The 72,089-nt window shown below is 44.8% G+C and overlaps 1 protein-coding gene across 1 annotated transcript; it reads right to left on the reverse strand.

The window, feature by feature from the left end:
* Nucleotides 1-13,699: 13,699 nt before the first annotated feature.
* LOC127314961 (aminopeptidase M1-C-like) lies at nucleotides 13,700-55,724 on the reverse strand. Its single transcript, XM_051345503.2, has 20 exons — nucleotides 55,428-55,724; nucleotides 43,989-44,261; nucleotides 43,729-43,874; nucleotides 33,221-33,323; nucleotides 32,762-32,948; nucleotides 32,575-32,668; nucleotides 32,334-32,487; nucleotides 32,007-32,111; nucleotides 31,819-31,935; nucleotides 29,990-30,103; nucleotides 20,418-20,600; nucleotides 16,467-16,734; nucleotides 16,269-16,390; nucleotides 16,081-16,178; nucleotides 15,747-15,924; nucleotides 15,565-15,679; nucleotides 15,408-15,475; nucleotides 15,226-15,303; nucleotides 14,095-14,172; nucleotides 13,700-13,972 (listed from the first exon to the last, which is right to left on the reverse strand). Exons 1-20 carry the CDS (start codon nucleotides 55,722-55,724, stop codon nucleotides 13,790-13,792), a joined length of 2,961 nt encoding a protein of 986 aa, XP_051201463.1. The 3' UTR covers nucleotides 13,700-13,789.
* Between the last annotated feature and the right edge of the window lie 16,365 nt (nucleotides 55,725-72,089).

The raw sequence follows: 72,089 nt of genomic DNA on the forward strand, positions 1-72,089 counted from the left end.
CCTAGCATGCAATTCAGCCATTAATCTTATATTCTCATTAATTCTAACTTGGATGGCATTTTCTGTAGTAACAATTTTATTTTCATTATCCCTATTAGGCATAACTTTCAATTTCAAAAGATCAACATCAGCAGCAAGACTATCAACTTTAGAAGCAAGTATATCAATTTTCCCAAGCTTTTCTTCAATAGATTTGTTAAAAGCAGTTTGTGTACTAATAAATTCTTTAAGCATAGCTTCATGTCCAGGGGTTGTGTTCCTATTGTTGTTGTAAGAATTCCCATAAGAATTACCATAACCATTACCATTATTATAAGGATATGGCCTATAGTTGTTACTAGAATTGTTCCGATAAGCATTATTGTTGAAATTATTATTTTTAATGTAGTTTACATCAACATGTTCTTCTTGAGCAACCAATGAAGCTAACGGAACATTATTAGGATCAATATTTGTCCTATCATTCACAAGCATAGACATAATAGCATCAATCTTATTACTCAAGGAAGAGGTTTCTTCGACAGAATTTACCTTCTTACCTTGTGGAGCTCTTTCCGTGTGCCATTCAAAGTAATTAATCATCATATTATCAAGAAGCTTTGTTGCTTCACCAAGAGTGATGGACATAAAGGTACCTCCAGCAGCTGAATCCAATAGGTTCCGCGAAGAAAAATTCAGTCCTGCATAAAAGGTTTGGATGATCATCCAAGTAGTCAGTCCATGGGTTGGGCAATTTTTAACCAAAGATTTCATTCTTTCCCATGCTTGTGCAACATGCTCAGTATCCAATTGTTTAAAATTCATTATGCTACTCCTCAAAGATATAATTTTAGCAGGGGGATAATATCTACCAATAAAAGCATCCTTGCATTTAGTCCATGAATCAATACTATTCTTAGGCAGAGATAGCAACCAATCTTTAGCTCTTCCTCTTAGTGAGAAAGGGAACACTTTTAATTTTATTATGTCACCATCTACATCTTTATACTTTTGCATTTCACAAAGTTCAACAAAATTATTGAGATGGGCAGCAGCATCATCAGAACTAACACCAGAAAATTGCTCTCGCATAACAAGATTCAGTAAAGCAGGTTTAATTTCAAAGAATTCCGCTGTAATAGCGGGTGGAGCAATAGGTGTGCATAATAAATCATTATTATTTGTGGTTGTGAAGTCACACAACTTAGTATTCTCAGCAGTATTCATTTTAGCCACAGTAAATAAAGTAAACTAGATAAAGTAAATGCAAGTAACTAATTTTTTTGTGTTTTTGATATAGCAAACAAGATAGTAAATAAAGTAAAACTAGCAACTAATTTTTTTGTGTTTTGATATAGTGCAGCAAAAAAAGTAGTAAATAAAATAAAGCAAGAAAAAAACAAAGTAAAGAGATTGGATTGTGAAGACTCCCCTTGCAGCGTGTCTTGATCTCCCCGGCAACGGCGCCAGAAAAAGAGCTGGCGTGCAGTTGACGTGGGAGTTAGAAATCTATGTGGTGTAACTTTTTTTCAGGTCCCCGGCAACGGCGCCAGAAAAAGAGCTGATGGCGTGTAGCAGCTTCCTTGTGACGGTAAAGCACTCGTCCGTTGGGAACCCCAAGAGGAAGGTATGATGTGTACAGCAGCAAGTTTTCCCTCAGTAAGAAACCAAGGTTTATCGAACCAGTAGGAGCCAAGAAGCACGTTGAAGGTTGATGGCGGCGAGATGTAGTGCGGCGCAACGATTCCGGCGCCAACGTGGAACCTGCATAACACAACCAAAGTACTTTGCCCCAACGAAACAGTGAGGTTGTCAATCTCACCGGCTTGCTGTAACAAAGGATTAGATGTATAGTGTGGATGATGATTGTTTGCAGAGAACAATAGAACAAGTATTGCAGTAGATTGTATTCGATTAAAAGAATGGACCGGGGTCCACAGTTCACTAGAGGTGTCTCTCCCATAAGATAAATAGCATGTTGGGTGAACAAATTACAGTTGGGCAATTGACAAATAGAGAGGGCATGACAATGCACATACATGACATGATGAGTATTGTGAGATTTAATTGGGCATTACGACAAAGTACATAGACCGCTATCCAGCATGCATCTATGCCTAAAAAGTCCACTTTCAGGTTATCATCCGAACCCCTTCCAGTATTAAGTTGCAAACAACAGACAATTGCATTAAGTATGGTGCGTAATGTAATCAATAACTACATCCTCGGACATAGCATCAATGTTTTATCCCTAGTGGCAACAGCACATCCACAACCTTAGAACTTTCTGTCACTGTCCCAGATTTAATGGAGGCATGAACCCACTATCGAGCATAAATACTCCCTCTTGGAGTCAAGAGTAAAAACTTGGCCAGAGCCTCTACTAATAACGGAGAGCATGCAAGATCATAAACAACACATAGGTAATAGATTGATAATCAACATAACATAGTATTCTATATCCATCGGATCCCAACAAACACAACATATAGCATTACAGATAGATGATCTTGATCATGTTAGGCAGCTCACAAGATCCGACAATAAAGCACATAAGGAGAAGACAACCATCTAGCTACTGCTATGGACCCATAGTCCAGGGGTGAACTACTAACTCATCAATCCGGAGGCGACCATGGCGGTGTAGAGTCCTCTGGGAGATGATTCCCCTCTCCGGCAGGGTGCCGGAGGCGATCTCCTGAATCCCCCGAGATGGGATTGGCGGCGGCGGCGTCTCAGTAAGGTTTTCCTTATCGTGGCACTCGGTACTGGGGGTTTCTGATGGGGTTCGTAGCATAGAAAACAAAAATTTTCCTATCGCAAAACGAATAAAACCAAGATCCAATCTATGGAACACCCAAGATCTAATCTACAAGATCTAAGCAACGAGATGGAGATGAGACTAACCCTTGAAGATTCCAAAGCCTACGAGATTAATCTCGTTGTTGGTGTAGACGATCGTCCCCGGTGCTGCAATCCGGCAGCACTTCCGTACTCGGTCGCGCGTACGGTGTCGATGAAGCTCCTTCCTCTCCCGTTCCAGCGGGCAGCGGAGGTGTGGTAGATCTCCTCCAACGTCCAGCAGCACGACGGCGTGGTGGTGGTGGTGGAGGAAGAAAACTGCAGGGCTTCGCCTAAGCCCGGACAGCGTATGGTGGAGGGAGAGGCGGCCAGAGGAGGAGGCAATGATGGGGTGGTGTGGCCGGCCACCCCCTCCCCTCTTTATATAGGGGGCTGGCCGGCCAAGGTGGCCCCCCTTCCCATCTAGGGTTAGGGGGGGCGGCGGCCAAAGGGGGGAGAGGGGCTTTCCCCTCCCCCAAGTTGATCCCCCCAGGGAAACCCTAGGGGGTTGGCCGGCCTGGGCCTTGGGGCCAAGTGCCCCTGGCCCATTAGGCCAGGAAGCATCCCCTCGGCCCACGGTGGGCCTCCTAGGTCGTGGGCCCCATGGTGGACCCTTCCGGAACCTTCTAGAACCTTCCAGTCAACACCGGAATAATTCCGAACATTTCCGAAAACCCAAAAATTAACTTCCCTTATATGAATCTTATTCTCCGGACTATTCCGGACCTCCTCGTGACATCCTGGATCACATCCGAGACTCCGAACAAACTTCGTCTCCATACCATATTCAAATCTACTTATGCGACATCGAACCTTAAGCGCGTCACCCTACGGTTCGCGAACTATGCAGACATGGTCGAGACTCCTCTCCGAGCAATAACCAATAGTGGGATCTGGAGATCCATAATGGCTCCCACATATTCAACGATGACTTAGTGATCGATTGAACCATTTACATACGATGCCAATTCCCTTTGTCTCGCGATATTTTACTTGTCCGAGGTTTGATCATCGGTATCTCCATACCTTGTTCAACCTCGTTACCGACAAGTACTCTTTACTCGTATCGTGGTATGTGATCTCTTATGAACTATTCATATGCTTGCAAGCTAATCAGATGACATTCCACCGAGAGGGCCCAGAGTATATCTATCCGTCATCGGGATGGACAAATCCCACTGTTGATCCATATGCCTCAACTCACACTTTCCAAATACTTAATCCCATCTTTATAACCACCCATTTACGCAATGGCGTTTGATGTAATCAAAGTACCCTTTCGGTGTAAGTGATTTACATGATCTCATGGTCGAAGGATTAAGACAACTATGTATTGAAAGCTTATAGCAAATGAACTTAATGACTTGATCTTATGCTATGCTCATTTGGGTGTGTGTCCATTATATCATTCAACCAATGACATAACCTTGTTATTAATAACATCCAATGTCCATGATCACGAAACCATGATCATCCATTAATCAACAAGCTAGTTATACAAGAGGCTTACTAGGGACTCCTTGTTGTTTACATAACACACATGTATCAATGTTTCGGTTAATACAATTATAGCATGGTATATAAACTTTTATCATAAACATAAAGATATTATAATAACCACTTTATTATTGCCTCTTGGGCATATCTCCAACAGTCTCCCACTTGCACTAGAGTCAATAATCTCGATTACATTGTAAGGTACCTAACACCCATGGCATTCTGGTGTTGGTCATGCTTTGCCCTTGGGAGAGCTTTAGTCAACGGATCTGCAACATTCAGATCCGTGTGTACTTTGCAAATCTCTACTTCACCATCTTCGATGTACTCGCGAATCGAATGAAAACGCAGCTTGATATGCTTCAGCTTCTTGTGTGACCTTGGTTCCTTTGCATTGGCGATGGCACCCGTGTTGTCACAATAAATGACTAACGGGTCCAATGCACTAGGAACCACACCAAGCTCAACAATGAACCTCTTCATCCATACCGCTTCCGATGAAGCCTCTGAAGCCGCTATATATTCAGATTCTGTTGAAGATTTCGCCACCGTGCACTGCTTGGAACTGCTCCAGCTTACTGCCGCACCATTCAATATAAACACATAACCAGACTGAGACTTAGAGTCATCAGGATCGGTGTTCCAACTTGCATCGGTGTAACTGGTTACAACGAGCTCTTGGTCACCGCCATAACAAAGAAACATATCCTTAGTTCTTTTCAAGTACTTCAGGATATTCTTGACCGCTGTCCAGTGTTCCATTCCTGGATCACTTTGATATCTGCTAGTCAAACTAACAGCATGTGCGATATCCGGTCTAGTACACAACATGGCATACATGAGAGAGCCTACTGCCGAAGCATAGGGGATCTTGCTCATCCTCTCTCTTTCATCTGCCGTAGCTGGACCTTGAGTCTTACTCAAGACCTTACCTGGCAACATAGGCAAGAACCCTTTCTTGCTTTTATCCATTCTAAACTTCTTTAGAATCTTGTCCAGGTATGTACTCTGTGAAAGGCCTATTAGGCGTCTTGATCTATCTCTATAAATCTTGATGCCTAAAATGTATGCTGCTTCACCAAGGTCTTTCATTGAAAAACACTTATTCAAATAACCTTTAACACTGCTTAATAGTTCTATATCATTCCCAATCAATAATATGTCATCTACATATAATATCGAGAACGCTTCTGAGCTCCCACTCACTTTCTTGTAAATACAGGCCTCACCATGAGTCCGTATAAAACCGAAGTCTTTGATCACTCTATCAAAGCGTAAATTCCAACTCCGGGATGCTTGCTTCAGTCCATAAATGGAACGCTGAAGTTTGCATACCTTGTCAGCATTTTCAGGATCGACAAAACCCTTGGGTTGTACCATATACAACTCTTCCTCAATATCACCATTAAGGAACGCCGTTTTGACATCCATCTGCCAGATTTCATAATCGAAAAATGCAGCTATTGCTAACAAAATCCTCACAGACTTTAGCTTCGCTACAGGTGAGAAAGTCTCATCGTAGTCAACTCCTTGAATTTGTCGGAAACCCTTTGCGACAAGTCGAGCCTTATAGACAGTAATATTACCATCAGCATCTGTTTTTCTCTTAAAGATCCATTTATTCTCGACAGCCTTGCGGCTATCAGGTAAGTCTACCAAAGTCCATACTTTGTTATCATACATGGATCCCATTTCGGATTTCATGGCTTCTTGCCATTTGTTGGAATCTGGGCTCATCATTGCTTCTTCATACGTCGCAGGGTCCTCATCATTGTTGTCCACAATCATGACATTTAGACAGGGATCATACCAATCAGGAGTGGTACGTTCCCTCGTCGATCTGCGAGGTTCAGTAGCTTCCTCGTTCGAAGTTTCATGATCATCATCATTGGCTTCCTCTCCTATCGGCGTAGGCTGCGCAGGAACTTCTTCCGGCACTGCGCTACTCTGATCTATGAGAGAAGGTTCATTAATCTCGTCGAGTTCTACTTTCCTTCCAGTCACTTCTTTAGTGAGAAACTCCTTCTCAAGAAAGGATCCGTTCTTGGCAACAAAGATTTTGCCTTCGGATCTGTGATAGAAAGTGTACCCAATTGTTTCTTTAGGGTATCCTATGAAGACGCATTTCTCCGCTTTGGGTTCTAGCTTGTCAGGCTGTAACTTCTTTACATAAGCTTCGCAACCCCAAACTTTAAGGAACGACAGCTTAGGTTTCTTCCCAAACCATAATTCATACGGTGTCGTTTCAACGGATTTAGATGGTGCCCTATTTAAAGTGAATGCGGCTGTCTCTAATGCATAACCCCAAAACGACAACGGCAAATCGGTAAGAGACATCATAGATCGAACCATATCTAAGAGAGTTCAATTACGACGTTCGGACACACCATTACGCTGTGGTGTTCCCGGCGGTGTCAACTGTGAAAGTATTCCGCATTTCTTTAAATGCATGCCAAACTCATAACTCAGATATTCGCCTCCGCGATCAGAACGCAGAAACTTAATCTTCTTGTTACGTTGATTTTCTACTTCACTTTGGAATTCCTTGAACTTCTCAAAAGTCTCGGATTTATGTTTCATGAAGTAAATATATCCATATCTACTCAGATCATCCGTGAAGGTTAGAACATAACGATAACCACCGCGCGACGCTACACTCATTGGTCCGCATACATCGGTATGTATGATTTCCAATAAGTCTGTAGCTCGCTCCATTGTACCAGAAAATGGAGTCTTAGTCATTTTTCCCATTAGACATGCCTCGCATCTGTCAAGTGACTCAAAGTCAAGTGACTCAAGAAGTCCATCGGAATGGAGTTTCTTCATGCGCTTCACTCCAATATGACCAAGACGACAGTGCCACATATAAGTAGAATTATCATTTAATTTAATTCGCTTAGCATCAATGTTATGAACATGTGTATCACTACTATCGAGATTTAATAAGAATAAACCATTCTTCTCAGGTGCATGGCCATAAAAGACATTACTCATATAAATCGAACAACCATTATTCTCAGACTTAAACGAATAACCGTCTTGCATTAAACAAGATCCAGATATAATGTTCATGCTCAACGCAGGTACCAAATAACAATTATTAAGGTTTAAAACTAATCCCGAATGTAAATGTAGAGGGAGCGTGCCGACGGCGATCACATCGACTTTGGATCCATTTCCAACGCGCATCGTCACCTCGTCTCTTGCCAGGCTTCGTCTATTCCGCAGTTCCTGTTTCGAGTTACAAATGTGAGCAACCGAACCAGTATCAAATACCCAGGCACTACTACGAGAACCAGTAAGATAGACATCAATAACATGTATATCAAATATACCTTTCTTTTTGACGTGGCCGCTCTTCAGATCGGCCAAGTATTTGGAGCAATTGCGCTTCCAGTGCCCATTCCCCTGGCAGTAATAGCACACAGTCTCAGGTTTAGGACCAGCCTTAGGCTTCTCAGGATGCGGTGCAACTTTCTTGCCGCCCTTCTTGAAGTTACCCTTGTTAGGCTTGCCCTGCCTTTTGAAACTGGTGGTCTTGTTGACCATCAACACTTGGTTCTCCTTCTTAATCTCTACTTCAGCAGATTTCAGCATGGAAAAGAGTTCAGGTAAATCCTTATCCATGTTCTGCATGTTGTAGTTCATCACGAAGTTCTTGTAACTTGGTGGCAGTGATTGAAGGACACGATGAATACCCAGCTGGTTAGGGATCATCATCCCCAAGTCATTGAGCTTCTTCGCATGCCCGGACATGAGGAGCATGTGCTCACTAACGGAGCTGCCTTCTTCCATCATGCAGGTAAAGAATCGCCGAGGCCTCATAGCTCTCCACGGCCGCATGAGTCTCAAAGATAAGTTTGAGCTCACGCATCATCTCACAGGGGTCGTGGTGCTCAAAACGTTTTTGGAGCTCTGCCTCTAAGCTGCACAAGATGGCACACTGAACTTTGGAGTACCGAGTTGCCCGAGTCTCATAAACATTCTTTATGTCCTCGGACACTACAGGAGGTGGTGGGGGACCTAGCGGTGCATCGAGCACAAATTGCAGGTTTCCACCAGTGAGGAAAATCCTCACATGACGGGACCAGTCAGTGAAGTTGCTACCATTGCCCTTAAGCTTTTCTTTCTCTAGGAACTGGTTAAAATTGATGGAGGGGGGCGCCATGATCTACAACATATTTGCAAAGAGTTTAGACTAAGTTTATGATAAATTGAGTTCAATTTAATTCTGAAATTAACTAGGTGAACTCCCACTTAAAACAACATCCCTCGCATTGTCTTAGTGATTACACGAACCAAATCCACTACACCAAGTCCGATCTTCACGAGAAAGGATGTAGCTTCAAAGGCGAACACTCAAAGTGTTCATCATATCATTCATATGACTCATGCTCTACCTTTCGGTATCCCGTGTTCCGAGACCATGTCTGTACATGCTAGGCTCGTCAAGGCAACCTTGGTATCCGCGTGTGCAAATCTGGCTTGCACCCGTTGTATGCACATGTAGAGTCTATCACACACGATCATCACGAGATGCTTCGAAACGACAAGTCTTAGCAACGGTGCATACTAAGGATGAACACTTTATTATCTTGATATTTAGTGAGAGGGATCATCTTATAATGCTACCGTCGCGATCTAAGCAAAATAAGATGCATAAAAGGATTAACATCACATGCAATTCATAATGTGTGATATGATATGGCCTTTCTTCTTTGTGCTTTTGATCTCCATCTCCAAAACACGGACATGATCTCCATCATCACCAGCATGGCGTCAAGGTCAGTGGCGCCGCTTCATGGTTGTCCATCACTTATAGCTACTATAACAACTACTTGGAATAAAGCTATTACATGATGAATAGACACGCAGGTCTTTAACAAAAATTAAAGACAACCATTAGGCTCCTGCCGGTTGCCATAATACAATAATGAACATCTCATACATCAAATATAATCATCATCACATCATGGCCATATCACATCACCAAACCCTGCAAAAACAAGTTAGACGCCTCTAATTTGGTTTGCATATTTTACGTGGTTTAGGGTTTTCGAGTAAGATCCAATCTACCTACGAACATGAACCACAACGGTGATACTAGTGTTGACAATAGAAGTGTAAATTACAATCTTCACTATGGTGGGAGAGACAGACACCCGCAAGGCCACTTATGCAATACAAGTTGCATGTCAAGCGTGGAGCAAGTCTCATGAGACGCGGTCATGTAAAGTTAGCCCGGGCCGCTTCATCCCACCATGCCGCAAGAAGCAAAGTACACAAACTAAAGCAACAAGAGCATCACCGCCCACAAAACCATTGTGTTCTACTCGTGCAACAGATCTATGCATAGACATGGCTCTGATACCACTGATGGGGTTCGTAGCATAGAAAACAAAAATTTTCCTATCGCAAAACGAATAAAACCAAGATCCAATCTATGGAACACCCAAGATCTAATCTACAAGATCTAAGCAACGAGATGGAGATGAGACTAACCCTTGAAGATTCCAAAGCCTACGAGATTAATCTCGTTGTTGGTGTAGACGATCGTCCCCGGTGCTGCAATCCGGCAGCACTTCCGTACTCGGTCGCGCGTACGGTGTCGATGAAGCTCCTTCCTCTCCCGTTCCAGCGGGCAGCGGAGGTGTGGTAGATCTCCTCCAACGTCCAGCAGCACGACGGCGTGGTGGTGGTGGTGGAGGAAGAAAACTGCAGGGCTTCGCCTAAGCCCGGACAGCGTATGGTGGAGGGAGAGGCGGCCAGAGGAGGAGGCAATGATGGGGTGGTGTGGCCGGCCACCCCCTCCCCTCTTTATATAGGGGGCTGGCCGGCCAAGGTGGCCCCCCTTCCCATCTAGGGTTAGGGGGGGCGGCGGCCAAAGGGGGGAGAGGGGCTTTCCCCTCCCCCAAGTTGATCCCCCCAGGGAAACCCTAGGGGGTTGGCCGGCCTGGGCCTTGGGGCCAAGTGCCCCTGGCCCATTAGGCCAGGAAGCATCCCCTCGGCCCACGGTGGGCCTCCTAGGTCGTGGGCCCCATGGTGGACCCTTCCGGAACCTTCTAGAACCTTCCAGTCAACACCGGAATAATTCCGAACATTTCCGAAAACCCAAAAATTAACTTCCCTTATATGAATCTTATTCTCCGGACTATTCCGGACCTCCTCGTGACATCCTGGATCACATCCGAGACTCCGAACAAACTTCGTCTCCATACCATATTCAAATCTACTTATGCGACATCGAACCTTAAGCGCGTCACCCTACGGTTCGCGAACTATGCAGACATGGTCGAGACTCCTCTCCGAGCAATAACCAATAGTGGGATCTGGAGATCCATAATGGCTCCCACATATTCAACGATGACTTAGTGATCGATTGAACCATTTACATATGATGCCAATTCCCTTTGTCTCGCGATATTTTACTTGTCCGAGGTTTGATCATCGGTATCTCCATACCTTGTTCAACCTCGTTACCGACAAGTACTCTTTACTCGTATCGTGGTATGTGATCTCTTATGAACTATTCATATGCTTGCAAGCTAATCAGATGACATTCCACCGAGAGGGCCCAGAGTATATCTATCCGTCATCGGGATGGACAAATCCCACTGTTGATCCATATGCCTCAACTCACACTTTCCAAATACTTAATCCCATCTTTATAACCACCCATTTACGCAATGGCGTTTGATGTAATCAAAGTACCCTTTCGGTGTAAGTGATTTACATGATCTCATGGTCGAAGGATTAAGACAACTATGTATTGAAAGCTTATAGCAAATGAACTTAATGACTTGATCTTATGCTATGCTCATTTGGGTGTGTGTCCATTATATCATTCAACCAATGACATAACCTTGTTATTAATAACATCCAATGTTCATGATCACGAAATCATGATCATCCATTAATCAACAAGCTAGTTATACAAGAGGCTTACTAGGGACTCCTTGTTGTTTACATAACACACATGTATCAATGTTTCGGTTAATACAATTATAGCATGGTATATAAACTTTTATCATAAACATAAAGATATTATAATAACCACTTTATTATTGCCTCTTGGGCATATCTCCAACAGTTTCGTGACGAAGGCTTTAAGTAGGCGGAAGGGCAGAGTCGGGGGCCACACGAGGGGCCCACACACTAGGTCGGCGCGGCCAAGGGCCAGGCCGCGCCGCCCTAGCATCTGGCCGCCTCGTGGTCCCACTTCGTATCATCTTCGGTCTTCTGGAAGCTTCGTGAAAAAATAGGCCCCTGGGCGTTGATTTCGTCCAATTCCGAGAATATTTCCTTACTAGGATTTCTGAAACCAAAAACAGCAGAAAACAGCAACTGGCTCTTCGGCATCTTGTTAATAGGTTAGTGCCGGAAAATGCATAAATATGACATAAAGTATGCATAAAACATGTAGATATCATCAATAATGTGGCATGGAACATAAGAAATTATCGATACGTCGGAGACGTATCACGGAGGAAGGCGGCGGCGACGGTGATGGCGACGACCATGGCGGCGCGCGGCGGATCGGATGAGAGGGGAGAGGGGAGAGGGGAGGGGAGAGGGGAGAGGGGAGAGGTGAACAGGCGGGGGAGGGCACGGGCGAGATGATATAAGTTACCTTAATTCTGTGGCGCACCCGAGCAAGTGCGCCACAGAATCAACTACTTCTGTGGCGCACCGAAGCACGTGCGCCACAGAAAGAGTTATTTCTGTGGCGCAGCACGCCATGTGCGCCACAGAAATACCTACACTAATAATTGGTGGTGGCAGGATGTGGGCCCCATACAATTTCTGTGGCGCAATGTTCAGCAGTGCGCCACAAAATTAAGCTATTTCTGTGGCGCACCTAGCATGGTGCGCCACAAAATAACATTCTGTGGCGCATTTTCAGTGGTGCGCCTCAGAACTAAGCTCTGCCTATAAGGGTTTTCCTACTAGTGGAATTTCTTCAATTTTTCAGATAAGTTTTCATATGGGAAGACAACAATAGCGAGAATAATGAGTTCAGCTAACTCTTATATGCGCTATTAACATGTGAGTTGTTCATTTTCGCATACACCAGAAGACGCTACCAGTGTGACGATGCAATAGTGTTGTCGGATATGGTGACTTTATGATTGAAGTGTGATGGCGTTGAACGGATACTCCGAGCACAGAACAAGAGCGACAAACACCATAATATTTCTAGGAGCATTCACTTAAATGAAGAAGAGAAGGGACTACAATTGCAGGTGAAGTCATGCATTGTCAAGGGAGTAGAAGCGGAGCTTATGGTTAATGGATCAAGTCTGGTTACACTCATGTTCATGCATGAAAGCTTCAATGGCAAAGTTCATATTTGTCAAGAGGTGGAGATTTTTCAGATATGTGTCGAATATGCGTACGAGTAGTGCTACGTTTGGATTTGTAACTAACAGTGGCGTACATTTTGGTGTCGAACATTGTAACCTTAACTAACAGTGCGGTCCTCTACCCCCGGCAGGGGCACTGGACTAGCATGGTGTTGTAAATCGGATGGTTCTGTAAACCGCGGCGGGCTTGTCCTAAACGATAGTATGATAGTAACTAGTAAGGAGTGTCCGTAAAACATGCCCCAAAGAAGTAGGCATTAATAATAACCGAACTGCATTACCAAATCTCTGTCACGCTACGGTTGCTTTCCTCAGTAGATCTACGATATGCCTTCGATGATAAGACTTGTAGCGTGAGAAATTCAAGCTAAAAATGAGATGTAACGAGAAAGGGTTCCCATGATAAAATTGAACCTTCGCCATGAGGTATGATTTTCCTTGTAGAGTTGTAGTGATACTCATGTACCTTGGTTTGTTAATTCCTTCATCACAACAACCTCCAAACTATTTTTAGGGGACACCATTCGATGGCTATGACAACTTCCTTTTCATTCATTGTTAGATTCTTGAGTTGTCATTAACTATCTATTATTCCCCTTAATGTACAATCCACCATGAATTGGACAGCATATTCCTACTCATATCACCTTAGCTGCACTCTAACCCTTGATCCGTGTAAAAGGGTTATCCTAGGATACTATAGGTATCTTTCAAACACTAATTTTGTGTCTAACGACTAGGACATGATGTTGAAATTGTTAAATAAAGCTAGGGCCTACTCATTTGTTGGGAGATGTGGGTGTTTAACTTTGACTTCGAAATATTAGAATGTTTGCTTCACATTTGGTTTCAAGAATTTCTTTCCGATCGATGTGAAAAGCATTTCACCCTAGGAAGTCTCATTTCCCCGCCTTATGGTTCATTCTTCGAACCAACATATTCCGCTTGAAACTTTATTAACATCGGAAGAGATATATTCAAGCACCATTCTATGCAAAAGAGAGACATTTTGTAGGCATGCTAAGGTAGCAGCACATGGTATTGCTGTTCACAGTATTAAAAGTAACAAGTGCATCATCAGAATCATAGCACTAGCAGCGAAATGCAAATTAGGTCTTGTGAAGCAGTGCATGAACTGCCTGGGCAAGTCCAGGCTCGGTGCGGATACCCTCAATCCATCTCATATTTATATCCACCATATTGAGGTTTCCTTTTAGCGCACTCTGAAGTGCCGGATCCGTGCAGTTTGTGAAGAACTTGGAGATCTCTTCTGCCTTATCATTGGAGGTGAACTGTCACAAAATAGAGACAGTGCACATTAGTAGTGATCTAATGCACACATTAACTGAGAGATTGAATACCAAAAGGTTAAAGAATTTCCAAATCCGCAGATATAAATTTATGGTGAATATACCAGTGGAACAATGTTGTTCACAATACACCATAATAGGTCTTTCTCAGGAACTACCTTCAAAATATGATCCCAGTTTTCCTAAGATTAAAAGGAATGAGACAAATTAATGTAATGATGGATATTGAGATTCGCCTTTAGGACTAAATTACATCAATGAAATCACGAGAACCCGCATGAAAAAGTCTTAGCCAATGACGCTTGAATAAATATCTAACGGCATAGTAAGATTAACATGAATCATTTTCCACATCCCGAGGAATAATAGGATATGGAAAAAGTTAATGTTGCTTTTAAAAAATAGTGGTTTTATAAGTCAAGAACACACTCAAGTAAAAGTAGAGGGTAATAATAGATACCAAAAGGATTAAAATATAGTTGATCTCATTAGTAATGGTCATGGTGCACCTCATGAGTACCTTTTTTAATATCCATAAGTGATACAAAATCATCTAAATGGTTATAGCACATTTACCTCGCAAATTTAATGAAATAGTTGACTTTACCCTCATATAGTGCATCAATGTACAATAATATGAACATCTAGTCATTTCCACGCACAACTTTTCATTGATTGCAATACTTAAATATGATTCTACTCAAGGGTGAAGCTAGGAAAGTTAGACATTGGGTCCATCCACATTGAATTATAGAGTCAAACTAAGTGAAGGAAGGTGATCAGTACTAGGTTAGCCTTGATTTGTACATATCCGTTGCGTCCATTTGAACATTACATGTTAGCTCCTCATTGTACTTCTAAAACTTATCGGTCTAATGGTATGCTACTTAAACACAAATAAATTAAAATCATACATATTTAAGGTGTGACTGGACCAGTGTTTGTTGATTTCATCAAAAAATGTAAATTCATTAGGTTATATAATCCAAATAATATCCATTTAATAATACCTTACATTTAGACTCCTTTGACCTTTAAGTTGGAGAAATTTAGTAGTACTAGAAATGAGTTCAATCAAGACAATACCACTTGAGGTGGGTACTTATGAAGCACAAAAGAATACCCTACAAGCTTATTTCAGTTGGTAAAAAATCCCACTAGAACCAAAATTCCTAACACGATCAAAAGTCTCAGATTTCTAAATTTCGCTGCATTAACATTATACGAGAACATACCTTCAACCAGCTCCAAGCAGCTTCACGTGTATCTATACTGATAAATTCAAGAAGATGAATTGCATCCTTATTAGGGACCTGCAAGAAGAGATGCATGTGATTCATAAATTCAACTTAAATTGCATGCTTATTTTAAACATGCATTCTATCTCAAGGGAGGATGAACCAAATTTATAGGCTACCTCATTGGTGAAAATTAAATCCAGTGACTCCAGAACAATATCCTTATCCGAGCAATAAGATAATACACCTGGAATCATGTAGAATGCTTTCAGAACAACCAACAAAACATCAACAAGAATATTTGTTAATTTAAGATAGTCAAATAGCCGCACACACCTAAGATACGCAACTTTTCCTCCCTATCAGCTGAGTCTCTATAGAATCTTCTAAGATCATCATAACCAGATCTATTTTTACTACTAGCCGTTTGCATCATGGAGAGGTATGCAACCTGTAGTATATCGCATGTGAGGAAACAAGCATAGGAACACCATGTGAAGAAAGGGAAAAGATTAGACCTTTCTAATATCCGGAGAAAGTATTGAAGTGTTGTGATCACGAGTTAAGATGTTGAAACGCCTAACACCTTCATTAATAGTCTTATCGTGTCCAAGTTGGACAAGATCAACCAATAGAATATATCTTAGACTTACATCCTGGTCAGCCTCACCATTAATTGGGTCCCAACCTAACTTTCTGGTAAAAGGTAGAGCATATAAAGGAGGATCAAGCAATAATATGGGAATAATGAGAAAAACTACATAAGATTGATAGTATATTTGGCATGAATAAGGTATATTTAAGTAAACATGTTAAACTAAACATAAAGATATAAAATGTAAAATGCCATACTCAGCAGGTGCTATAAGAACTTTGATGAACAATTGTTTTATATCACCAACCAATTGAGGCATAGCATCAGTAAATATTTGGGCAATAGTTGAAGTTATCTGTATAACAAAGGACAAATACACATACAAAATTAATATTCAAGAAAAATGAAGATAATGGAACTACTTGGTCAACCAAGATGTACATACATCATCTATGTGTGTTAGCACACTGTAGCCGGCTTCTTTCCGACAAGCATACAATATATATAGCAGTGATGCAAGTGAGTCTTTTCGGGCCATGGAAAGCATGCGCGCGTTCTCTAATATGCCTGGAAACATAATGTTATAGTAAGTTTCAAAAAATCATTTCAAATACAACTTCATAGTGAAATATGTTGTGCTTACCAATTTTTTCCATTGAAGAGAACATGTTGGCCTCTAACGCATTTTGAAGTTTTGCTGAAAGTTCTCTATCATACTTCACATGGTAAAAGCCTGTTTTATTCATATTTAGCTTAATCGAAAAACTTCCTTCTTTCTCACTTTTGCCACATAAATCCAACTTATAATACTTTTCTGTCAAAAGGAAAATTTTGGTTGATGAAGCACAACTTAGAGTTATTGGCACATCCCACAAGCCAGATCCAGAGGATCCATTTAATAAAAACTGGGCCTACAACAAAATAAAATGTGAAGCAAAATAACATATCAATAACGGATCACATATACATAAAGGCAAGCTTGTCAATATTTCCATTTCCCATCTTTTCAACCGAAGTAAAAGAAATATTAACCGTGTTTCTAAGTTTCCTCTAATAAAAACTATCCCACAAAAACTAAATTGCTCAAAAAACTGGAAACACACATCAATGGAAATGTGCCCCATGATAGATGCCTCAAAGATCTCAAAACTTGTTTCAGAATAATCTCCTAGATGCGACCAACAGTGTACTTCTTAATATCCAAATATCAAGTTCATTACTGAATGGTCGTTGACATTGAAGTGCTCAACATTATGCAGATTGAAACCAATTTGTAGTATGTTTTGTTGCCTCAGTTGACTTTAACACGTAAATGCAATACGTAATACTTGGGATCCTCTTCGGTGTAGAACACTCAACTGGGTCATCCCCCATAATTTGTATTTCATGGGTATCAGGAATAGAAATGACAGCATGCCCCAAAATAGCTTTTGAAGTTACCCTCATCTTTCCTGTGAGGACATTGACCCCTCGTTGTATTAGGATTATGATGTCGGGTTGTTGAGCATTAGTTATAGTAGAATTCGTTTATCTATAAAGTCGCCTAAACTCAAGCCTATTGTTGGATCAATATAATTAAGCCTGGCGACTAGTGGTTGGATGAAGAAACAGTATCCCTATGGAAAAAAGAACAAAAACTTTGGTAGGTTTGTTATATTTATTACTACACAAGATCAACGGAAGGTTAACAATATATAGCTTCATGTCATAAGAATTATGCAAGAGCGTCTTAGGTCTTCATTTATATATGACTACAATTAAAGTAGATTCTGAGGTGAAATTTCATGTTCGCCCGAACACCTCCTATATTGTAAAACATATGATCCATTATTAGAAAAGATATAAAGTTAAATGAATTTATAGGGACTAGCTGAGACAACAAGTGTGAAATAGACTAGACACCAACATCTTGGGGTAAGGTTGAATTCCCTAACGAAACTAATTTTGTTGTGAGGAAGGGAATAAGGCCGTACCTGAGCTTATTATGTATGCTGCGTGCATAATGGCCCTGGCAGGCTATGACATGAACGAATGTACATGTCCCTATGTTCAATTTAGTCATGTAATATTGGTTTTTAGCATCCCATGGTTGTGGAACAATCGGCATCATTGTATAGGTGGACATTATCTATTTTTAGAAATGGGGGAAATATCACCCCAGCTTCTGCATCCAAGGGATGCACACGGTTTTTTTTATTAGATTATTCACAACACCTTACAAGAAGAATTACAAAGATCGAACCGAACCCACCAAAACTAACGACAGCCCGCTATTCCTACATCACCGATGAGGGGGGGGGGGGGGGGGGGAGGGGGATCAATGAACAGAGCCAACTCCCAGACATAACACCAACGCGCATCATCAAAAAACCGAATGCCTCGACAAGTCGCCCAATGGCGAGCAGGTGACACAACCGGTCCGGCAGATCCTCAGCGCGTACCATCATACACGCTCCAGAAGTCCTTGCCGCCACCGTCTTCCGCATACCCATCTTCAGGAGAGATCAATGCAATGACCTTGCGAGGCCTGCCACCAACGCCACCAAGACGCTAGACAGCTCCACCACCCTGCGCACGTCGAACATGACATATCTGACGATGCTACCCCGCTGCACCACGATGCTGAGATTCACCGTCTTCAACACGAAAGAAAAACGTCGCTCCACCTAAGGACCCTCCAGCTTGCATATGCTCCATAGACGATGCCCCCAGGAAGGAGAACGACGCCGTACGCTGCTATTGCCCGATACGGGATCGGATCTAGGATTTCTCCCAGAGCAGCACGAGTAAGAAGTCGTAGACTGCGACGATGATGCCTTCAAGAAGGTAATGGCGCGTGACGTCGCCATCGTCCACCATGACCAAGGTTAGAGCACGGTTTTCACCGGAAGCTACGCTCCCCAACTCGTTATTGGGACTGGACATGAGATCAAAAGATCCCCACAAACAACCCCAATCTGGCTGCCCACCTCCAACGAAGAAGACGAGCACCACCGCCATACCCGGAGCTAAGGATGGCAATTTTACCCATGGGTACGGGTACTCGCGGGTACGTACCCGCATGGGCAGGGTATGTGTACATTTTTATGTCCATGGGTAGTACCCATACCCTACCCGTTAAGTCATGGGTAGGGCACGGGTATTGCTTTGTACCCGCGGGTATACCCATACCCTGCCCATTTATTGTCAATTTCGTGTCTACTTTTATTGACTTATAGTTACTACATGAAAATGAGATTTTTATATTGGTTTAATTTTTATGTACTCAACTACCTGTTATCGAGTTGAGATAGTTCATTTTTTAATCGAATTTATTATCGATAAATGTAAAAGTGCAAGAAACTTATGTACAATTTAACCTACCCACCAGGTACCCAATGTGTATAGGTACCCGCCGGGTATGGGTATGGGTAAAGTTTTATACCCATGGGCACGGTATGGGTAGAAGTTTGTACCCATCGACTATACGGGTATGGGTATGGTATTGCTCTACCCTGCCCATACCTGCCCACTGCCATCCTTGCCCGGAGCTGCTGCCCCAGGCCACCTCAAGATGCGGGAGAAGCCCAGGAAAACGCCGCAGCCGCAGGGAGGATCGAGGGCGGACACACGAGCCCGCCTAGCCCCATCTGGGCCTAGATCGGAGACCCGCCGTGGAACTCGGCCGAACCGACCACCACGGCGCGCCGCCCCTGGCAGTCGCTGCCCCGTCGTCGCCGTCGATGAAGGTGAAGGAACCGGTGGAGGCCGCAGCCGATTCCTCTTGTCGCCGATGGAGGTAAAGGCCGCCGCCGCCATGCCACCAGGTCTTTGCCCAGCAGCGCACAGGACGGCGGCGGCAGGAGAGGGGACTTGAGGAGGGGACGGGCAGAGGGCCGGCGGTGGCCTCCCAGGCGCGGCGCGGCACCGTCGCGCGGGGAGGGTTAGGTCACAAGAAACTCACCGTTTGGTAGGGATGTGCGCATGATGTGTTAGAAGAGAGTTTTGTTGGAACAGTAGCACATTGACTGAAGAAATGGCTAATTAAATAGCAACTTAAATCAAGGATGGGCATGGGATCAAACATAAAGATAGTCTCTCTAGGGACAGCTTCCAAAACCACTTGTGAGCCTATTGCCCCCTATATGATTGGCCAAGTTTACATATGAAATACTACCATATAGCAGGCAAAGCACATAATGCAGCAGAAAACTGGCTTAGCTTTCCACGTTCGCGCAACATGAACTCCCTTATAAACTCTTCGCACTATAGGATTGGTATACTAATTTAGGCACTAGTGGATATTTCCATTTTTTCATGCGTGAGTACATTTCACTTTTCAAAGGAATTCTACCAAAGCACTTCCACAACATATTCGCAGTAAGCAATAAAAATAAAGGTCTAATCCATGTTTAGTGTGTAGAGGAATAAAAGATTCTTAGAGATACGCCACAAACTAAACCAACATTTTTGTGTAAAAAAAACTAATCCAACAAGTACATTAATAAAATAATTAAGAAAATATAAACAAGCCGTGCATGTATATATGTATGTACTCCGTGGTCAGCATTTAGATGAATGCATAACACAATACACATGAAGTATATATATTTACCTGTTCAAGTTGGATTTCGTTCCCTTCCTGTTTAACATTAATGACAGGATATCCTGGTTTCTTCATCCATGCACTCATTAAATTCTTCCATGGTTCACCAGTTTCCGCTTCAAGCACAGCCCATAAGTCTTCCGTATTAGCATTCGAGTAGGCGTATTTTTTAATATATGAAGCCAATGCCTTCTGAAAGAGTTTCACATGTGCAGTGCAAAATAATGCAATAAATTATATTTTTTTGTAGATCTAGATAACATGCAGAATGGGAAATGCAGAGACAGATAGAGTATTATGCAAAGTTAGCCTTTACAGTAACTAATAATGCACTCAAGTCACCCACCCAGCTTCGCTAAGCCTAGGTGACATGGGAAAGACAATGCAACCACCACCTAGAGCCTCTTGCCCAACCCTCGCCGTTGTCAAGGTCACTGCCGAGCAAAACCCAATAAGTGCTTGAGACAGTAGGGCCTCTCCAGGGTAGTGGTTCTACCCCCTCCTCCCCCGGTGGTGACCCTCTACATCTAGCCACCCAACACCCCCCGCCTAGCCAACGCGGTGAGACACGACACACTCACCACAAGCACATGGCACACCTCCACCCTTATCCTCTCGCACACCACACACACACGGCTTCCATCTCCCTCCTCCCCCTCGAGCTCTCTCTCCATCGCGAGCATGTCTCTCCCCGTCGAGTTCGTCCTCACCTTGATCTTGCACCCGTTCATTCTTCTCTAAAAGTCCCATGCCCTGGCTCCGTCGATCTTCAGCCCCCTCCCCCCCCCCCCCCCCCCCCCCCCACACACACAAACCCTAGGTGGAGGAGAAACATTTGATCTAGATCGAGGAGAGCAGATGTGCTGGTGCCATTCCTCGCCACCTGAATCCAAACACTGGCAGGGCTGCCATGCAGGTGCCCCTCCTCGCCTCCCCTCCTCCCACTGATGGTTTAAGAACCCCACCGACGGAGGGTTGCATCCAATCGTATATGTGCATGGATTTCGACAACGAGGTATGGATGGAGAGCCATTGGTTCCTACCTCCTCTTTCAATTCCCTTCTCAGAAGACCACCAATCCTACTAGATCTCTCCCCTCTACCGCTTCCCCTCCTCCAAATTTGAGGTACATACGGGGCGATTTCAATGTTGAATTCGTGGAGGGAGCGGTTGTCTGGTTCGCATGCCGCTCGGGACCGTGCATGCACGCACGAAGGGGCCAAGGCGGACGACCAAGGATCTGTCCATTGAGAGTCGGCGCATCAACACAAGTACATGTCCACTTGCCTGAATCTAGGAACCTTGGTGGCAGTGAGGCGGACCTAAAGCCTGACGAGCTTGAGCGCCGCTTCCCGATGCACGGATCGGACCTGCGCCGCATGGGATCGGAGGAGCTCGTCCAGCATCTCCGACCCGGACGCCGCCATCCGCTCGAGGTAGGGACTCTCGTGACTACCCAGCTTCGCAGGCCCTCCACCGTCGTAGTTGTCGGAGAAGAAGGCGACGCACACCTCCTGTGGAGGGCTTCGAAGCGCTCACGGACCAGGATAGGGAGAGAGTGGAGTGTCAACGCCCAGATCCACCACACGTAAAAAAAACACCCAGATCCACCATATCCATGGCAGGCCACGTAACCTTTTGTTTTGTTTTGTGGAAACATTACTACAAGCATATGGTGTTGGGGAATAATACCATTACCAACAAAAATATAAGTATAGGGAATATAGGCACACTACAAGTTTCGGAACAACTGGTAGCATACCAAGGTGGTACAATACCAATAAGTTATACTAGTGGCATAATAGCGGTACCGTACCTGGGTCAGCAACCAATGATGTATCCAGGTATGCCAACAGTAGCATTTTATGTACTAGCACCAAGGTGGTACGTGCAAGCGATGGTGTCGCAATGAAGTGGCTACAACAGTGTAAGGCATGCTGGCATGACGGTGTGGCGCGGCGAACGCTTAGAAAGGTTACCGATGGCAGGGGAACCACCTCTATTTGTACGACAGTCTGTGGGGAATGCTACGTGGCATCATGGAGCATGGTAGCCACATACTTGGTGGCGGCATTCCATTACTTTTGTGCTGCAGAAGCGGTGTCGTAGCAAAGGAGGACACCAACATGGCTGGTGTGCTGCTCCAAGACCCGATGGTCAGGGATGAGGGGTGTGCCATACTCTGGACAAAACTCATGTACGTATGTCTTCAATTGGTTCCCGTAGAAGGTGGTGTTCCCCTTCTTGGATGCGTTCTCCATTTATTCAGTTCGCGCCCATGGCAACGGTGATTGTGGTCGTTTTGCTCCCCTCCATGGAGGTGTCACCGAGGACTGCCAGTACTAGTCTCGCCCACTTAGATTTTGACTATGAGCATATGACGATATTTAGGTACAGATCAGCGATGCCGGTTTTTTTTGTTATTGAAAGGAACATTTTTAAGACGTCTTTGTTCGCGTCCATGGAGGCGTCGCTGAGGACTGCCAGTACTAGTCTCGCCCACTAAGATTTTTTCTTTGAGCGTAAGTCGAGATTAAGGTATGGATCAGCCATCCGCGTTGTTCTTTTGTTGAAAGAATCATTTTAAGACACTTTTTTCTTGTGGAATACATGGGATCTGGTGATGCGTTGCTTCCGGGGTGCAATATACCAGAAAAGGTCCGAATCTTTGCATGGAAGGCGGTTTCAAACGCTCTAGCGACGGAGGCAAATAAAAAAACGAAGACATCTGCCAGTCGATGGCGGGTGCCGTATATGTGGAAGTTTGGTGGAAGACTCCTATCATGCCTTGATACAGTGCCCACATGCTGCTGGCCTGTGGGAGGCAATGAGAGAAATTTGGCCGATACCGAGAATTGTGGATCCTATTCAGGATGACTGGCTAGAGGCCTGGTTGTTGGGAGTGCCGCTTGAGATATGTGGCCGCATATTGATGATTGCTTGGAGGGTATGGTATGCTCGCAATGAAGTCACACACGATAAGATACTTCCAGCGATTGAAGGATCTAGGCTTCATATGTAGCTATATCCAAAACCTCGACAATATTGGTCGGCTCACACCTGAAGAAATTGTGAAAGGGAAGAGGGCTACTAGTCTGCCAGTGGAAGCTAAGCTACAACAACAACCATCAACTGCAGTGGCTTGGTCCAGGCCTCCGAATGGTACGGTCAAGCTTAATATAGATGGTGCTTATATTGCACAAACTAGCTCTGCTGGGGCTGGAATGATCCTGAGGCGTGATGATGGCTCCATTATATTCTCGGCCTGCAGATCCTTGAAGTTTTGTTCCTCGACACTCGAGTCTGAGCTACAAGCATGTTTGGAGGGCGTCCGCTTGGCCCTTGATGGCTGCACGAATGATATCATCGTGGAGACTGATAATCTGGAGCTATCTTTGATGGCAAAGTCTGCGGCGAGGGATGCGTCTACTTTGAGTCATCTGATGGAGGACCTAAGGCTGCTAATCAAGTCTGAGCGTATTATAGCGTTTAATAAAATTCCTCGAGGGCAGAATAGTGCAAGTCATGAGTTAGCTAGATTTGGTATGTTTCAAAATAGGACTGAAGTTTGGTTAGATGCGGCTCCAGAGTCTCTCATGAGTCGTATCCTTCGGGATTGTAATCACACTGTTACTATTTAATACAATCCCGTTTGCCCCGCAAAAAAAAAAAGCTTCCGGGGTGCAAATGTACGCAATAGCCGATGGCTCCAGGATGGTGCATTCCTTGAGACAGACTAAATCATGCGACCCACTCACAGACTTCTTAAGGCACTCAGCGTGTATGGTACATCGACAGGGAGAGTTTACATGATGTTATTATTCCTCAGGGGTTACTGCGTTGGTCAAGACACGGCTTAGTTGTTCGGTTCAGGTGAGGTCCTTAATTTCCATTGTGGTTGAGATTGCTAGTCTTTGGCTTAGCGTTTTAGGCTGAAAGGCGTTGTTCACACTAGTAGAAAAAGGGGCAACCGTCTAAGCCTTTAATATCGGTTTTCTTAGAGCATCTCTAGTCACGTTCCTCAAAAAATGTTCGGCATAAATGATTTGGAACACGTTTGGGACCGCGTCGGACAAAAAGAGACTAAAAATCTGCACAGAAAAGAGACCCTTCCCAGCCGCGTCCCTCAAACAGCGTCCGGATGCATGCATTTTAATAGAGGTGAGAGAAAATGTGGGAAAAGTGAATGACATGTGGGGAGTAGGTGCTGCATGCATGCGTCCGGACGCTGTTTTTGTGTCCGGCGTCCCCGGTAGAGACTCACGCCGGACATAAAATGAGGTACTATTTAGCTTTGGGGGACGCGACTGGAACGCGTTTTTCTCCATTTCTTGTCCACCGCGTTTGGGGGACGCGACTGGAGATGCTCTTACGAACCGGTATTAAAGGGGTCATTTGTACAGGTTTGTGCGTCCAGGCGGACGAGTAGCATCAAAACCGGTACGAAAGGTCTTCGGCCCGCATTTCAGGCGCGTGTGGGGCCAGGGCTGGACCTCACGAACCGGTACCAAAGGGTGCCCAGCTATATTATCACATCGCCCCCGTCCCCCTAGCCCCTGGCTCTCATTTTTCTCTTCTTCCTTTCACACTCTAAATTTTTTTGCACCTCTCACACTCCAACAAATCTGTATTTTTTCTCCACCATTTTAACAAGATTAAGGGCATAAATCTATCCAAGGGTTAGCAATATCATCCTTTCTTCTGGCGTTTCTAATTTAGCTCATTTCTTTGGTAGTTTTAACTCGTACTATTTTTCTAGTGCTACCAAGGTGTTCGATGAAATGCCTAAGTTAGGGATTTTATTTCTTTTATATGCAATTTGAGCTGAAATTATGGTATGTTTTGTAGGTTTTAATTAGTATCATCCCCGTCCTTACCGCCGTCGATCGCCGGCGTCGTCCCCTAGCCGGCACCGTACCACCTCGGTGAGCCTCTTCTTTTTTATAAAAAATCTTTGTTTTATGTGATGAACTTGAATATTAATTAAGTTGGTCACTCATATATCCACGATGTTGTGTAATTAATGATTTTTGATATACATATATAATGCAGATGAGTCGACAATGGATGTACGGTGACCGGTGCCATCTCGACTTCATTAATGGCATGCATTATTTTCTCAACGTGGCTGAGGCAAACAGGCAGTCGAATGGTTTCATCTATTGTCCATGTAGTTCCTGTAAGAATATGAAGGATTACTCTACCTCAAAGACCATTCACGTCCACCTGCTGGAGAACGGTTTCATGCCCAGCTATAATTGCTGGACCAAACACGAAGAAAGAGGGGTTATATTGGAAGACAACGAAGAAGAAGAGGATAGTGACAACTATCCTATATTCACTGAAGACGGTGATAGTAGAATGGGGGAAGACGAAGAAGAAGAGCCCATTTTTGATGAGCCGATTTCTGATGACCCGGATGACGATTTGGGTCGGGGCATTCTGGATGCGAAGATGAACTGCGGAAATAAAAAGGAGAGGTTGAAGTTGGAGAAAATGTTAGAGGATCACAAAAAACTGTTGTACCCAAATTGCGAAAATGACCAGAAAAAGCTGGGTACCACGCTGGAATTGCTGCAATGGAAGGCAAAGAATGGTACTTCTGACAAGAGATTTCAAAAGTTGCTGAAAATAATAATAAAAGATGCTTCCAGGGGAGAACGTATTGCCCTCTAGTACGTACGAAGCAAATAAGGTTGTCTGCTCTCTAGGATTAGAGGTGCAGAAGATACATGCATGCATCAATGACCGCATCCTCTACCGCAAGGAGTACGAGAATTTGAATGTATGTCAGGTATGTAGTGCATTGAGGTATAAGATCAGGCGAGATGACCCTGGCGATGTTGAGGGCGAGTCCAACCCCAGGAAGAGGGTTCCTGCGAAGGTGATGTGGTATGCTACTATAATACCACGGTTGAAACGTTTGTTTCAAAACAAAGAGCATGCCAAATTGTTGTGATGGCACAAAGAGAACCGTAAGAAAGATGTGATGCTGAGACACCCCGCTGACGGGTCACAGTGGAGAAAATCGACAGAGAGTTCAAGTCATTTTCAGATGACACAAGGAACTTAAGATTGGGTCTAAGTACAGATGGCTTTAATCCTTTCGGGGAGCAGAGCTCCAGTCATAGCACCTGGCCAGTGACTCTATGTATCTATAACCTTCCTCCTTGGTTGTGCATGAAGCGGAAGTTCATTATGATGCCAATGCTCATCCAAGGCCCGAAGCAACACGGCAACGACATTGATGTGTACCTGAGGCCATTGGTTGAAGAACTTTTAGAGTTGTGGCGTGAAGAAGGTGTACCTGTGTGGGATGAGCACGAACAAAAGAAATTTAACCTACGAGCGTTGTTATTTGTAACCATCAATGATTGGTCTGCTCTTGGTAACATTTCAGGGCAGTCAAACAAGAGATACAATGCATGCACACACTGTTTAGGTGAGACTGACAGTAAATATTTGGGAAACAAGAATGTGTACCTGGGGCATCATCGATTTCTTCCAAAACAACATCACGTAAGAACGAGAGGAAAGCATTTCGGAGGTGAGGCAGATAAACCGAACGAAGCCTACCCGTCCTACTGGGGAAGTTATATATGATATGGTCAAGGATTTAAAAGTGATCTTTGGAAAGGGTCCTGGCGGACAATCTGTTCCGCATGATGTTGACGGACATCGTCCTTTTGCAAAGGCCGCCGACTCCTCGTGGTAGCGGTCCACATGAGCATCAAATGCCATCGACTCCTCCTGGTAGCAGTCCTCATGAGCAGCCAAGTCCACACCTACCTGAGAGGGATCCCAGCGTGAGTCCACCATCTCGAGATCCTCCGCGTAAGACAGCGCCCGCTAAGCGGAACGGTACGCCGCCTAGGAAGAGATCTAGAAAGGAGAAACCACAGCCGCCCATTAAGAAGTTACCTTGGGAAAAAAGTGTCGAGGAAAACAAGGAAACCGTTGAGTCCGAGCTGAGAGCCTTTTTTGCACCGAAAGTGCCAGAGATACCTTTTGAGAAGACACTAGATCCGGTGAAAGTTGTGCGTACTATTGAGAATCTATATGACCCTGTACCATCGCCGCCATTTGACTATAGGCATTCTATTGAAAGGTCGTATGACAAGATGATCGAGGCGACAAAACCCGTTCAATCGGGTGTGAAGGAGATAAAAGGGATACACCAAGTCTACCAGCTCGGACAACAACCCGTTCCATCGGTCCCCCCTCTCAAGGTGTTTGACGGGAAGGCCGTTCAAAGTTCTCTACAAAACACAACCGATTACGCCATCGCTGAAATAGCATATAAATTTGTTCAAGGGAAAGATTTGGTCGAGAGAATCTCAGGAAGCTAACAACATGTATGTGTAACTTGCATTCGTGGTACCTTAATGCCTCAAAGGGAGGGACCGAGACTATCATGGTGCGAGTTAGGGAAGAGCACTACTTTCCAGGAATACTGTGTGAACGTTGACTTCAGTGAGCTTTTCCAGTTATACAATCTCCGGGCCCTCGATAAATCTATCATCAGTTGCTATTGTCTGTAAGTGATTTATTTAATTTGAGCAGTCTTTAGCTCATCTCGTTCATTGTCTGTAAATTATAATCTTTCGTGCGCTATATTATGCAGATCGAAGATGCTCGAATGCAAAAGGGACAAAATCACGAACATTTGGTTCATTGACCCGGACACAATTCATGTTAGAACCATAGAAGAACCCCTCTATAACAAGGATACACCGGAGACTTTGCTAAGGTTTTTGAAGCGACAACGTGACAAAAGGCTAATAATTTGGCCTTACAACTTCCAGTGAGTCTTACTGTCTTATAACACATTATATTTTGCTCACCGTATGTCAAAATTTTAACTAAAGACTTATATATATGACACTACATATTTAAACGTGCGTAGGTTTCACTTTATTCTTCTCGTCATCAAAATGTACGATGGAGAAGTTGAAGTCTTTGACTCACTAAGCAAAAATTCGGACCTATACAAGTCTTGTTTTCTTATGCTCAGAAGGTAATTTTAATTCTCATCGGTTTGTTTCGTTAATTTCCGATATCAACTAATTGATAACTCTTTTATGTATTTTCTTTTGTTAGGCATCGTATGGGAAACTTTCATCAAGGAAGATAAGTCCCATGAATGGCCACCGAAACTGCGATGGCGTGCGAAAGTAAGTAGTACTACCTAGGTCCACACACCTTTATCATACTTGACTATTGTTTGATTGAATTATATTCTTGTAAAGAAATGTCCGCAACAACCACAAGTTACTGGTCTCTGTGGATACTACGTTTGCGAGTACATTCACAGAATTGTCAGCGAGAGAACGAATAATGAAAGAAATAAAGAGGTACGAAAACAATATTCACAAATTTATTTTCTTATCATAAGTTGTGCTGAGTTTCAGTAATAGTTGTTTCATTGTGATTTGATATATATATACACACACATAGCTCATGTTATTCATTTGTATCCTATTCTTTTATAGTTGGCAAGAAAGCGGAACAAGCTCTCAATCGAGGAACGCTTCATAGCAATAGGCGAGGAATTGGCGGGATTTTTCCTTCGGGACATCTTACCACCATTCGCAGAGTACCACTATGAATGAAGATGTACATGTTACATATATAGATTGACTCGGAGAGTACCAGTATGCTACATGTAATAGAAATATATAGAGTACGCCTCGGAGAGTACCACTATGCATGAAGATCGATCTTCATGCATGTACTACTTAATTTGCGATCTTATGCAATTACATGTGTTTTATATTATATGCACCAACTTGATATGAATCACCTCGATCTTCATGTACTACCTAAACCCAAACGCGTTTCTGGTGCATCGACGCGATATGAACGCTCTGATACTCCTAAACCCCTCCAAAAACCCTAAACCCTGAATTCTCTGCCGCGACAGAGATTCATGCATTTTCTTTGCCGCGGGTGGCAACCTTTGGTACCGGTTCGTATTACAAACCGGTACCAAAGCTCCCTGGCCCTGAACTCTCCTGGTAGCCCACGTGGAGGCCCCTTTAATACCGGTTCGTAAGGAACCGGTACGAAAGGGGGGGCGGGCTTTTGTACCGGATTTTTTTTACCGGTTGCGAAACCGGTACGAATGGCCCTCTGGAACCGGTACGAATGGACGTTTTTCTACTAGTGTCAAGCCTCCTTCTATGAAAATGGTAAACCCTTTGAAGGTGTATTCTAAAAATAATGTACTTGAGTGTCATGCAAGCGATACTTTACCTATTTTTTCTGCTATGCATACTTGCTGACAAAATATAACATGAGATGCCATACCTATACCTCTGTTGCTTTTCTAATTTTCCACATCAAATATGCTCACATATAATATTGTTCACCTTTACTCGATGAGTACAATTAATGTAATATAAATAGTATTATGCGATGATGTATTCATTTTACTATAAAAACCCCACTAAATGAATAAAAGCAAAAGGACTGTAGAATGACATGATCCAGGCGAATGAAAGGAATTGGGTCAAGAGCGCTGCCATGCACTTGTAAGTAACACATGAATATTTCAACAATGATAAAAGAAAAATCGAGACCTGAAAACGCTCTGCCCCAAGGTAACTTTGTAGCATGCCAACAATAGAAGCGCCTTTAATATATATGATATCATCAAAAATTCCACCGATTTCGCTGGTATGGTGTATTTCAACCTGGGCACAGGGAAGAGAAAAAAATACAAGTGTGAGAAACAATCACCAAATAGATGCAGAAAATAATATATGCAAATGAAAGTATTTAGTTAGTATTATATATATTCCATATTCCATAGTAAATTCCTAAAACTATACATACAAAGGAAATGTATCACCAAAGTACAAATTAAACTTATGATTTTATAAATTACACACTGAGCAACAAAATGTAACACAGCCACGCCCTGGTGCCTTGGTGGGTAACTATATCAGGATATTCACACTCGCGATCAACATTTGTCTTTTACTTTGTACGATCAAAAAAATCATAGACTGCATGTTTCAGAGCTCTTACAAAATCCTTCTTTGATACAACTATTTGAAAATGTATCTATGAAAATGCATTTCTTGTGAGTATTTAAGAGCCCATCGGTTACACTGAAGATGGGTGTTTAAACTCCTGCCACTACATAATAGATACAGTACTTTTTCTATATTTTATTTTATCTATAAGGGCATGTACAACGCGGGGCGCTTAGCGCCGGCGCTGGGATCTTAATCCCACTCGATGGGCAGCTATGCTTGAAAATCCTAGCGTCAAGACGCAAAAAGAGGAGGCGGGCTCTTACTTCATTTTCCCATGTACGACGCGAAGCATACAGAGCTAGCAGCCGGGCAATTTTGCAGCAGCTGTTAGCGTCCAGCGTTGGGGAAAACAGACACTTCAATGATCTGATATTTTCCTTTTCTCTCTAAGCGCCTGATAAGAGCTCCCGATTGGACATGCCCTAACCCTCCAACTCTTTTGCCCATCCATCAGTCTTGGAAACCCATTTAACTCATAGGCCACACACAACAAGTCCCGTACTTTGGATCGGCGCGATGGCAGCGTCCTCGACGTTGTTCCTCTGTTGGGAGCTTCGCGTTTGGAGAGATGGCTTGGAGGTCCTGGTGCATTCCTCCGGTATTCGCCACTGTCCGAGGCTGGCTGCAAGGGCACAATGCACGCCATTGTTGGCATCCCCAAGACGATGTCTTCTTTGGGCTGTCCGAGTTCCGCCATCTTCCCCTTTCTTGGCGCGTTGACAAGGAGAGCCCTTTTGGAGTTGTTGCTCTTCGGAGGTGTCTAGCGTCGGTCGAGACGCGGCTTTGTATGTTTTAGCTTAGGGTAGGGTCCTTCTTGTTGTTGTTGTTTTGTCGGTGGTGGCTGTCGTCGGACTAGCCGGCGTGGTGTGTGTGCTACTTGTGGTAGCGTTTTCTTGTACTTAAACCCCTGCCTTCTATAAATATATGGTACTTCTTTGGCATACTCTCGAAAAAAACAAGTCCCGTACTTTGTTCCCTCTAGCTCTCATAACTCTCCCGGTGCATGACTTCTATATGACGATATTGTTGGATTGATCCCATTTATGAATTAATGACAACATTAATATTTATTTTTCAAATAAATATTTCATTTGGTTTCAAGCTCAGTGACTATTTCTCCCAAAAAAAATTACATTACATTGGCTGTTTTTGAATATTTCTCAAATTCCGTGGAGCTGTCCGAAGCCAGCCATGAATCAAACAATGACATCCTAGAGATGTGGGATTAAATATTTCAAAACTCGGAAGATCTATTCATTTTAAAAAAATGGCAATATAATTTATGCATAAACAAATTAATGATCGCCAAATGAAATACATAGCAATTCCAACCACGAGATCATGCCAGTAACTAGCTATGAGATTACCTCGATTGGATGAGACCCAGCTAATGAATCCAATCTAAGAGTAGAAATTGTACTCTCAAGAAACTCCATCCATACATTCCACTGTGGGAAAAAATAGTCTACTGCGTGATAGCTCATCTATGAATAGTGAGTGAAGTTAGCATGGATAGCTTGGTATATAATTATTGAAATTTGAGTCATCAAATTACCCATGTAGCAAACCCCTCATTTAGCCATGCGTGAGTCCACCACTCCATAGTCACAAGATTACCGAACCATTGATGAGCCAATTCATGTGCCACAGTATTTGCAATCTGAAAACAATACATGTTGAGATCAGTAAGCATAGGGTGTCATTAAAACACTACCGGCATCACAAAAAAGTGTAAGAGTCACACATAATAATTATTTCATAAAATTGTGTAATTTTCCCATACATAAGTTAAGTATGGTAACAACACATAAGTTTTGAATTCGTGAACAATAAACAATGATAATAAATACAGCAAAATAACTTCATGAGTTATGGTATATACTTCATGTTGTTTGGCGGGTGTTGAAGACGACTCATCAAAAAGCAAATCTAGAACTTGGAACGTTATCAATCCATAGTTCTCCATGCCCATATTAGAAAAGTCGGGGATACCAATCATGTCCAACTTAGGGAGTGCATAAGGAGTGCCAAAGTAACTAAGACATTGAGGAAAAACATCAGATTAGTGATTCTATAAATAAGATAACAATTTAACTAATGGCAAGGGTAGTTTATGATCTTACCCATTATAGAGATCCAAAAACTTCACTCCAATATCCAATGCAAACTTCCCTTGTTCAGTCTTACCAACTTCGGTATACACACGCACTTTGGTGCCTAAATAAACCAATACAATGTAAGTGTGAGAATAATGAATCAAAAGATATTTGAATGGATGATGTGGCTAAAGTAAGAAAATGGAGATGATACCTTGTGATGTTACACCCTCTACAAAGTCAAAAATGCCAACAACCATAGCAACTAAATAAGTTGACATGAGAGGTGACTCCTCAAAATGAACAGTCTTGATAGCACCATCCACAATCTCACTAGATACAGGCATGTTGGACAATGCTACCAACTCGGATGGAACTTGTAATGTTATCTTGAACTTAGCCTAAAATGTTAGCAAATAGAAGAAATTTTATTTAGGCCATTGGTTCATATATATGAGAAGAACATTAAGAGATCTCTTGAGGTATGGAGTATTAATTTCTTCATAAAGCTAATGTATGGTGAACTTACAGGTGCACGCACAATCACGCTCATGTAAAAACAAAAGTCTATCATGTATTACATCTACTTCATATTGGTAATATACTAGACTTGGGTGTAACTACACACAAAACTAGGAAGTATTTAACTTATTAACCCTTCTATAATAATTACCTTAAAAGCTGGCTCGTCCCAGCAGGGAAAGCACCGCCGGGCATCCACTTCCTGAAGTTGCGTCACCGCCATGTTTGCTGTTTTCCCCTTGTACTCGTATTTACTGAAAATAGTAAATAAAAAAATCATGTAACATGAAAGTAAATAGTATTAGTTCTAAAACATATTTCCCTAATGCAAGTGCGTTTTGAAGTTTCAGCATTGGTAGGACTAGTTGTAAACTGAGTATTTTTTTTTCAAGGATACACCGTGCATCAAATTTCATAGAAGAAGAGGCCAAGACGGCCGAACAACGCCAATGAAGGCAACCCGATACAAACACGATGCCACATGGATTACAACACAACCACACCAGCCGAACGACAAACTCGCCTTGCACCGTCCAAAGGAGACGACACACAAAGCTACTGGACCGCGTCACAACCGAAGAAAGGAACTCCGGGAAACAACTCCAACTACGAGATAGCACAAGCCAACGCACCGCCCACCCAAAAGTGCCCAGGAACGGCGAGTGAACGGCGGGGTTGAACCAGATCAAAGGAGGCATCGACCACGAAGAAGTGCCGCCGACGGTGTACATAGCGCCCCGGAAGCCCAAGCTCTGAGCGGCGGCCGCCACCGACTCCAAATGGCGCACTGAGGACTCCCGAACCATCTAGGCGACGCCTCCAAGAAGGAAAATGACACAGCCGTGCCGCCGCCCCCCGATCCGAAGACAGGATCAAGGTTTCCCCCGATGTTCGGCGCTGGGAAGAGTGAGCAGCACCATGGCGACGCCTCCAACGAGGTGACGGCGCCTGCGGACTTCGCCGTCGCCAGCTTACGCAGGGATTTCTCCCCGGTCCTGCCGCCAAACCCAAGCCCGTCGGAGAAGCTCCGCAAGGAGCCGCCTTTTGGCCACACCGCCGTCGAGAAGCAAAGTTGCCGTCGCCGGAGAGGGAGGTGCTGACCTCCGTCTCACCGCACGAAGAATGGGGACTGGAGGGTGAGGCTCCAGCCCGCCGCCCCCCGGCCGGCCGTCGACACCTCCATGGTGCCCAGCAGCCGATGCCTGCAGGCGTCCACGCGCAGGCCTGCAGCCACGGCGGGCCCAGAGATCCCGGCCGCCGTCGCAGGGGATGCCTCCCTCGCGGGGGAGAGCAGCACCTCCGCCGCCCAGAGATGCGTCGATCGCCGGCCTCCTGTAGCACCTCGCCACCGAAGCACCGCCGCATCCCGCACCGCCGGAATAGGAGGCTGCCACCGCACGAGGAAGAGGCCCCGCCGCCGCCGTCACCGCCTGAGCTTTGCCCAGCGGGACCTCTGGCGGCGGCGGAGGAGGGGGTCGGGGGGGTGGGGGCCTAGGGTTTTTTCGGGAGCGGGGGGATTTGCCAAGTTTTGAAAAACTTAAACCAATCATTCATTTTTTGTATCTCCTATTGTATATAGCACTGTGGATTGATATACACAGTTATATTTATTTTGATATGTTGAGATGGGCATGATGTTGTTGGAGAGGCTGGTGTAATTGGTATCTACACGATATTAATATATGCTCTTTATCGAAAAAATCTAGAGAGTGAACTTCTTACTTTTTGCGGTGAAATATTTATTGGTTAACAAAACAGTGAAAAAAATTACATAGAAGTTCCCTTGTTAATTTCTCATGTCGACCGAAAAGAATTTTCACCGAGATAGTATGTAAACGTGCGGACGAATAAATTTTTCCAACCAAGATATGGAACTTCCCATGTGGGACGAAGCGAACTCCCCGAACTCATACATCATAAATTGAAGACCTTTTTTCCGCGGATTTAGTGCACCTTTTACGTTCGTTAATTGATCAAGAATTTTTTCCGAGTATATATACATCGTCCAAAGTTTTGGATAAGAAAAGAGCATCAACACATTTGTGCCATAGAAAAATCTCAATTGAACATAATTTCAGCAAAATGATGGATCTTCTTGCCGCTGCCAACATACAAGCACCACGTCCGGGTGTTCACTGTGGACTGTGGACTGGTCAGCGGTCGGCATAGCACTTCAAATGTTGCAATAATCCCACGCACTGCTTAGGGTTTCAGGTATTTGTTTCTTCAGTTTCGACAGTATAGCGATGGGGTTCAGAACTTCAGACTTAGCCGCTTTCATCGCTTGTTTTGTAACAACCTACACCTAGTCAGGTGGCTGCATGTTCTGATGTTCCCTTGTGGGATGGCATGAGATTCATGGATCGTGGAAGCACACCACGTTCGCTTTGAAAAACAGAATAAAAGGAGTGAAAGAACCTTTAAAGTCGCAAGTTGTATTCTCTAGCCAGAGATGACCGTTGGAGCTCCACGATCTCGCGACGCGCTCGCCCGGCGCGGCGGCGCCCCGCTGCTCTCCCCCGGCGCCTCTCCTCGCTCGTCCCCTGAGCCTCACCACCTCCCTCCTCCGCCGCCCTGCCTTCCGCCGGGCTTCTCGCCTACCGTTCTGGGCCCTTTGCCTCCCTCGTCCTCGCAGCGACCTGCTCCAAGTTCGACGGCTGCACAGCTACAAGCCCCAAGATCGTCGAAGTCAGCTCCTCCAGGTGTTCTCCGTCCGCAGAGGGAGGCGGATGAGGCACCTCGCCGGCTCCGGAGCGTCATCGTCGGGCGCTCCCCTCTCGACGAGCCGTCACAAAAGGAGCGCGATGCCCTCAGCGTCTCCATCTCAGCCTGGCGCCGCGCTACCTCGTCGCCCTATACATCGTCGGCTTCCGCTCCGGTGGGGATCCTACGTACCCCGTCCGCTCCTGGAACTCCGGCGAGGCTAGGCCCGCGCAAGACGGTGCGTTTCATCCTGCCGCCATCGTCGTCCGCTAACTCCAAGGGGGCCCACCTCCACTCGCGCGGCCGGGACGCTTTGCCTCCTCCACGTTCCTCGATGCGCGAGGACACGACGGCCGTTTCTGAGGAAGAGGATTGGACCGTAGTTATGTCGCGCCGCGCGCGACGTGAAGCCCGAAGGGCTGCTGCCTTTTTCAACGGAGGTCGCCGTCGCCTCTCCTCCTCTTCCCGAGACGTCGGCCCTTCACCTCCTCCGTCTACAAAAGCTGGAGCCAAAGCTTGCTTCCGCTGCAGTTCCTCCAGCCACCTGGTCGCCTCCTGCTCCCGCCCTCTCAGCCACCGCCCCCGGCAGCATCCTTCTTCGTCGAGCAAACTGCGGCAGCAGCGCGAGCCACGCCCACCTCCGGCGGCCATGTCCTTCCTCGGCCACCCTTCCACGCGTGAGGAGGAAGGCACCTGCTTCATGGCAACCTCGTACGACCTCGACCGCGAGCGCCTAGACTGGGAGCGCACCGCCATCGTGGCGTGGGTCATCGCCGCGCCGTCGGGAACGGACCGCACCGATGTCGACGACGTCTTCCGTCGCAAGTTCCGCCTGCGTTCGTCCGAGCTGATGGTGAGCTCCCACTTCCCGGAGCAGTACCTTGTCAAGTTCTCCTCCGGCGAGCTGCGAGACGAGGTTATGCGCACGGAGCGCTGCAATTTCAAGTTGGACGGCCTCGACGTCCACTTCCGGCCATGGCGCGCGGTTTCTCACGCTTACAATGCGGACCTCCACTTCCGCGTCCACGTGGTTGTCGACGGCCTCCCTCCCTTCGCCTGGCGGCCGGAAGTGGTTGATCAGCTTATTGGCCGCAAGTGCGCGGTCCAACGCCTCGACGACGGCTTCACCACCATGGAAGACACCTCCTCCTTCGGCCTTTGGGCTTGGACGCCGTCTCCCCACTGCAACCCCAAGGTTCTGTGGTGTACTTTGGTGAACAAGGGTGCAGGTGGCCTTTCCTCCAAAGTTCGCGTTGAGGAAGATCGGCCTGATCAATGGAAGCGCGGGATTTCGTTCCGTGTTCTACTACACGTCGACGCCGTTGAGGACTTTACGGGTGCCCCGGTGCTGGACGGAGGCGAGCCGCTCACCAGCTTCTGTCCTGTCTCGCACACGCTGCCGCCGTGCCACCTTGGCACCATCGACGGCCGTCCCGTGGGGGAGAGCTCGGGTTCCATCCTTCCGGCCCCTATTCCTGCTTTGGGTGAACTCGGCCCGGCTTTTCATCAGCGCCACGACGACGACGATCGTCTTGGACGGGCCTGATCTAACGCTAGAGGAGATCTTGACGGCCCACCTCGAGCTCGGCCACGGGAGTCTGAACGGAGCAAGTCCCATCGCTCCCTCTCCAATGCCGCGGATCGCCGCCGTTCTCGCTCTTCGTAGACAAGGGACCGCCGACGCAGCCTTTCACGCCATGGCTCCCGCTGTGACGACAGGGAGTTACGCAAACGTCACCGCCGCGAGGACGACGATGATGAGGAAAGAAGGGAACCTCGCCGGGATTTTTCGCGTCGCTACTCCTCAGCTTCCTTCCGCGTCAAGTCTGCAGGCCCTCACCATGAAGGAAGGAAAGGCCGCTCCTACGGCCGTAGCTCGGATCGCTCCTCTGCTCACTACGACGGTCGTCGCCACCACTTCACCGAGCTACGCGATGCTGCTCCTATCAGCTTGGTCGGAGACGCCTTCACGCGGAAGTTTATCCCCTCCGTCGTTACATGTGACGTGCCCTGCACGGATTGGACGTCCGCCATCAAGGGGCTGCCGTCAGCCTTTGCCTCGGGGTTCTCGAGGCTTGCTTCGCCTCCACCGCAAGCGCACAGCGGGCCTTCCCTCCCTAGTGCTTGGCTGGAGGATGTCCTCGATGGCTCTACGACGCCCCCTGCCTCGCCTCTTTCTCTCGTTGTTCCGACCGAGCCGCTCGCACCCTATGTGGTGCCAGATTCTTGGGAAGATGCCGCTGAATACGTCGCTGAGGAGGCAGAGAGACAGACCGTGATCGAGCCCGAAGTCGAGCCCGGGGCCGAAGAACGCACCTCTTCCATCATAAACAACCTGTTTGTGCGTCCTCAGGCTCCTCTCTTGCCGAGCCCCGCGCCGGTTCTGTTTTTGCCTGTGCAGCACGAGGTGCAGGCCACTTCTGAAACTCGGCGCAGCGCCCGCTTGCTCAACAAGCCAAAGATGCATACGATGGATAAGGCCGTTCAGGTTCTAAACACCAAATTGGGTGTAGCTGCCGCGGGCGTCCCTCTGCTGGAAGCAAGGAAGGCTTATGTCGACAAGTTCAAAGCCCCGCTCCCGAATACGGCGATCGAAGCTCTTACCAAGCTCTTCAAGCTCAACATCCGTAGCTTGGCCGAGGCGGATGAATCGCTCTTTGCCATGGGAGGCCCAGGAGGAGGCGAGCCAGAAGTCCTAGACGTGCCCGTTTAGCTCCGTTTGTTTTTCTACCGTGTTATCTTCTTTCATTTTGTGGACAAGTACCTGTGTTCGTCCCTCCATCTGTTTGTTTTGAACGACATTATGATCGGTCCTGATCTCTCCATCGCTGATTGGAACACCCGTGGTCTTAATGACCAAGCTCGCAAAGATACCGTTCACGCCTTCCTCGCCGATACCCGCTGTCACATCGCTTGCATCCAAGAGACCAAGCTCGACCACATGGATCAACAAACGGCTTCTTATATCGGCGGCTTTAGACTTCGCTCCTTCGCCCATCGTCCGGCCACCGGCACCCGAGGTGGCATCCTCTTACTCTGGAGCGATGTTCATGTAGAGATGTCCAACGTTCACCTCGGCACCCACTTGATCTCGGCCAACGTCTCCATTCGGTCATGTGGTACCTCCTTCAAGCTCACCACGGTCTATGGCCCTACCGACCACACCGAGAAAGAAGCCTTTCTCGCGGAAGTTATCGCGGCCAAGCCCTCGGACGACTCCAAGTGGCTCATCATTGGAGATTTCAACCTCATCTATCAGGCGGAAGATAAGAACAACAACAATCTCGACTTCCGTCTCATGGGCCTTTTCAGAAGAGCCCTCACCAACTGTCACCTTAAGGAGCTGAAGTTGCAGAACCGGAAGTTTACCTGGAGCAATGAAAGACAGTCCCCTACTCTTGTGCGCCTCGATAGGGCTTTCTGCAATACTGCTTGGGACCTCATGTTCGAGAACCATGTGCTTTATGCCCTATCCTCGTCCCTCTCGGACCACTGCCCCCTTGTCCTGTCTAACCAAAGTGGCCCGCGGAAACCGCCTCTTTTTCGTTTCGAATCCTTCTGGACCAAGATGCCTGGTTTCAGAGAGGCGGTTCAACAAGCTTGGTCGGCGCCCTCCTCGCACTCTCAGCCAGTCCACGTGATCAATCACAAGCTCAAGGCCACGGCGTTGGGACTCAAATCCTGGAGCAGAAGCCTCTTCTCTGATAGCAAACTGCAACTTCTCATGGCCCTGGATGTCATTCTACAGCTGGATGTGGCGCAAGAGTCCCGCGCCCTCTCCCAGGATGAATGTTGGCTCCGTGCTAATCTCAAACGCCGGGTGAAGGGACTTGCCGCTCTGGAAAGGTCCCGCAAACGCCAAGCCTCCAGACTTCGCTTTCTCCGTGAGGGAGACGCCAACACCAAGTTCTTCCATCTTCGAGTTAATGCTAGAAGGCGCAAAAATCACATTGTGAGGCTCAAACATAACAATGGTTGGGCTGTGACTCACGATGATAAAGCTAGAATAATCTTTGACCACTTCTCCCGCACCCTGGGTCGGCCTCCTCCTCGCTCGCTGGACTTCAACTGGGACGCCTTGAATCCCACCTCTCACCCTCTAGATGACCTGGGCCTGCCTTTCTCGGAGGATGAGATTAAGGAAGCTTTAGACAACATGCCCGCAGATAAGGCTCCGGGCCCAGACGGCTTTTCCTTCGCGTTCTTTCGCTCCTGCTGGGATATTATTAAGGATGACCTTTTGTCCGCTATCAAGGCCTTCTCCGAGCTGTCAACTTCAAATTTCCACATCATCAACACAGCCAATGTCGTTCTTCTTCCTAAGAAGGATGGTGCGGATGCCATTTCAGATTACAGACCCATCAGCCTCATCCACGTGGTCCCAAAGATTATCGCCAAAGCTATGGCACGACGTCTCAGCCCGAGGATGAATGACCTTGTCTCGCGTAGCCAGAGCGCTTTCATCAAATCAAGAACTATCCACGACAACTTCATGTACGTCAGGAACACCGCCCGCCGGTTACACCGCAACAAGACCCCCTCCCTACTTATCAAGCTGGACATAGCCAAAGCTTTTGACACCGTTCGTTGGGACTACTTGTTGGATCTCTTGCAGCGGCTTGGCTTTCCGCAGAGATGGAGGGCCCTCCTGACGACTCTCTTCTCCACGGCCTCCTCTAGGTTTTTCCTCAACGGAATCCCTGGAAGGTACATCCCGCACGGACGCGGACTTCGACAGGGCGATCCTCTCTCGCCTCTGCTTTTCGACATCGCCATTGACCCTCTTCAGAGACTCCTGGAACAGGCTACAGAGTCCGGCCTTCTGTCCGCTATGCCTGGCAACCTTCAGGGTCCCAGGGTCTCCCTCTATGCAGACGACGCCGCCATTTTTCTAGCCCCCACGACTCACGATGTGGAAGGCCTTACTAGCATTCTGCAAAGTTTTGGGGAAGTCTCGGGCCTAGTCACCAATGTGTCCAAGAGCTCCGTTGCCCCCATCCGATGCGCCGATATCAACTTGGATGAGGTTTTGGCAAATTTCCCGGCAACCACGACCCCCTTCCCTATAAAGTACCTGGGGTTGCCCATCTCCCTTGGAAGACTTAGGCGTGCGGATCTTCAACCCTACATTGACAAGGCGGTGGCTCGACTCTGGTTAAGTCCGTGCTCTCCTCCATGCCTATCTTCTTGCTGACGGCCTTAAAAGCGGACAAAGGCATCCTCAAGGCTTTTGCTAAGATCAGTCGTGGCATGCTCTGGGCCTGTCAGGAGACGGTTAGCGAGGGGAAATGCAGAGTCAATTGGCAAAAGGTGTGTCGCCCAAAGGATCTTGGCGGTTTAGGGGTGTTGGATCTGGAGAAGTTCTCCCGGGCCCTGAGACTTCGTTGGTTATGGTTCGAATGGAAGGCTCCTGAGAAACCTTGGGTGGGCTCTGAAACCCCCAATGACGCCACCGATCGTGACCTCTTCAATGCGGCCACTCGTGTCACCATTGGTAACGGAACCAAGGCCTCCTTCTGGTCATCCTCTTGGCTCCATGGCGCCCCGCCTAAAGACCTGGCTCCCCTTGTCTTCAAAGCTTCCAAGAGGAAGAATCGTACGGTCCATGACGCCCTAACCGACAACAACTGGATCGCGGACATTGCGGTGGATGCTTTCACGGTCTATCACATGGAGCAATATATCCGCCTCTGGGAGCTCCTGTCAGACATCCAGCTGAACCCTGACTCTGATGATTCCATCTCCTGGACCTTGACCCCTAACGGGTGCTACTCGGCCAGCTCCGCCTACAAGATTCAGTTCCTGGCCTCCTTGCCATGTCAGTTTGGGAACGTTGTTTGGAAGACTTGGGCCCCTCCAAAGTGCCGCTTCTTTGCTTGGCTCGCGGTCCAAAATCGCCTGTGGACTGCTGATCGCTTGGCCAAACGTGGTTGGCCGCACCACCCTACCTGCCAGCTCTGTCGTACCTCCCCCGAGACGGCACGTCACATGCTCTTCGAGTGCCGATTCTCCAGGCGCATCTGGACGGCTGCGGCCTCCTGGTTGTCTTGCCCGGACCTCCTCACGAGCCTTGGAGAGGGTAGGTCTAAAGTTCTGGACTATTGGCTGGCCCTTTCGAAGACCACCACCTCCTCCCCAAAGGGCTTGCGGTCGGCCATCACTCTTGTTGCGTGGGAAATATGGAAAGAGAGGAACGAACGGGTCTTCAACAATAAGTCCTCCCTGCCTTCGGTGGTCATGCATAAGATTAGGGAAGAGGGCAAGGACTGGATTCTTGCTGGTGCAAAGAACCTAGCGGATCTTGTAGGCTAACCTTGTCTAGGGGCGGTTTTCGCCCTTTTTTCCTTTTGTTCTATGGCTCTTGCCATAACCCTGTTTGCTTCTCCTATATTAATATAAGGCAAAAGCTTTTTTGCCCGTTTCAAAAAAAAAAAAAGTCGCAAGTTGTGGAAACACTCTCGCAGTCTCACTCGTTCTCATGCCAAATGAAGCAAGCGCTATATTCAGATCTTCGGATCGTATTCAGATCGATATAAGGGTGGGCACAGACGGACCCACGGCTGCAAGGGCAGTGTATCATTGATATTACCGGCGTTATGTTCCTTCACCAGCAGCACAGAGGTCTCGTTCTGTTGCCGACGCCAGGTTAGGCAATGCCTTGCAGTCGCGGCCGTCTTGCAGTATCTTCAGGTTTGGCAACTTATCGACAATGAGCCACCTCTGTACGTGGATAGAGAGTGGAAGCCTTCTGGTGGAGGTAGACTAGCCAGAGTAGTACTGTAGACGCTTTTGGTGGGTCTTGGATCGTTGAGCGACCTTTTGTGGCACGGATGATCATTCTTGTGTATGATAATTCTATACCTTAATATATCAACACGTGGAACTCATGCGAGTCCTAGAAAAAAGGAAACAAAAGAGTAGCATGTGAACCGATAAAATTGGATCGGGTTTTATTATTTCCATATCCTATGACATGTTGTCAGAACGGATTCGAAGCAGATCGGATAATGAATGGTGAAGGATTTGAAACAGGGCATATGAGACCGTGGATTTGGAATTGAAACGGAGCGAAATCGGGCTAGGATCAAAATTAATCGGATATGTATGCCCATAAGTAGGCCCGCAAACCATACAACCAAAAGTAATTGATAAAACGAGTTCAACAAAACACTCATATTCGATATAGTGACTATAAACATGAGCTGTTGTTTGATGGACGTACTTGCCACTCAAAATCAGGTTATTCGGATAAAAATCATCGGATAATCCTAAATAATTTTTGGATACAGATATCTGGGTGTTATTCATTTCAAGTTCAAATCAGATATTCTTATCCGCGGGATTCCTTCGAAGCGGATACGGATTCTCTAAAGCAGATACAGAAATGAATTCGATGCGAAAATTTTCATATCTGTTTGGAGTAGACACGTGTCATACATAAGTCCAAGGACGCCTTCCATAGGTGGGGCGGGCTAAAGCTGCATCAGCGTCGATGAGTGAATAGGAGGTCGGATCTTTGGTGCGCAGGGAAATGTGAGGGTGGGGCATGATAGGCAGTAGTTGGGTTTTTTTCAGGCGGGTTTTGGTGCTCATTTTGGAATGGGTTTTCTTAGATGTTCTTACTATTGTTTTACATATCATGCTAGTTCTACACGGCTCAGAGTTTCTATACATGTCTTAATATTTTATTGCACGGATGTCTTACTGTTTCTTCTGCGTGTCTACCATATTTCTGCCTCATCTGCTGCTTTTATGTTTGGTGTTGTAGCCTTGTAGGATAGATATTCTCTTCAATAGGAGAGTTATGTACCAAAATAGAGTCTCAACTCGTATTAATTAGCAGGTGCATTCAAATTACTTTTTAATAAAATTTGCTAAGCATTACGATTTTCTGCATGCATGATTCAAATATTATTGGATATATCAAGAAAGTTGAAGGGAATAAATAACTCATACCTCCTGTAAAATCCCCTCAAATCGTCATTGAGGGTGCCATTGAAATTCATCCTGAGCACACCCTCACCTAGTGGAAGTTCTTTACCAAACCCAAGCACCATAATCTGGTCATCCTTGAAGAACACCACCTCGGTCGGTGCCAAGTCCTGCAATACCGGACACCATGACACCATCAAGATGAGGTTTATAATGTGCTGTGAGGACTGAAGCATCTTTTGAGAGATTATCTTTCCTTTAAAGGTCGATGCAACATTATATACCTTAAAGTGGATGGATGCATGGTCGATGGTGAGATCCACAACATTGATCACCAGGAAACGAGTGGTCTGTAAGATGTCGACGGTGATTGCCACTACACCGGAGAAGGTGTAGGATACGAGGTCTGGGTGGAAACGGAGCTCGTAGTAGCTTGGCTTAGCAAAGCGTGGGAGTCGAAGCTTATGGCGGAACTGGTCAGGTGAGTCCGCTAGAATAGCCGTCTTGGGTATGGAGACGAGCATTGGCACAAAAGTAGATCCTTTGAGATTTTCTCCCTGCATACAGAAAGGGAGAATAGAAATGGAGTGTAGGGTAACCAACGTAAAAATGTAACATATATGTAGGCATGGATAAAAACAAGTCGTGCCAGCAACAAATGCCGCACTAGGCAACAGTTAAAATAAAAAGAGCAGTTTAGGTTTGAAAATTAAGTGAACAATTTATTTCTTCTCCTTGCAAGGAATTATACGATTTAGCTAGGTTAATAATTAATAATACTAAAACTTGGATAATTACAATATTTTAAACATATGGTAACCTCAACTAGTTCCTACATTAGGAGAGACCATGTTTGGGAGCATGGTTTAATAAAATATACTGAGTGTCTAAACCAAACATGAATTAGATAAGCATATTCTCATCATATTATATATGATGAGAAAATACGTTGAATTTTACAGTTTCCCAGGAACTATTGATGTAGAATTGTTGGCATTTTAGACATGAAGATTCCAATTATACATTTATTAATTATGAGATGATTACCGCATATAGACATGATTACAATATATTTATTTAACTTGGGTAATTAGCACGAAGAGTGGATACCATTTCCAAATTTTCAGTCTATATTCACAAAAATACTAAGAATTGGATTTTAAAGCATTCTATTCCAGTATAAACAACTACGCACACTCTTGTGTGTTAATATATTTTGTTTCAAAAAGATTTTTTAAAACCTTGCTGTTCTATATTTACCCAAATATATAATAGGTTATATATAAATTGTAAAATTCGTAGCACGTTGCAAACTGTGAGATGTGGCACAACACATCATTACTCTGCATCAAACTTATTTTATTTCTTCACACAATTGTGACATGGGAAAAAAAGTTTATCAGTGATTAGGAAAACTTCCACAGCATCCAACTCGTTGGGGAATTTGTCAAAAGAAACGAACAACTTTTTAGGTAAGAAACACTCAATACTATTTCTGTTGTTTGCATGGTTGTTCCCAAAATTTCCATATTTTCAATAGCGTTTGGTTTTGTAAACAAATAAGCTACTGGCTTGCATAAATAGGAGCTAGAGCATTATTGAGGTGTAGTTCTTGGATAATTTAGGAGACGGACATTTATGTCAAAGTTTCGATGGGTGAGGTTCAAACGGGGAGAAACTGATGGTTTAGAGACTCTGACGAAAATAACCCTATAATCAATGGCTAAATGTTGCTACCCATTAGTTGTGTTTCCTTGTTTCAAAGGCCCATATATTTTAAGTTTTTGACGAAATTACTTCTCGCAACTTGAATTGATACCAATATTTCCCATATCTTTGTTAGTGATAACCATATGTAGCTGATGGCAGAACTTATAGAAAAAATCAAACAAATAAGAATTTTGTACACTAAAATTACTATAATTAAGAACTTATCCAAAACATTGATGTAGAACATGCAGGGCAGTGCATGCATAACATAATTACCACATTAATTTAAAAAAATTTAGGTTGATGATACAAAATTTGCCACCACATTAAAGTAGGGGTTCAATTTGTTTTAAGTTATACATCTCAGATTCAGTGATGTGATACACAAAATTGAGATAGTATGTACGTTACTATCATAAAAAAAAACACGAAATATAATGGAGAAAACGCTGTAAGAAAATATAGAAGATATATGACCCAGCCCAATCACAATCCCCTATCGTGTGCTACCAAGAGTGGTACTAATCTTCTTATCCAAGCAAAAGATATAAGATCTACTCCCCCACCAACCAGAAAAAATCGACTCGCCCATCTTGATAAACTCCTACTTGCAAATTGTAATCTACTAGTTGAATGTCCGTGCGTTGCTACGGCTCTCAAGTTTATTAATCGTCACGTATGTAAATATTGCCTACAAATGTAGACATGTGAACATAGACACATTGGGTGAAGACCGAACCACTTATGAGTCGTCCACGAAAAGACCTGGGGTGAACCCCAACCCTCCCAAACTCCTTCTCTTGCTTCCCTCCCTGCCTTGCCGCCATTCCGCGTGCGCTGCTGGGCAAAGCACGAGCGGTGCTGCTAGGGTCATCGCTTTTCCATGGCAACGATGCACTTTGGCGGAGGTCAGGGGGCTTGGCGTGGAGATGGACGGCGTGCTGCAATAGGGGCGGCTTCTCACGGTGGAGGTGGCGATGGGAGGGGTTCGCGTCAGCTGTGGCCGGCGCTCTCCCGTGGCGGTAATGGTTGTCCGAGCTTGACCTGCAGATATTGACGGCGGCACTTGGCCTAAAGCGGCGGTTGTGTCCCTCTCCAGATTTGGTTGTGGCAGAACAGGGCAGCATGGTCAAGGATGACAGCAGGCTGAGCTGGCCAGCGATAGCGGGGCTCTTTCCCTCGGCCCAGGTCTAGGCCCACTTGGGCTTGAGTCGGGCTAGGCGGGGCCCACTGTTCGCTGGTTTCAAGGGCTCTCAACAGGCTTGGGAGCCCATCCCTCCACCATGGCGTGGTTGAGGTGATAGATCTGGGCCAGACAAGCATAGACCCGGTGACCTCCTGACAGCCCCGTTCCGGTGTTGCGGATTCGACTTGCAGGTTCTTGCTCATTGTTGTTCCGTGATGTTCGGGGACCGGTGGTTGGCCCTGCCTTCCCCAGCCAGTTCGGATGGACTTGCCGTAGTGGTGCCTACCTCATCGTGGGTGCGAGATCTTGATTGTCGGGGCGCCAGCCCTTGAAGGTGAAATTGTGTATTACTTCTGATATTTAGTTAAAGAATGTGTTATTAAAAAAATAGATAGAAAATCATCCTAGTGGCTTCCATAGCCGAGGATGTTCACTCCAGCAATTACCATCTCAGTTTAGACAACAATAATCATGATAGGATGTTCACTTGCAAATGCTAAGCTGGGGATATTGTTCTGTCTAATAGAGTCGGGTAATGGCGATGGTTCTCCCACATGCTATCAGTTTTACCGAGCAAGCAAATCATGAAGAAACAGAAAGATAAGGTTGCAAATTTAGTCAAAAACTCACAAAAACAAAGAAAACTGTCCAAACTGCTCTCTTCGGAAAATCAAACAATAACCCAAGTAGATAACTACTTTTGCTAAAACTTGCACACAAACACATTTATACATACCCAACAAATTCATTCCTTATTTAGAAATTGTTAAAAGGTTGACTTAGGTACGATATTTATATCCAAGCACTATACTTTATACTAAAATATCTCTAAATTAACAGAACTTATAATTTTCAATAAAGTTTTATCATCCAGTTTACCGTCGTATGCCTTTCCCTGAACTCATGCCCCAATCTTAGATTCAGTAATATATATATTCATGAGATCAAAAAAGCAAGCCATAAAAAAACATGAATTATACATATATCCCGCTCATTTTTATCACTTGTAGCCTAGGTTTTGTTCTCAATGGGGGTCCGCTGATAGTGTAAGGATAATAACATAATCTGAAATCCTTGCTTGAGAAACTGCTAGGCTTAATTACCTGATGCTCACCCGTATACTCACATTGGGTGCTACACGAATTCTATAGAATAACCACAAGGAAGACAAATTACAATCAGAAACCACCGGTCAATTCTCCAGTTGTTTGCCAAAATTTTCAATAAAGCTATCATCGTATGATTGACAGTACATGCCTGGTTTACCGATTTCAAACTCTAACAGCTTCTGTGTACCTCATGTGGAAGTAGCAATGCATGCCCTTTTGCCGCTCGTCGGTCATACGCACTGGTACAAAATATCGCAGCACATATGTACCTGACCACATGCAAACAATTTTCTGACCAAAACAAAATATTGTACTCCCTATGAAGGCGTTGATTTTGTTCAAATGCAGAGCATTGCGTACAACCAACGTAATATCCTTGATTCAATAATTTGATTCTGCAGTGGTCAAACCTGAAGAAAGTACGCTAAACCGTGGTCGAACTGCAGGGAAGAAGTGCAGCTGCGTGCGTCCGGCTAGAGGCTGTCACCACGCCAGCGTGAGCCTATCCCCGCGTTCAATTGTACGGCCCCGATTAGTAGTGGTGATTACTTGCCATATTATGCCTAATTGAATGTAGCGGAAGGAAATGTCATTATGGTTAATTAAATGATAATTAATTTGATTGATCATGTCATATGCTGGAAGGAGTGGAAAAGTAATCGAACGAAGTCAGAGACCTCAGATTGGATCGAACGGTTCACATGCTCTGAATCTCCTTCACCAAACGCGTTGTATGACGTACTACCAACTCCAATATAATAGTAAAGATTAGTATATCCACGCAATGTCTTAAATCTTTTCTTTTTACAACTTTACCATAAGGAAAACCAATATGGTGTGGATTTTCTATTAAATGCAAAACCAACTGTACAAAGAGTGAGTAGAGAGGGAATTAATCAGGGTGGGAAAAAATGAAGGAGACAAACATGAACCTTAATGTCTTAAATATCGAGTCACGATGGATTGTCTCTATCTTTTTAACTAGCATCACCACATCCTTCTCTCCATGGAAAAGTAGTTTTACGACATCTCAACTCACACGGGATGAAACAAAGTACGACCTCATGTAAGTAGAAAATGACGTACTTATATGTTTCATATGATTTTCCGTTTATGTTCAATAACATGAGAAAACAATCTGGGATCTATCACAGGGAGTTCAAATCTTGACCTAGACACTGAACTGGAAATTTTGTGGGAGACCAAACCTGTTCAAGGGACACAAACTTCCTCTCTCCATTCCTTGTGGCTGCCGATGCAATGATGACATGAAGGAAGAGGAGAAACTTTAGAATCACCAGAGTTGCGTCGCCGACTCTTTGAGGCATGGATAGATGACAATATAGCATGATCTTATTGGCACACTTAGATGGACGCTCTTTTTTGCTTTGTGGTAGCCTCACTACCCAAGGTGGGGAGGGCGGGATGGAATATATATGGAGTGACACAAGTTCTATGGAGATCCTAGAAAGTGTACAGTAAGTCAAATAACACATCAAATGATGATAGTGCGGCTTAAAGAAATAATAACAGATGTTGGACCCAAGGCCTTCAATTTACACCCTTTTGTCCCTTTGTTAAGTATAGCACCCAAAAGGAACCCCGCACAACGTTTCAAAAAAAAACCCACACAGTGGTCCCAACTCAATAAATTCTCTCCATGTACTCCTTTATTGCTTTACTACTCTTATACCGCTGGACATTACTCCCTTACTTTTTTGTCCAAAGTTTAATGCGCATTAACTCCTAAATTTCATAATTAATAGTATATAATATACTAATTAATGTTAGATATCAGCATTAATTGATTCTTTATTGTTTTGATCGCAAGATTTATGGTGAATGAATTAAGAAATCTTTTGAGATCAGCGTCGCATATGGAAAGAGATTAATAGCGATAGAATCCATAAGCAGAGGCAGCAAGGGAGGCATGCCTTTGAGCAGGGTGAATAGGATACCATAAATTTAAACAAAATATTTAATTCCCTTGTGTTGCCAACTGACAACAAAATATATAGTCATGTTTAATCAAAAGGTTCCCGAGATTCACAACTGTGATAGTTTTCAGAAATTCAATTCGGCTCCCGGGTGCGTATGATCCCTCTACCAAAAAAGTATATTTTAAAATGTCGAAAAATTTGGACAAAAAATTCTACATATACATCTTCATAATGTATGTGCATTCGTCAAGTTTCATGGAAAACCAATATTTTTTGTGGTCTATGTAAAAAGGAGAAACTTTATATTGTAAAAAGCATTATTTTTAGCGCTGAATTTTGTATGAAACGACTTTGTGAACGCGTAGCACATGAAGATGTACGTACGAATTTTTTGTTTCAATTTTTTGAAATTTAAAATATGCGTAAGATGCATTTCAAAATATAGGGAGCATATGCACCCATGTTCCAAAACACCACACCCGATAGTTTCTCACTATATTATCGTGGGAGGTAACTGAACCACTCATACAACTTGTCATTCGGGTGCAAAACATTCAAAAACTTGCAAGATGTTTTCGTGCCAATAAGATTTTGTATTTTAGGTGCATTTTCATACAAGTCGAAAAGGCTTGGTCCCAGTTTAGAACGTGTAGCAAAAATCCCCTATGTTTAATTCAATGTGAAAAATCCCATGCGTTGAGGAAATCCCAAATCCTCTCTATTCTGACTTCTAACCAAATCCCAAAAAACAAACTGGTTCATAAACGTGCGCGTCCTGGCAGCGGAAGCCCATTGTCGAAGAGTTGTACAAGAAAGAGTTTGGCGCCGAGATGGACTCGACCAATTCATTATCAGAGATAGCCGTCAATGGCAAGGTCGACGAGACGGCATGCACGGAAGACACCGCGGTGAGTTAGGTGGTGCTCGACGTTCATGGACTGTTCCAGTAGTTATGTTGAGGAGTTCAGACTGGGGTGCACATGACGCAGAAATTCCTCCACCTCCTGAAGATCCACCCACTAATAATCCTCATCCATTGTATGGACCAGACCCAACTACAGAAGAGCTATATCAGCACGAATTGGCATTATGGCTGCAGCAGAACCAGCAGAATCAACAGCTGAACCATGGAGGAGGACAGAACAATGGGCATCACCATGAACATCATGGATTTGCTAACCCTGCTGTGGAGCCACATATAGAAGTACAGCTGCACAATTTCCAGGCACAAAATGCAGAGGCCCCTCCCTTATTCAATTTCCAGGCAATGCTTGCAGAACAAGGGGTTCCATTTGAGGCTGGAATACCACCACCACCACGTGCTAATAATATCAGTGATAGTCCACTACAAGCTTGGACAGATAGTCTGTCTGTTTCCACTGCATCTAGCTCCAATTCTCAAGAACTCATGCTGCCTGACAATATTTAGTTTCAGCAGTACACAGTTTCACAGCTACTGCTGGCTCCTTTGAGGAACTACATGCAAGGGTCTGGGCCAAGGTCTGTTTGGCCAAATCTTCAATGAAAACCGCATTGGCACCTAATTTCAATCTAGACAATGTACATCACTTGTCCCTTTCTGTCCATATGACACCTCCTATGTTGTTGAGATGGCAGGGGAATTCCTGATACTGAAATCTGGCATGGTTGAAGTCGAAGGCCCATAGAATCGAAACTTTGGAGGCCCAGGAAGATGAAGATGGTCTGATTAAGAAAGTAGAGTTGGTATAGGAAACTTGAAACAATATAAGGAAAGGCCAAGTACGGCCCGATAACTCTGTACTTATACGACACGGAAAAAGCCTCGGCTTCACCTCATATATAAAGGTGAAGTCAATGTCGAAATAAGGATCGAATCATTGCAAACTAGCCACCGGGTTTTGTTTAGTTCGACGTCTTTATTCGTCTGACAACCTTCGAGTTCTACTTGCCCTCTATTTTCCACGAAACCCTAAGTCTATAATATGTAGGCATAGACGAGTCGATACCTCCATGGTGCACACCACATAACATCGAGAGAGTTAACCAATCCGTAGAATCATTAATGAAAAGTATAAATCATCTTTATTCAAGACATAGTATTGCTAGGGTTTCCCCATTACTCCCCAAGAACAAATGAAACTACTCACACATAGATGCAATTAACATCGTCATAATGGTATGAATGAAGATACAACTAATGGATGAATCCTTGTGTAAATCCACAATAGGTTTAGAGATTACAACAAGATGGATGAAGGAAAGGATGGTGATGGTGATCGAGATGGCGTAGATGCAGTGGTTGATGATGGAGATGATGCCCAAGCCTCCAAGGGTCCAAGTCCCTTCTACTCTTGTGTGGTGGTTGATGGTGGAGATCTCCGTGAATGCAGCAATAGAGGCGGCGGAGTGGAAGAGTAGCACCGTATGAGTATGTATTCTCCTTTGGCTCCTCCCCTCTTTATATAGGCCTAGCAGGGCCCCTAGAACCTCCAAATACCATCCATATGACTTGGGGAAACCGTAAGGGCGAGTGGGGGCCGAAACAGTGCAGAACCACATTGATTCTGAAGGTTTTCGCGTCGAGGAATACCTAATATGGGCAGTCATACGGGCACGGCCTCCCTGTATGGGAGGTCGTTGAAGTATGTGACCTCCGCAGTAAAATGGTCGTCATTTCCTCATACAAACTCCGACTTCAGTGCTCTTCGGCTCATTGAACTTGTATGGACAAGGGCTACACCACCATGATCTTGGATTTTTATTTTATGATTGTGGAAAATCACCTTTTTCCACCCTCCAAATGGCCAAGTCTGGTGGTTGCAACTCCTCCATCTTTTGTTTCCCTTGCCTTGCTTTAGCCATAATTGCACCTTGCACCTACACACATATAAAAGACAAGAAAAACTAATAAAATCCTAATAAAACTTATAGTTGTGCAACATTCATTGAAAATGAAACAGAACTCATAGTCATGCATAAATGGCATACTTAGAACTAGATGGAGTATGATATGAATGCCAAGTAGCACATTTTGCATTACTAAAATATGTTGTAAAATGCACTCATCAACATCCCCCAGCATAGACCTTGAACACCCTCGAGCAAGAAAGACGATAATAACTTCATGCTATCATCTAGCTTATTATTTTAAGATCAATGCTTTGTATCCTTATTTTTACTGCAAGCTCAAAGTAAGATAAAATGTAATCAGGCAAGGCAACATAAGCTCAGTCATGATTTCTAAACTACTTAGAGATTAATTACAACATCTATGCCCCTTAATAGTAATCTAGCTTGAAAGAAAACTTGTGATCCTCCTATATTGGTTTTTTCATCATATTTTGTATTCTCACTTTTTTTAGGTAAAAAATGTAACCAAGAGTGAGAGATCATGTTAAAAGATGCATAACATTAGATCACCCATACCAATAGGTCAAGGCTTATCAACCACTTGTTTCTATTTTTTGTCTTTTCAAAACTTTCAGTTCTTTAGTTGTGAACTTGTGATGGCCGCCGAAATCTCATAAACCCTAGACACGATCGTTGTGCTTGTCAGCAGGAAAGGTTTAGTTGATTAGGTGGTTGGTTTGTTGTTGCGTATGCCTTTGGGAAAAAAAAAGCCGTTGTGCGCTTATATCTGCCACCCTTGGCCCGGCCCAGCAAGAAACGAGCGCAAAATGTAAGTGGGCGAGCCCAGCCCAGTCCACGAGCACAAGCTAGTCCCCATTCATTTATGTCCTGCCAACCGTTTATTTTCCCAAGCTATAGCCGACCCGATTGTCATCAATCAACATGAATGTTGTGCTGCTGTAAAAAAAAAAAGTATGTTGTGCTTGTGTTGACAATAAAATAAAAAACCATGTCTGGTGTGAAAATAATTCATGATGTCTCGCCGATATACGATGATCAGAAGCAACTTACAGGTACTAACAGTTGTCAGAATTAGTGGCAAAACGTGTTGAACAAACCTGCTACGACTTCTTATATATATGTATATAGGGGACTTTCTTGCTTCTGAAAGGAACTGGGCTGTCTGTATACAGACAAAACCTGCCGATCGAGTTGCTAATTTGGAAGATGTACACAACCCCGGCTTGAATCTTCTCTTGAAGGATTCAATCCGCGCTCTCTGTCTTGCCTGTTAAAAAGAAACTTTTTAAAGCTCCAATTAGCTCTGTTCTTCTTGTATCAGACAAAGGAACACCGCAACCCTGGTTAAATTGGAAAGCATGATATGCATCATCCTCGTCGATGGAATAGTTAGGGTACACAATGTCATCTTCAGCTGCTCGTCTATCTTTAGGAAATGCTAGCGATGATGGGCCACTGCTGCCCCTTATCAGAAGACAGAATATCAAAACCTGAAGCCTCGGAGACCACGCTGCTTTATTTGGAGACTGGATCTTGGCCTTTCTTTCGGCATCACACGAGATGGATCTCCCTGTGCACAATAATTATTCTAACACAAAACGTTAATGCCTGCATGTTCTTAATTGGCACTGTGGGTAATCTCAGGATGCAGACTAGTTTACAGAAGCTGGCCGGAGGCGTGCAGGCAGAGCCTACGTACCATTGCAGTGTCTTGGCAGAGAAGCTAGCTCTAGGTGTTGCTGAAGAGTGTGGCATCAGGCGTCGCTCCGGGCCGCACATGCACATGCAAACAAATAATCTTGAAGAAAAACGGAGATGACAGGCGAAATTAAGGAAGGTATCAGCTATTTTCTTTCGGTTAACTTGCATGGACAGCTTGGTCGTTAGCGAGACGTACAGCGACGGCGCCATATGGCTGGGATCATGATCAGATTCCTCTCTTGTCAAGGACTCCAGATAAAAGGCTCTTTCAGGCGCAACCTAGAGTGCTTACATATTTCTGCAAATACTTATCTTGGTAAAGTGGATTGCTCCTCTTTGATTTTTGCTTTCAGGGTTTGCACGTAGAAAAGGTGAGGACGACAGGCCAAATTTTGGGGATAAAACAAGTAACGAGAAAAAATGCAGGTTTGTGCCTTGCGCAAAGGCAATTCTAGACTCGTGTACACTACCTAGCTGAAAATTAACTTAGTGCTTAGTCAAGTTCACAACCAACATATTTACATATTACATCCCACAATAAGTTGTGGGTAAAGTTTCTAGTTGCAAGTGGGGTTTTAACTCGGATTTTCTCTATACAAATAGGTTGCAACTGAGATTTTCCAGTTTTAAGGCAAATTGCAGCTGAGATTTTTCTATCTACAAGTCAAGTTAGAACTAATGTTTTAAATTACAAGTAAGTTATAAACAAAAAATGATTCACTCACTATAAAATTAAGGGATGATATCACTTGGTTGAGAATTAAGTTAATTTTTATTTAATCAACCTTTTATTTTGTTACCTGTGAAGGTCCTCTTCTTTTGCGGTGGTATATACTACCAGTTTTACTAGCACTAGCATCCAACTATGAAACCAAGGCGCCAATTCCCCGCAGACAAAGTCTGAATCTTGCACTGTTGCACAGACCGGTGATTGCCATGGGCGCCACCAGAGCACACGATGAAACCTTGCACGCATCTGGGTCTCTGGGACATCATTGCTACTTGGTTGTTGAAATGATGGCTGTAAGAGCATCTCCAGGAGCTCATCCAAATTTGGTCCTCTATATCTCCATATAGAGGATCATCTATAAAGATTTCTTTTTAGATGTCCCTAGTTTTCCAGCAGATCATCCATAACCAGGACATCTATATTCTCTCTCCTATATTTTAATACTATCCTATAACTACCATTTAACAGATTTCCTGACCTCACCTCCTCCAAACCTCACCTCCGTTTCCTCCATCGGCACCGGCAGGGCGCCCTCCCTCGCCGTCCTCCACGGCCACGCCCCCAACTCTCCTCCGCGGCGGCACCCCCGACCACAAATCCGTCCGCCCCGCCCCCATGCCCTCCGCCGGCCCCTGCTCCCCTGCTTCCTCCCAGCACGGCGCCCGACGGCGGCTCCCTCCCATGCCCTCCGGCTCTCTTCTCGTCGCCTGCAGCTTCCGATTCACGCGGTAGGCGAGCGGAATCGCGCGGGAGGCGCGCGGGCGAGGGAGCAATGATCCTGGCTTGGTCATCCAGATGTAGAGGACGCACCCAAGAGCTGGATGGACATCTATCGACCCATGTCCATATACATGTGCTGCTGGAGACGGTTTTTTAGACTCGGTCCTCTATATGTCGTATAGATGTCCATTTGGATGATCTCCTGGAGATGCTCTAACGTTGCTATCCCCATTCCCTTGCCATGCTGCATCGTCTACATGCTCGACCTGATTGTAGGTTGATGCTCAAAATTCAAATGTGGGTCAAGGCAGACTATATGCTCGCTGGCATTTACATGCTTCGGATCAAATTTTGTTTGTAGCACTAATTTATACATTTTCTCCTCAAATTCTTACAAAACTGATAATGAATGCATATTTAGATTGGAAATACATTTTCTAGCCGGAAATAAAAATAGTTAGATAATTACTCTAGTACGTAGAAAATTATATTCCTAACAAAACTACAAGGTATTTAACCTTTCAGCCTTGCAACAGTCAAAGAGTTGAGAAAATAGAGACATGGTGGTTGTGCAGAGTAAAACACAAGCACTCACGACGTGGTTGGATCTAGACATGCTCGTCAAATAAATTCGACATATTAATAACTACAAAAATGAGCCCTCTATAAAAAAACTACATTTCCTTCCTCGACTGGAATCCATGCAGAGGGGGCAGGCTCATTCTTATCTGTGCCTTCTCTCTTTTTTATCCCGCCGCTTTAGAGTCTCACATGAGAAACCGGCTAAACCCCAAGACTTTCCTAGTGGGGCTGCCGACCGAAGATGACCGAGGGGAGGCACCGGATGATCCCTTGTATGTAGTTGTTGTAGGGTTGTGCTTGTAGCTTTTATGTTTGGTGTTATGCATGTGCTTAGGAGTAGAGCACTGGAGTTTTTGGAGCGGTCCGGTGTGCCCTGATTGTTCTTCCTCTTCCCATGCAGCTCCATCGGTCGGACAAGGAGGCGTGGAAGAAAGTCATCACCGTCATCTCCATAAATAAGATATGTGGTTTCGACTATGATTTGGAACTTCTTTAGCTCGGTGTTGTCATTCTCCCCATATCAGTGTGGTGCATGTAGACGGAGGTAGGGGCCAAGCTCGAGATTGGGGAATAGTTGGATGATTGCAGGGAAGTGTTGATTCCACTACTTCTAAGTGTACACTCTTGGTGGCCTAAGTTTGGTTGGCGACCCTGGTGGAAACTCCGATTGATGTCGGCGATCGCGTCTATTGTTTGTTGAACCTCCATGCAAAAGCCTCTCGAAGGACTTCCGGTGGTGCCTTTCCTTCCTCTCGGTTCAAAGTGGTTCCATCCACGGTATCGACGGAGAAATCCATGGCGGTAGCCTTTGTTCTTTGGCGGGGAAGGAGGACCCAATTACTTTTTCTGATAGTATGTTTAGATTTTCTTTTTGAAAAAGTTTGGGGTTGTTATGTAAATTCTCTATTTTGGGGTCCCTTATGTGTTTTGTACCCTCATCTCAGCTAATTAAAACATCTTCCAAGCCCTTGGGCCTTTCCCCTATTAAAAAGAACTACTAACACTGAGCTAGGTTGACTTAATCTTCGATCCAAAAATCATCCTAATTAATTTATGTTTGATAAGAGACAATTTATTACTCAAATAATGCATCATGACGATACAGTTCAGAAGAGAGGTTACACCCGGCTTCTGCATAACTACTATGGGAATAGCTACAAAACCAAAAATAAAAGTTAACTAAGTTGAAATACAAGAGTCAGAAGAGCTTGTAAAACTACTATGTCATCGGAGGCTCAATCCATAAATCATGCTGCCATCCGTGTGGGATAAAAGTATTACTCATCGTATTGTCCAACCATGTAGACACATCCATAAACATGTCGCAATTCTCCACACAAAGACAACCACTAATGAAATAAATGAGTACACCGGTAGATGACCTGCAATAGAAAAAATTGTTACAATTGAAAACATTGTTATTTATACATAGCCATAGTGACCATATAAGGACAAACACTCCCACCCTAGTAATAATTCTAATCTTGTGATATATACCATGTAACAAATTTCCAACAAAGTTTGCAGCACTACATGGTGGATGCAAGTTAGAATCAACTTGAATGGTTTATATATAGAATCAATCGAGAATTTACCGCGCTCATGTAGATTTGAATGAAATTCATTTGCCCCTTGCAAAAGTTGGACCAATGCCAATCGTCCTAGCAGAGCATTCCATATCACAAGTCTAGAACCAATTAAATCTTGTCTGAACCGTCACATTTCATGGTAATGTCTCCAAGACCGTAGCAATTGTGTCGCACTCGTGACATACAATATTGTATAGATCTAGATATTGTTCCCGAAGTTTAGTATTACCTAACCACTTGTACTCCGAGAATCTAATTTCCGACTCATCCTTACTAGAAAATTATCCAAACTGAGAAGATGTTCTTCATCGCCATTAGACCGGCCGAAAAATGTGAGTCACCCGGTTTCTGGTAAACATGTGACAAAGCTTTTGTGCTCGTGAATTTCCTTTTCAGGAGATATTGCCAAAACCCAATTTAAGTAAGAAGGTTGTAAAGGCATTTCCCAAGAAGAGCTATGTTTTTAACCTGAAGGTGTAAGGGTACATTGCCCCTATGTGTGGTTTTGGTAATTAATGACAACCCCTATGGACTAATGTTTTCATTGAGTTTATATGAAGGAATATTCCATAGGTACTACTTGCTCTCCATGTGTTGGATTCAAGTATGGATGCCATGAAGATAAAGGTATACCTTGTGTATTGGCATCAAGATCATCGGTATGAAGATATATATATGTGATATGATCAATAAGAAGAAATGAAGATGGAGTTCTTATGTGGAACTCAATATTAGCCATGCTCTATCTTAAGTGAGTATGTGAAGATACAAGGTTGAGTTGGGCAAGTTCAAGATGAGCATCTCAAGTGAATCACATACTTGAAGCTTGCCGTCCATTTGATGATAATGGACTAGTGAAGATGTGCATCAATGGAGCTTTTCCATCATAGTGTATGGGGGAGCATTTGTGAGTCTTCACGAAGCAACATTGGTCAAGTGAGGCATTCCAGCTTGAGTGAAGCTTGAAGAGTTATCATCAAGATCAAGCGGGATGCGCAAGGCAAAGGTATGGCCTTGCTAGGTTTTCCTTTTACCGGTCTCAAGGTGGATGTTGGGAGACCGGATTATAGGATAGATAGCCGCACTATTAAGAGGGGCTTTCGGTTGAGTAACTTGATCACATCGTCTTAGGGAGCTCAATCCTTTGCATACTTTGCATATCCTTATTGCTTCTTGGTGTTTCTCTATGTGAGGTTCTTGAGCTTGTTGCTAGCTTTACAACAAGCCCAAGTTCATCGAAAACGGAGTTCGCATGCATCTTCTATGGCGTTTTCGAGGTTGGGTAATTTTACTGGTTATTCATGATATAAGGTTCTACCTTTTATATTCATGATAAAATTCCCTTCTACAGATTCTTGAGTTTTCACTTTCTATTGGATAGCATTTGTTGTTATCTGATACGCGTACAGCACGCGTCCGTTGGGAACCCCAAGAGGAAGGTGTGATGCGTACAGCGGCAAGTTTTCCCTCAGTATGAAACCAAGGTTTATCGAACCAGTAGGAGCCAAGAAGCACGTTGAAGGTTGATGGCGGCGAGATGTAGTGTGGCGCAACACCAGGAATTCCGGCGCCAACGTGGAACCTGCACAACACAAACCAAGTACTTTGCCCCAACGAAACAGCGAGGTTGTCAATCTCACCGGCTTGCTGTAACAAAGGATTAGATGTATAGTGTGGATGATGATTGTTTGCAGAAAACAGTAGAACCGTATTGCAGTAGATTGTATTTCAGTAAAGAGAATTGGACCGGGGTCCACAGTTCACTAGAGGTGTCTCTCCCATAAGATAAACAGCATGTTGGGTGAACAAATTACAGTTGGGCAATTGACAAATAAAGAGGGCATGACCATGCACATACATATTATGATGAGTATTGTGAGATTTAATTGGGCATTACGACAAAGTACATAGACCGCTATCCAGCATGCATCTATGCCTAAAAAGTCCACCTTCAGGTTATCATCCGAACCCCCTCCAGTATTAAGTTGCTAACAACAGACAATTGCATTAAGTATTGCGCGTAATGTAATCAGTAACTACATCCTCGAACATAGCACCAATGTTTTATCCCTAGTGGCAACAGCACATTCATAATCTTAGAGATTTCTATCACTTCCCCAGATTCACGGAGACATGAACCCACTATCGAGCATAAATACTCCCTCTTGGAGTTACAAGCATCTACTTGGCCAGAGCATCTACTAGTAACGGAGAGCATGCAAGATCATAAACAACACATAGATATAAATTGATAATCAACATAACATGGTATTCTCTATTCATCGGATCCCAACAAACACAACATATAGAATTACAGATAGACGATCTTGATCATGTTCGGCAGCTCACAAGACCCGACAATTAAGCACAATGAGGAGAAGACAATGATGACCCACAAGTATAGGGGATCGCAACAGTCTTCGAGGGAAGTAAAACCCAATTTATTGATTCGACACAAGGGGAGACAAAGAACACTTGGAAGCCTTAACAGCGGAGTTGTCAATTTAGCTGCACCTGGAAACAGACTTGCTCGCAAGAGTTTATCAGTAGTAACAGTTTTATAACAGTAGCAGTAGTGAAATAACAGCAGCAGAGTAACAAAGACAGCAGTAGTGATTTTAGTAAACAGCAGGATTAAAATACTGTAGGCACGGGGACGGATGACGGGCGTTGCATGGATGAGAGAAACTCATGTAACAATCATAGCAGGGCATTTGCAGATAATAATAAAACGGTGTCCAAGTACAAAGCAATCAATAGGCATGTGTTCCATATATAGTCGTACGTGCTCGCAATGAGAAACTTGCACAACATCTTTTGTCCTACCAGCCGGTGGCAGCCGGGCCTCAAGGGAAACTACTGGATATTAAGGTACTCCTTTTAATAGAGTACCGGAGCAAAGCATTAACACTCCGTGAACACATGTGATCCTCACATCACTACCATCCCCTCCGGTTGTCCCGATTTCTGTCACTTCGGGGCCATTGGTTCCGGACAGCGACATGTGTATACAACTTGCAGGTAAGATCAATAAACAATGAATATCATGATGAAACAATAACATGTTCAGATCTGAGATCATGGCACTCGGGCCCTAGTGACAAGCATTAAGCATAACAAGTTGCAACAATATCATCAAAGTACCAATTACGGACACTAGGCACTATGCCCTAACAATCTTATGCTATTACATGACCAATCTCATCCAATCCCTACCATCCCCTTCGGCCTACAGCAGGGGAATTACTCACACATGGATGGGGGAAACATGGCTGGTTGATGGAGAGGCGTTGGCGGTGATGATGGCGATGATCTCCTCCAATTCCCCGTCCCGGCGGAGTGCCAGAACGGAGACTTCTGGCTCCCGAGACGGAGTTTCGCGATGTGGCGGCGTTCTGGAGGGTTTCTGGCGACTTCGACTTCTCTCCGTGCGTTTTTAGGTCGAGGCCGATAAGTAGTCCGAAGGAGAGCGTCGGAGGCCGGCCGAGGGGGCCACACCATAGGGCCGCGCGGCCCCCCTAGGCCGCGCCGCCTTATGGTGTGGGGCCCTCGGGCCTCCACTTGATTTGTCCTTCTGGCTCCGTCAGTATTCTGGGAAAATAGGGCCTTCTGCATAAATTCCGAGGATTTTCCTGAAAGTTGGAATTCTGCACAAAAACGAGACACCAGAGCAATTCTGCTAAAAACAGTGTTAGTCCGTGTTAGTTGCATCCAAAATACACAAGTTAGAGGCAAAACAATAGCAAAAGTGTTCGGGAAAGTAGATACGTTTTGGACGTATCAACTCCCCCCAAGCTTAGCTTATTGCTTGTCCTCAAGCAATTCAGTTAACAACTGAGTGATAAAAGAACTTTCACGAACACATTTGCTCATATGATGTATATATTCTCATGCTATGGCTAATACTTAAGCAGTTCATAATGAGATATATGCAAATAGGATCATCTAATAGCTATGTCAATCATGGAGAGGTACCAACAATTAATAATAAGCATCATGAATCATGTATGTAAGCAGGATTGCAATGTTCATAAGAGAGTATGATAAAGTGGTATCTCGCTTGCCTGTATTCGATTGGCAAAACATAAATGCCCGGGCACCTCTGGAGTTCATAGAAAGACTAGAAGTAGTGATTGTCAAAGATAAAAGCATCAAAGTTATACCACAATCAATCATATTTTGAGACAAGCATATTATACTAAGAATGACAGTTGTGCTCTCAAGATAGTGCTCAAAGAAATAATGGAGACACAACATAGAAGTAAAAGATTGACCCTTCGCAGAGGGAAGCAGGGATTAACATGCGCTAGAGCTTTTCATTTTTGTGTAGGAGATATGCCCTAGAGGCAATAATAAAGTGGTTATTATTTATATCTTTATGTTTATGATAAATGTTTATATATCATGCTAGAATTGTATTAACCGAAACATTAGTACATGTGTGATATGTAGACAAACAAGAAGTCCCTAGTATGCCTCTTAAACTAGCTTGTTGATTAATGGATGATTAGTTTCATAATCATGAACATTGGATGTTATTAATAACAAGGTTATGTCATTATATGAATGATGTAATGGACACACCCTATTAAGCGTAGCATAAGATCTCGTCATTAAGTTATTTGCTATAAGCTTTCGATACATAGTTACCTAGTCCTTATGACCATGAGATCATGTAAATCACTTATACCGGAAAGGTACTTTGATTACACCAAACACCACTGCGTAAATGGGTGGCTATAAAGGTGGGATTAAGTATCCGGAAAGTATGAGTTGAGGCATATGGATCAACAGTGGGATTTGTCCATCCCGATGACGGATAGATATACTCTGGGCCCTCTCGGTGGAATGTCGTCTAATGTCTTGCAAGCATATGAATGAGTTCATAAGAGACCACATACCACGGTACGAGTAAAGAGTACTTGTCAGGAGACGAGGTTGAACAAGGTATAGAGTGATACCGAAGATCAAACCTCGGACAAGTAAAATATCGCGAGACAAAGGGAATTGGTATTATATGTGAATGGTTCATTCGATCACTAAAGTCATCGTTGAATATGTGGGAGCCATTATGGATCTCCAGATCCCGCTATTGGTTATTGGTCGGAGTGAGTACTCAACCATGTCCGCACAGTTCACGAACCGTAGGGTGACACACTTAAAGTTGGATGTTGAAATGGTAGTACTTGAATATGGAATGGAGTTCGAATATTTGTTCGGAGTCCCGGATGAGATCCCGGACATCACGAGGAGTTCCGGAATGGTCCGGAGAATAAGATTCATATATAGGATGTCATTTTATGTGAATTAAAATGTCGCGGAAGGTTCTATGGAAGGTTCTAGAAGGTTCTAGAAAAGTCCGGAAGAAACCACCAAGGAAGGTGGAGTCCACATGGGACTCCACCTCCATGGCCGGCCAACCCTAGTGGGGGAGGAGTCCCAAGTGGACTCCCCCTTAGGGGGCCGGCCACCCCCCACATGGGAGGTGGAACTCCCACCTTTGGTGGGAGTCCTAGTTGGGCTAGGTTTCCCCCTCTTATGGAAGGTTTTTGGTTCGGGTCTTATTCGAAGACTTGGACACCAACACTTGGGGATCCACCTATATAATGAGGGGCCAAGGGAGGGGGCCGGCCACCCCAAGACCACAAGCTGGCCGCCCCCCTTGAAGTGGCCGGCCACCCCTCCCAAACCCTAGCCGCCCCCCTCTCCTCCATATCTCCCGCGTAGCTTAGCGAAGCTCCGCCGGACTTCTCCACCGCCACCGACACCACGCCGTCGTGCTGTCGGATTCAAGAGGAGCTACTACTTCCGCTGCCCGCTGGAACGGGAGGTGGACGTCGTCTTCATCAACAACCGAACGTGTGACCGAATACGGAGGTGCTGCCCGTTCGTGGCGCCGGAACCGATCGTGATCAAGATCTTCTACGCGTTTTTGCAAGCGGCAAGTGATCGTCTACCGCAGCAACAAGAGCCTCATCTTGTAGGCTTTGGAATCTCTTCAAGGGTGAGACTCGATACCCCCTCGTTGCTACCGTCTTCTAGATTGCATCTTGGCTTGGATTGCGTGTTCACGGTAGGAAAATTTTTGTTTTCTATGCAACGTTATCCTACATTTTGAAATCAGGAGTAAAATCATTTTGAGAGGTGTTTGTCGTTGTCAACGAATGGTAATGGGTACACTAACTACCTCGCCAACCGGACTCCCAAGAGCGGCTCCCATGAATTATTTGCATGTTTATGTGGCACTCCTTCCAACCTTTCTTACACAAACCATGGCTAACCGAATCCTCGGGTGCCTGCCAACAATCTCATACCATGAAGGAGTGCCTTTTTATTTTAGTTTTATTATGATGATGACACTCCCCCCAACCTTTGCTTACACAAGCCATGGCTAACCGAATCCTTCGGGTGCCGTCCAACAATCACAAACCATGGAGGAGTGTCTATTTAAGTTAATTAATTCGGGACTGGGAATCCCGTTGCCAGCTCTTTTTGCAAAATTATTGGATAAGAGGATGTGCCACTAGTCCATATGAGAGTCCGTCAAAAGTAAATGACAAGGTTGAAAGCTAAACACCACATACTTCCTCATGAGCTATGAAACATAAACACAAATTGAGAAGCATTTTGAAGGTTTTAAAGGTAGCGCATGAGAATTTACTTGGAATGGTTTGAAATGCCATGCATAGGTATTTATGGTGGACACTCTGGAATAACTTGGTTTTCATGTGTTAGGAAGCATGAGCAGCGTTCCCGCTCAGTACAAGTGAAGGCTAGCAAAAGACTAGGGAGCGACAAATCAAGAGAGCAGTAACTGTCATAATCATGCTTGCGGCAAAATAAATTAACGGAGGCATAAAAGTGATACAAGAACTCTGAAGCAATATAAATCATCGAGGCTTAATTGACTTTGGTTCAGTCATATGCATGCGTGAGCATGTGCGAAGTCGATATAAATGAATTATTCAGAGGAGGATACCACAATGCCATACTTACTTATGAATAAAGCAATGCAACAAACATCCATGACATGCTACTCATATTAATAAATTGGAGCTAAACATGAGAGATCATAAACTACTAGACTTTCTCAAATAACATATACCTCACATGAACCAACTAAGCATGCTCACATGGATGAGTATATGTACAAAAATGAAAACAAATAGAGTTCATACCAGCCTCTCACCACAATCCAATTGTCGTAGATCGTCATTATTGCCTTTTCACTTGTATAGCTTGGATAATATGAAATGAAAACCACGCTCCAGCCACCGAAGACCATTGAACTCATAAATAACTTTACAAAACCAAAGAAGAACAGCAAATATTTTTGGTGTTTTCGAATTTGAGAACAAGAACAAAAGGAAACAAACAAACAAAGCAAAATCTTTTTGGGTTTTCTTATAGCAAACTAGCAATAGCAAATAAAGCGAAACAAATGCAAGAAACCAAAGGAAACAAATGGTGAAGAGAAACAACAGAAATATTTTTGGTCTTTTTATGTTTTGGGAAAGAAACAAAGCAAAAACAAAAAATAGCAAACTAAAAGAAACACAGAAAAGCGAGATGGCAGAAATCTGCCAAAACCTGACAGCAGTACAGAAATCGATTTTTACAAAAATCTTACGTTGCTCAGCTCGAAAGGTGTTCAACTAATGAAAGTTAGATAACAACCTGGGGAACCTGCACAAAAATTGGCAGCTCAAAATAACGTTCTGGCTGTGCGCACTAATTTTTCTAGTAACAGTCCAGAATCTATTTTCAGGCAGCACTTCCCCAAATATCATCTTCCTCTCATTAGAAAACCACTCAAACGAACAAAACAAATATGTACAAGTATCCAGCAATCATAATATGCAAAGAATGAGTGATGCCGGTATACCTCCCCCCAAGCTTAGGCTTTTGGCCTAAGTGGAGTTCAACCCCAACGAGGATCGCTGTTCCTCGCCGGTGGATAATTCATGGCGTAGTCATAGTAAAGTTCCTGTGCAGAAGAAAAGCGTGGAGGCTCCACATACCCAACATGTTGATGCGAGGAACTTGCTGCATTGGATGATGAGTCGAGGTGTTCCTCGGCCTCCTCCGCGTTGTCTCTTGCATGATGGCCTCCTCCCTCTATGTGTGCACTCAGTGCACCCTCTGTGACCGACCAATCCTCCCTGGAATCAAGGTTAGACAGAACAGGCGCAGGCAATCTTACTAGTTTCTCAGTTTTCTTAGTTATTCTCCAGACTTTCTTATAAAATGTCATCTTGTAAAACAGGTTACCCAAGTTGGAGGAATCAGAAACAAATTCATGTTTAATCATAGAGGCTATGTCAAGTTTTTCTATGGAGAATGGAATATCAAAATGATGAGGTTCTACATTATGAAAAGCTAGTAAACGAGAGGCGATGAGACCTCCACAAATTCCACCTTTCTCACGGTTAGTAGCGAGTCTATAAGCTATCAATGCCCCCAAATTATAAGTCCTACTACTTTGCAGTGCCGCAGCTAGAAAAGCTAAATCCGGGATAGAAAGTTTACCACCAATCTTTCTAGCAAGAACGCATTTAGTAATGAAATAGGCAAAGTAGCGGATAGCCGGGAGCTGAATGCTAGTGATTTTACCACTATCCTCTGAGAAACTCCTTCCATAGCAAATCATCTTGAAGAGGCTTAAGAGTTCTTGCGGCGATCCCCTTATCTTCTCGCATGATCCCCATTGCGGTACTCTAATTGCTGCACAAAAATCACTGAATGGCAAGTTGACAGCTTTATTGTAAATTTTATACTGAACCGTGGGGTTAGATCGCGACCAATTGAACTTAAAGTCCTGCACAAAAGACATAGTTAATTTTGCATATTGTCTTGGCTCTCCTTCAACAAAATCACTCAGCCCTGCACGAGAAATTAGATTCCGAACATCTTCCAATATTCCCGCGCTTCTCATGAAATCCGCGCACGGGTAGTAAGAGGGGTATACTCCCTCTTCACGGTTCACTCTCATAACTTGTTGGACCTCCAATTCTTGTTGGTTAAGTTGATATCTACTCCACTCCATTTTCTGAAATTTTCAACAAACAATATAAAATTTGATTTGGTGACATATAATCAAGGGGAACTACTATAGGAACTTGCTAGAGTACTAATCATGCATCAAAACTAGTTTCTACCACTTAGAACCAGCATGCAAGCTCACTAAACATGTTACCTACAGCAGCAAAATATTCAAGATATACTCAACCAAACAAAATTCTACTTGGATAGTGTTATCACCAGAATTTGACCTAGTCAGAGGTGGGCCGCGATCAAGATGGGCTTGAAGATTATATATGGAAGAATATATGTGAATCGGCCTTATGTGCAAAGTTTGGGCTAGTTGGCCCGTGTATCTGTAATATAGTAGGATACGTATCGATTAGATAGAGTTTGGCTCGTGCACGGTTGGGATTATTCCCACCTTAGAAAGTCTACGGACTATAAATATGTATTTAGGGTTTATGAAATAAACAACAATCACGCTCACCACAAACCAATCTAGGCGCATCGCCAACTCCCTTGTCTCGAGGGTTTCTTCCGGGTAAGCATCATGCTGCCTAGATCGCATCTTGCGATCTAGGCAGTACAAGTTTATTCGCTGTTCATGCGTTGCTCGTACTGAAGCCTTTTTTATGGCGAGCAACGTAGTTATCTTAGATGTGTTAGGGTTAGCATTGTTCTTCATATCATATGCTATCGACGTGCAACCCTTAGACATCTAGCCGCCCTTACACCTATCTTAGGTGTAGGGGCAGCACCCCGCTTGATCATTATTTAGTAGATCTGATCCGTTATGATTGCTCCTTGTTCTTCAAGGATTAGTTTAATATCTGCATAGTTAGGCCTTACAAAGGGTTGAAGGATCCAGCGGCGCGTAGGGTGTAATTTGCTAGCCCTAGACAGGATGTTCCGAGGATCAACCTCGTGTTGGTTTTTAGGCCTTGTCTAGGATCGGCTTACGATCACCGTGCGCGGCCGCGAGGCTCAATCACGAGTAGGATGTTCCGATTATGCGGTGAAAACCCTAAATCGTCGTAGATCGTTTTAGCTTTATCTTGATCAAGCAGGACCACCATATATTCGTACACCTCATGCGAATCATGGGTGGATCGGCTCTTTGAGCCGATTCACAGGACAACCTGAGAGCCGATCGAGGCTCGTATTTAATGTTTACGTGTATGCCATGCAGGAAACTAAGCGAGGCATCTCCATCACCTTCCTGACCAGGTATAGGTCAGGTGGCACGCCCTTGCACCAGCATCAGACGTGCGTGCCGGAGTCTTTGCGGGCCGTCGCTCGGAGGGACCAGGGCCAGCCGCAGCCCTAAGTTGCTCCCGGCTCTCCTGTGTTGCCCGTCGCTGCTCGCCGGTGGGTTTCTGACCGCAACACATTCTGGCACGCCCGGTGGGACCATCTTCTACATCAACCATATCGCCATCTACATCTGAGATGGCAGATGGCACCCCAGTCACGTACGAGGATCTGACCGAGGAGCTCAAGAAGAAGTACGACGAGGTCAAAGCGATCCTCGAAGCCGACCTCATCAGCTCGTTTCGCAGAACCCGTTCACATGGCGTCAGGTGGAAAGGGTTCTCGCCTGAAGGTGTGCTCGATGGAATAGACCTGTCCGCCCCGTCAGAAGAACGCATCAGGTCCCTGCGTCAGGAGATTAACTACATGGTGGCTCACTCGCTGCACCGCCATTCTGCGAGCCTGGTGAACGCTTTGGAGCATGTCGCTCTTCGCGTGATCCAGGAAATCATGAGGCACCAGTACTCTCCGTCAGGACCAGCTCTCGGGACTTACCAAGGAGAGATGCCACTCCAGTCCCGTCCGCCGCTGCCATTCGCGTTGGCAGCACCAGAAGTGCCGAATTTACCGGCATACGCCGTTGACATGGTGGAACGCACGTACCTTGAGAGGTGCCAGCCAAGATTCTCGTTCAATATCAGCATGGTAGAGCTTGGGCGCCACCCTGATAAGGAAGGGGACGAGGGCAGCTGCTCTCATGGCAAGGATAAGGAGGAAGCCGTTCCACGCAACCGGCTCCGGCAATCCCAAAAAATCCCGGTTACAATCAAGATGAAGGCCGATTCCAGCGATCGGCCCGTATTATCCTTACCACACGTTCTCCCCGAATTTAGTGTCGATCTAATGGGTGATGGAAAGCTAGGGTATGGGTTCACATCGGCTGACGAGCTGGAAGAAGTCGACATTGGACCTGGAGATAAGCCGTGACCAACTTTTATCAGCAAGAAGTTAGATCCACATCTTAGGAGTCAGATGATAGCTCTGTTAAAAGAATACCCAGATTGCTTTGCATGGGATTACACGGAAATGCCTGGGTTAGACAGGAGCATCATTGAGCATCGACTCCCCCTTAAGAAGGGATTTCGGCCGTTCCAACAACGAGCACGTCAGATGAAGGCCGAAATTCTGGAAGAGGTCAAGAAAGAGATTGAGAAGATGTTGGCCGCCGGGTTCATCAGGCCATGCAGGTATGCTGAATGGATCTCCAGTATCGTTCCTGTAGAAAAGAAGGACGGCCGATGGCGCGTGGCCATCGATTTCCGAGATCTCAATAGAGCCACTCCAAAGGATGAATACCCGATGCCTGTGGCAGAAACGTTGATCAATGCAGCTGCTGGCCACAAGGTGTTGAGCTTCATGGACGGCAACGCCTGCTATAACCAAATCTTCATGGCTCCAGAAGATATACACAAGACCGCATTCAGAGTACCAGGGGCAGTAGGCTTGTTTGAATATGTAGTCGTGACCTTTGGGTTGAAGAATGCTGGTGCGACGTACCAAAGAGCCATGAATTATATATTTCACGATCTGATCGGCAAGTTGGTGGAAATCTACATCAACGACGTGGTAGTCAAATCTGTCTCCATGGAGGGACACTTGGATGATTTGCGACGCGTCCTAGACCGAACTCGGAAGTTCGGACTGAGAATGAATCCAAAGAAGTGTGCCTTTGGTGTGACGACTGGTCAGTTCCTAGGTTTTCTGGTTCATGAACGGGGAATCGAGATCGGCCTGAAAAGTCAAGAGGCAGTGCGTACCATGCAGCCGCCCACCATGAAGAAGGAGCTCCAACGTCTCATCGGCAAGATAAATTTTGTCCGACGGTTCATCTCTAACCTGTCAGGACGAATCGAGCCGTTCATAGCACTGGTGAAGATTAAATCTGACGACGAGTTTCACTGGGGGGCAGAACAGCAGCAGGCGTTTGATGAGATTAAGCGGTATCTGACGACGCCGCCCATGTTAGTTCCGCCCCAACAAGACAGGCCGTTCTATATCTACTTGTTAGTAGCTGACACGTCCATTGCTTCGGTGGTGGTGCAACTCTATGAGGGTGTTGAAAAGGTCGTTTTCTACCTCAGCAGGAGGATGTTGGATGCGGAGACAAGGTATCCCGAGGTCGAGAAGCTTTCCCTCTGCCTGTTCTTCACCTGCACCAAGCTTCATCACATCCTTTTGACGGCAGAGATCATCGTCATATGCAAGTCAGATGTTGTCAAGCACATGTTGTCGGCCCCTGTTTTGAAAGGCCGACTTGGCAAGTGGATGTTTGCGTTATCGGAGTTCGATCTTCGGTATCAGCCTGCGAAAGCAGTCAAGGGACAAGCGTTGGCCGATCTTATAGCTGAACGGATCAATACCAATATAGCAGCACTATGTATACGTGCATGGGCTATGTTCTTCGATGGATCGGCTTGTGACGATGGTTGTGGCATCGGCATTCTGCTCGTATCGCCTAGGGGGGCAATGTACTCCTTCTCCATCAGACTATCTACCCCTTGCACCAACAACGTCGCTGAGTATGAGGCAGTACGTAAGGGAATGGAGTTGCTGCTGGAAGCCGGGGCAGAAGCGGTAGAGCTTTTTGGAGACTCGAAGTTGGTGATTAACCAGCTCACAGATGAATATAAATGTGAAAGTGAATCGCTTTTCCCATATTGGGTGGAATGCCGTGAGTTGATGACACGGTTTCGGTACATCAACTTTAATTGGGTCCCAAGATCCCGAAATACCGAGGCCAACGATCTCGCACAAATGGCATCAGGCTATAAGGACATATCGGACGGGTCAGAAGTTCAGGTGCAGTTCCTGGAACAGGATGATTGGAGAGCCAAAATCTTCAATTACTTAAAAGATTCGGCTCGGGGGGCACCTAAACGGATAAGATACAAGGCCATGAAGTATGTCCTCATAGGAGATGACATGTTCTACAGGACGTTGGAAGGGTTACTACTCAAGTGCCTGGGACCAACCGAGTCTAATCGGCTCTTACATGAGGTGCATGAAGGCGCCTGTGGAACTCATCAGTCGGCTCATAAGATGAAGTGGCTAATTAGGCGATCAGGGTTTTATTGGCCCACCATGCTTGAAGATTGCTTCAAATACTACAAAGGGTGCCAAGCATGCCAGATGTTCGGGAAGATTCAGATGGTACCCGCATCAGCAATGAACCCTATCATCAAGCCTTGGCCGTTTCGAGGGTGGGGCATGGATATGATCGGCAAAATCCATCCGGCGTCGAGTAAAAAACATGAATGGATTTTGGTTATTACAGATTACTTCACCAAGTGGGTGGAGGCCGTCCCTATGAAGAAGGTGAAATCAGAAGATGTGATCAAGTTTGTGAAAGAACACGTCATTCATAGGTTCGGGATTCCCCAAACTATCACGACCGATGGAGGTTCGGTCTTTATTTCTAAAGAATTCAGAAAGTTCTGTGATGACATGGGGATTAAGCTGATCCGATCATCTCCATACTATGCTCAAGCCAACGGGCAACCTGAAGCGTCCAATCAGAGCCTGATCAAGCTGATCAAGAGAAAAATTGACGAGAACCCTAGGGATTGGCATGAAAAGTTATCAGAAGCTTTGTGGGCCTACCGCATGTCGTGCCATGGAGCTATAAAAACTTCGCCGTACCAGCTCGTCTATGGACAGGAAGCCGTGCTACCTTGGGAAATTATGGCTGGATCAAGACGTGTCACGTTTCAGAATGATCTAACAGTTGAAGAATATGCAGCTTTGATGAGTGACACTATTGAGGACGCAACGGAACTTAGACTTTGGTCGTTGGAGAAGATTAAAGAGAACAAAGCCAGGGTAGCTCGTGCCTACAATAAGAAGGTTAGACCAAAGGAGTTTCAAGTTGGTGATCTAGTATGGGAAGCTGTGTTGCCGTTAGGAACTAAGGATAAAGCATATGGCAAATGG

The sequence above is a fragment of the Lolium perenne genome, chromosome 7 (genome assembly GCF_019359855.2).
Source record: "Lolium perenne isolate Kyuss_39 chromosome 7, Kyuss_2.0, whole genome shotgun sequence".
In the NCBI taxonomy this organism is placed as follows: Eukaryota; Viridiplantae; Streptophyta; class Magnoliopsida; order Poales; family Poaceae; genus Lolium; species Lolium perenne.

Bases quoted from the DNA above. Each gene is read 5' to 3' on its own strand.
- LOC127314961 (XM_051345503.2), bottom strand. From the start codon at position 55,724: ATGACCAAGCCAGGATCATTGCTCCCTCGCCCGCGCGCCTCCCGCGCG. The intron at 16,179-16,268 runs GTATGTACATCT...TTTGTTATACAG, and splicing joins TGCTAACACACATAGATGAT to ATAACTTCAACTATTGCCCA. The intron at 14,173-15,225 runs GTATGTTCTCGT...TTTTAATCTTAG, and splicing joins CTGCTTGGAGCTGGTTGAAG to GAAAACTGGGATCATATTTT.